At 36.3% G+C, this 60,948-nt stretch overlaps 3 protein-coding genes, 1 long non-coding RNA gene and 1 other non-coding gene across 6 annotated transcripts; 3 read left to right on the forward strand and 2 right to left on the reverse strand.

Annotated features, from left to right (window-relative positions):
- Window positions 1-3,228: 3,228 nt before the first annotated feature.
- On the reverse strand, window positions 3,229-8,694 carry LOC106383560. Of its 2 annotated transcripts, XM_048753047.1 has the most exons (2): window positions 5,037-8,694; window positions 3,229-3,981 (listed from the first exon to the last, which is right to left on the reverse strand). In XM_048753047.1, the coding sequence occupies exons 1-2, from the start codon at window positions 5,217-5,219 to the stop codon at window positions 3,898-3,900; spliced, it is 267 nt and encodes an 88-aa protein (XP_048609004.1). In that variant the 5' UTR covers window positions 5,220-8,694; the 3' UTR covers window positions 3,229-3,897. The 2 variants fall into 2 exon arrangements, with proteins under 2 accessions (XP_048609004.1, XP_048609003.1); XM_048753046.1 differs by lacking the exon at window positions 5,037-8,694 and having other exon boundaries at window positions 3,229-5,018.
- Window positions 8,695-18,118: 9,424 nt separating this feature from the next.
- Window positions 18,119-19,323, reverse strand: LOC125584499. The gene is made up of 2 exons (XR_007321420.1): window positions 18,383-19,323; window positions 18,119-18,317 (listed from the first exon to the last, which is right to left on the reverse strand). It is a non-coding gene; the product is annotated as an uncharacterized LOC125584499 (long non-coding RNA).
- A 10,635-nt stretch (window positions 19,324-29,958) lies between these two features.
- Window positions 29,959-30,065, forward strand: LOC125584754. The gene has a single exon (XR_007321663.1). It is a non-coding gene; the product is annotated as a small nucleolar RNA R71 (small nucleolar RNA).
- Window positions 30,066-50,129: 20,064 nt separating this feature from the next.
- On the forward strand, window positions 50,130-52,728 carry LOC106385165 (polyadenylate-binding protein-interacting protein 9-like). Its single transcript, XM_013825119.3, has 10 exons — window positions 50,130-50,778; window positions 50,920-51,030; window positions 51,118-51,162; window positions 51,421-51,493; window positions 51,598-51,710; window positions 51,800-51,859; window positions 51,925-51,972; window positions 52,056-52,124; window positions 52,312-52,373; window positions 52,458-52,728. The coding sequence occupies exons 1-10, from the start codon at window positions 50,440-50,442 to the stop codon at window positions 52,516-52,518; spliced, it is 981 nt and encodes a 326-aa protein (XP_013680573.2). The 5' UTR covers window positions 50,130-50,439; the 3' UTR covers window positions 52,519-52,728.
- A 2,536-nt stretch (window positions 52,729-55,264) lies between these two features.
- LOC125582993 lies at window positions 55,265-58,848 on the forward strand. The gene is made up of 5 exons (XM_048749509.1): window positions 55,265-55,303; window positions 55,439-56,777; window positions 56,873-57,775; window positions 57,911-58,350; window positions 58,399-58,848. Exons 1-5 carry the CDS (start codon window positions 55,265-55,267, stop codon window positions 58,846-58,848), a joined length of 3,171 nt encoding a protein of 1,056 aa, XP_048605466.1.
- Window positions 58,849-60,948: the final 2,100 nt, after the last annotated feature.

A 60,948-nucleotide genomic window follows, 5' to 3' on the forward strand; every position in this document is an offset into this window, starting at 1 on the left:
GGCCAGCATTAAAGCGGGTTTTGGATGGGTTTCTTACGCGTGGACCCCTTATATTTTGACAAAATACGGTCTCCAAAGTTGCCAGATAAGAAACGGGGTTAAAGGGTTTTTTGTACTGTATGCAGATCCCATTGACACGTGATAATCTGCGATTAGTTCATTTTTTTATAAGTTTTAAATCAGAAAAATAATAATAAAAATAATAATAATAAAAAACTCATTTTGGGTTTTTAGGTTAATCATGTCTTTAGAACACTCGCACTGGGAGTACCTCATAGGGGAGTACCTCAAAAGGTACCTTACCATTAATTTAATACAAAAAACTAAAAAGATAGGAGAGAGGCACATGTTTTTCAGAATCGATTAGTTGCCGAGGTACTCAACAAATAATGATAAGAAACTTTGTAACACATGGCAATATCTTAGTGGTGTACATGTTTAAAAAAAGTAAAATTTAATTGTATAATTAATTATTAATATTCTATTAATTTTTGAAAAATCCACTCATCTGTAACCGTTGCTGATGCTCTTAGAGCATGATTAATCCGAGTTTTTAATTTGTGATTTTTAACTTATGATTTGATATAAATTTTTTTTTAACATTTTTCGGCTAAGAACCGGCTCTTATATCTCTTATTTAGGAGACAGTTGTTAGCTTTTTTAGTTAAAAACTAAAAAACGATTTTTATGCCAAACTAAAAACTCCACCCTAATAACCTGCGGTAATCATGGCGCTAGGTCCTAACTGCACAGACTTGCATTGTTTATTTTCTTCAATACCCCTACATCCTGAAAAATATCTTAGACCTTTGTTTACTTTATTCACATCAAAAGATATGTGTCTTGTCTCCATATCTGAGTCATAAATACCTTTTTTTATGTTAGATATTTTGACTTTAATTATTATACTATTTCTAAGAATGTGATCGGTAATTTTAGAGTAAATGGAAGGAAAATAAAAAAGCGAAAAAGAATGAAAAAAATAAAATGAGAGAAAGAGAAAAGTGGAGTAAATAGGGAAAAAAAGAAAAGTAAAATAATTTTTACTCATGTATATACACTAGTGTAACATTTTTCTCCATTTCAATAGTAACTAGATATTAATCCGCACATCCGTACGGATATATTTATATTTTTAAATTAATATTTGAAATATAAAATATGTTATAAAAGATATATATCTAATATTAATTTTATGTATATAATTTTTTTTTCTGAAAATTTATATTTGTTGAAATTTGTTTGATGATATTGTACAAATCATATATTAATGAAGTATTTTTGTTTATTAATTTAAAATGCAACATCAAAATTAATAGTTTAATTTTAAACATTAGTTTTATATGAATTAATAAAAAAAATTATTAGCTTCTTTGTTTAGAAATTTTTATTTTCGAAATGTTTTATGTGAATAAATTAAATTATTTTTGTTATATTTTAAAATATTTTTTATTTAATATATTATATTTCAGTTTAATGTTTTTATTTTTACTAAAAATATCAACATAAAAATTTACAATCAATAAAATATTATTTATTTTGTTTTATATAAAAATTTAATTTTATAATTTAAAAAGAATTGGGCTATACTATTTAATTTCAAAATTAGTTACCGGAATATATAAAATATGGTATATATTAAATATGATAAACAATCAAATGATAATTAAATAATGACAATATATTTATCTTTTCTTAGAAATGTTATTGTTTAGATGTATATTGTTTTTTAGGAGAATATCATATATGAGTAATTTTAGGATGTTTAGTTAAATTTCTAAAGAATGGTCTAACGTAGACTTGTGTATGGTAGATAAAAAATATGACTCTATTTTAATAGAATAGATGGGAAGAAATAAAGAAAATAATCTTTTTCATCTGATTGGTAATTCACGAGAGTAACTAAACTAACCAAGTTTTCTACTTAAATATTTACTATAAAAGTAATTTATTCAATCTAAGCCTAAATGTTTTTGCGCAACCATCAGATTCTAAGTGGGCCTTTTTGGAATAGGGATTAAAAAAATATTAAAGATTTCATATATGAAGGGACTTGGCTGAATCTATTTGGATTTTAAAGATTTTAACAGAGGTTTTGATTAGGGATTTGGTACATTTTGATCATTTTGGTCTCTCTCTATAACCTGGCTAAAGGGAGTGGACTATCCCTAATACTTAGCATTCACGTTACAACTTTTCTTATCAGGAAATAGCAAAAAAAATAAAAGAAAAAAAAAAGAAAATTGGTACGAGGTTCTTTCCCAAGATCACATACTTTAATCCTGTGTAAGAAAAAAAGTTGTGATATTTGTCTCTATTTTGTTTCAGGCATCAGGCTATCAGCATCGTTGGAGAGGGAGGAAGGAAGGGCGATAATTGCTTTTTTTTTTTGAAAAAGGAGGATAATTATTTTATTTATTTATTTTGAAATACCATCTCATTTATAGTGAATTTTGTATATAAAACCAATTATCTAATAATTTCCAATAATTATTGATAGATATCATTGGTGAAATTCTTGTTTTCCAATAAGGAGAGATTTTGAAAGAGTTTGAATAAATGAGTAATTCAATAAGGGTGGATTTGATAAAACTTTTTACAAATACTAGATACAATAAATGAAGATTTAAACAAAAACTTAAGTTTTCTTAAATCATCAATACAATAAGAGCAAAACTTATGTTCACCCCCTACGGTCAACCTTTAAATTCACCACATCTCCAATTACCAATCAAATTACCAGCTAGATAAATAATAAAAAATATATTTTTTATTAAAAAAATAAAAATAATAGAAAAAAACAATGACACCAATTTTAACGATGTTAACGCCGTTAGCTAAATCCTAAACTCTAAACCTTAAATTTAAATCCTAAAACCTAAATCTAAACCCTAAACACTAATCCCAAACCTAGATTCTAAATCCTAAATCCAAACCCTATACTCTAAAACCAAACTTTATATCCTAAACCCAAACCCTATACCCTAAACCTAAACCATGGATCCTAAACTCAAATCGTAAACCCTAAGCCCAAACTCTATACTCTAAAGGCTTGGGTTAATGTTAATGTTGATGTTATTCCTTTAGGATTTAAGGTTTGGGTTTAGAGTCTAGGGTTTGGGTTTAGGGTCTAGGGTTTAATTTTAGGGTTTACGGTTTGAGTTTATGGTCTATTATTTGGGTTTAGGGTATAGAGTTTGAGTTTAGGATTTAGGGTATAGGATTTGGGTTTAGGGGTTAGGGTTTAGATTTAGGATTTTGTTAGGGGTGTTAACGTCGTTAAAATTAGCGTAATTATTTTTTTATTATTTTAGAATTTCTTTTTTAAAAAATATTTTTTAGTTATTTATTTATGTGGCAATTTGATTGGTCATAGGAGATGTGATGAATTTAACCTAAATTTTATTCATACAATAAGCCTCCTTAAGACTATATACAATAGATTCAACACACAACACCCTCCACATCATCTTCTCTTTCTTCCACATCAGTTTATATCTCTTTCACTTAATAATTTAACACCCACTCATTTTCTATACTCTACAATGGTTTGTTTAATAAAATTCAACACCATACCCTATCATTTTTATTTTCCATATTTTTGTTTTGTTTTACATCTTTTATTTTGTGATTACATATTAATAATAATTATTAGTTTAAATTAAATTGCAATATTTAAAAGCTATATAAATGATTAATTAATTTATGTTTAATTTTATAATTTCAATAAAATATCAATTATTAAATATAAAAAATATAAAGAGCTATTAATTAAAAAAATAGAATTACAAAAACTTAAATTTCAATACAATACATTAATAAGAATACAACACAAATAATAAAACACACATAGCATAATTAGTACAATAAACTTAACTCACTAACTTAGAAATATTCTTAACCACGGAACATTCTGAATTTTTGCCATATGTGTTTAACTAGATCTGCTTGCAATTCGTGATGCACGTTTGAATCACGCAACTCAGATCTAGCACGAACGTGATTTGCAAATGCAGGTAACACTTCGGTCGAGAATGGTTGTGGTGCATTAGATACACTTGCCTCAGATTGATCATAATCAGTCCAGTGTTGAGCATATGTATCGCGTTCATCCTCAACAATCATATTATGCAATATGATACTTGACCTCATTATGATAGCCAAATCAGAAATTTTCCACAAGCGAGCTGGTTCGCGAATGATTTTAAATCGAGCCTGCAGCACTCCGAATGCACGTTCAATGTCCTTCCGACATCCCTCCTGAACTTGTGCAAATAACTTGTCCGGTTCACTTTGAGGAAGCCTAATCGATTTGACGAAAGTAGGATAAGAAGGATAAATACCGTCAGCTAGATAGTACGCCATATTGTAAGGTCGTTGGTTCACGAAGAAGTTAACTCTTGGAGTATTTCCTTGTTCAACAGCATCGAACACTGGTGAACGATCTAGAACGTTTATATCGTTCAATGTGCCTGGACATCCAAAAAAGCATGCCAGATCCATAGATCATGGGTTGCAACCGCTTTAAGAATAATAGTGGTAGTTCCCTTATCTCCCCGAGTATATTGTCCTTCCCACGCTTTAGGACAATTTTTCCATTCCTAGTGCATGCAATCAATACTCCCAATCATCCCCGGGAACCCTCGCATTTCACTAACATGCAAAATTCTTTGCATGTCATCTTCAGTTGGGGCTCTGAGATACACTTTCTCGTACATTTGTATGATTCCCTTGCAGAACCTACGCAAGCACTCCAAAGCTGTTGTGCCTCCAATTTTGATGTATTCATCAACCGCGTCGGCCGCCATACCATATGCTAACATTTGCATGGCTGTGGTACATTTCGCTAATGGAGATATACCTTCTTTATTAGCTGCGTCATATCGTTGAGTGAAGTAATCGTCACTTCTTGATAGGTCCCCTACGATTAGGAGAAAAACATGTTTTCGCATCCGAAATCGTCGACGAAACATTGCATCGTCATATGTAGGTTGATTGGAAAAGTAGTCGTCAATCAATCTTTGATTTGCCGCTGCATGATCTCTCTTGTGGTATCTTCTCTTGCTACGAAATGGATAGTCTTCCTCTATTTTCTTTCGACGCTCCCTAAACTGGCTGAGAATATACCTTTCTTCAATTTCAGATTGTCTTTTGCAAGCTTCAATATCAAGAAGAAGTTCTGATGGATCCATATCAAAAGGAATTTCTGATGGATCCATTGTGGTATTGATACATCAATGAAAGAATGAGTCCATATTTATAAGACAATGAAACCGATGGATCATATTGAGTGGTTGGAGGATAAGATTCTTACATTAAAGAAAAAGTCACAAGCACTTGACAATATTATTAAATCACACTGAGTGGCTAGAAGATAAAATTGATGGAAAAGTCATGGGCACTTAAAAGCATTATTGAATCATGTTGAGTGATTGCAAGATAAGGCTATGCTATTTAAAGCCGAAATTGACGGATAACATTGATGGAAAAGTCACGGGCTCTGAACAACATTATTGAATCATGTTGAGTGGTTGCAAGATAAGGTTATGCCATTTAAAGTCACGGGCGCTTAAAAATCATGTTGAGTGGTTGGAGGATAAGATTTTATATTATTAAAGCATAACAAGACAATATATTATTAGAGCATCAACTGACAACAACATTATTAAAGGAGAGAATGACAAAAAAACTATTATGAAGGCGTGGAGTGCCATGACACAGACAAGCATAGAGTGGTATGATGCAGATAAGCATGGATGTGGTATGATGCAGACAACCACTTTTGACCACAATTAATTTCCAAATAATTCATCGCTCAACTGTTGGAACATGTCTTTGCTCTTGTCATTGAGATGTTCTTTTTCACTTAGCTATCAACCACATTTTCATCTTCTTAGCCCGAGTTTTTTCTTTCATCAATTGGTTTGTCTCATCTTGCCTTTGGTTTGCCTCCACTTGTCTTTGGATTGCCTCTTTTCGCCTTTGGTTTGCCTCCTCTTGCAACATGGCTAGTTGTTCCAAGCGTTCAAACTCTTGAGCCTTGATTTGTTTGAATTCAGTAAAATCTTCGTTGACCACTTCCAAGGCTACGCCCTTGCCTTTCTTTTTAGCTTTTTTCTTTGCTGCATCCCTTCCCATTGGACGAGCAGTGGATCCTACAGAGTTGGATTCACTAGCATCACTATCGTGGGCTCTCTTAGATCCACTGCTTTTAGAGCCACTATTCCCTCCAACTTGACTACCATAACGTGGTTGATCACGGACATCGATCCATTCTTTCATTAAATTGAAATTCCCGGTACCACCACTTGAATAGATTTCTTGTGCTTTCGCCAATACATCTTGCTCCGACCACCCACTTTGTTGCATACGCTTAGCGTTATCGTAAGCGCCAATCCATTTTGACAATTTTTGGTTCATGCAGTTGTAATGATTGATGCATGAAACTCCACCACGCGGAGGATGAAATGAGCAATGCTCATTACAATACTCAACAATTTTGCCGCAAAACGATTCACTTTTCTGGTTTATGCCAACAACGGTGTCTGTTCCTTATATGATCCACCCACGCAGTAGCACCAAATTTTGCTCAGTTGTCCATTTGACGCTTTTTGGGTAGCAGGGGTTAAACTGTCTGCACCAAGAGTTGCTTCATTAACCCCACTTATACCACCAAGAATTATTTGTGTAGAAAACTCGGGAAATTCAGTTGCTCCAACATTCGAAGCAATTTCCTTATCCGTCGGAGTAGAAGAATAAGTGGGTGGTTGAGATGAATATGACATCGGCGAACCGTAATATGGATGATAGTTTGGAACAACCGACAACATGAAAAAAACTGGTGGAAAACCATAATTTGGTATGTTTTGGGGTTGGTTAGGGTTAGGAAACAGATTTTGGAATGGATAGTTGTTGGGATTCGGATAGTTAAAAGGGTTGTTTGAAGGGTTTTGGATATTATTAGAAGGGTTTTGGTTGGGATCCATTTTTTCAAAGAAGATAGAAAAATATTGAAACTAGAGTTATGAGAGGCTAAAGATGATTTTTTTTGTGTCCAAATCTAATGAAACAAGTCTCTGTTTATAGAGTATGAAAATGATAAATTTTGATATAATTTAATAAATATTTTATTATACAATAATTGAATCAAATAATGTAGGAAAGAAAAAAAAAACTAAAACACAACCAATCAAATAAAAATCGCCAGAACCACTTTCTCTTTGACCAATGGAACTACGCCACATCGGACTGTCTCTCTGTTTATTTTTTTCAGCTAGTTGTGTGCCAGGTCATTTTAAACGTATGATTAAACACACCACTGCATCTGGTCAACCGTTGAATTAATATTTTCAACAGGCCATTGCACCTGGTCTAAGAGTCGGGTAGTCATTGACCATTTCGAGTGCTGTTTCCCGGTTTTTTTAAACTAGGATAAGATTCACGCTTCGTGTGAGGTAAAATATGCATAAATATCATATATTCAAAGTTGGGTTGTTTAATCCAGATTTTGGTCTGGTCTCGGCTCAGTTTTTTGATATTTTGGTTTATAAAAATTAGATACCATATTAATATCATATCTGTTTTGGTTTGGTTTAATTTATATACTGTTGGTTTTTTGTTTATTCAATTTTAGTCTAGCCTGGTTTGTTTTTTCGATATTTTGGTTTATAAAATTAGATGCCATTTTAAAATCATATTTATTTTGGTTTTGTTCGGTTTATATATTGTCGGTTTTTGGTTTATACCAAAAAAACTTAAACTATATTTATCTTTTATTACATTTTGTCAATTTAATTTTGTATGATTAAAAATCAATTTTATTAAATACTACTATAATTTTAAATAGAATGTTTTTCTATTATATTTAACTATTAAAAATAATTGTTAAATAATTTATAGTTATTATAGATTCATAAGAAGAAAATAAAAATGATTAGTAATATACTAAATTTAAGACAAATGTAATTATTCAAATTAACGTCTTAAATATCAAGATCATATAAATAAAATAAATACATGTATATAATTATATTATGTAATTTACATAAAACTATACTACTATATTTTAATTAATCAGTTTATTCGGTTTATATGGTTTGATCAATTTATATACTGAAACCATATCTATATACCACGGTTTCTAGAAATAACATCTATTCAGTTTATACAGTGTTACCAAATCAAACTATAGTAGTATAGTTTTATGTAAATTATTATACATCAAAATGTTGTCGCCGATAGACATATGATTACATCGAATGATGATGATATCGTTCGAGTACAACCAATAATTTATATAAGATTATTAGTTTGGTTAAGGTGAAGGTATAATAGCTTTAACCGTCGCGCAACCTAATAATTATTTCTTTCCTTAGTTACAGTGATTTTTTGGGCAATAACTTGGAGCCAAAGTTTGTTTAGTATTCAATATAAATTCCCATATAGAGGTCATACAGAATTGTGTGTCAAGCAAATATATTCGATGTATATAATAGTTACTAGGTAACCGTGTGCGGGCATAAGAACATGATCGGTGCGCACCCTGTGTTCTCTCTCGGTCCGTACCTCACGAGAGGGAACACAGTAACGTCAGTATGAAGAGGCAGATATTGTGTGTATGTATAATTGCAACGTCACAAAATATTTTGTGTGTTTACGAAGATACTTTCATTCAAAAAATGGAATAAATAGTATATAGTTTTAGAAGTAACAAATTTTATATTATCATTAATTAGAATTGTATTGTATATGTTTCGTAATTCTTTATTTTAGGTGAATAATATTATTTTTCTATAAATAATAAACAAACATTTATGTAGACATATTAAAAGAAAATATAATAAAAATCAAAATATTATCCATAAATAATATAAACTATGAAGTACATTTCTCGATAAAAAAGCAAATTCAATTAGAAACTTGCAAAAAATTAAATAAATTTTGTAAGCAATTTGACAGGTTAACATTATTTGATAGATTTATAAATTTCTAAATTTTATTGAACATGAAATAATATTAAATTGACATACCGTCATCGGTCTCCTAACTCATCACAATCTATCTAGCAAATACAAAAATAAATAATTCCAATAGTTTATTCATTTTAAAATTTGTATTTGAAAAAAAAAGTAGATTAAAATTACGTACCGTGACTACGAAATATTCTGAAAAACTTGTTTGTAGACAACATTCAATATTTTTGTCTGCGGCTTCCCTTCTTTACCAGTTATTAGGATTTTTAATCCAGATCTCGACTTAACTCTTGAAAGTGCAACTTTGCCTTGCATTTTGTAAGCATTTTATAAATTATTTTAAAATTATGATAAATTTGTTCTTTAAACAACGATAAATAATTTAAAAATAATATTAATAAACATTTTTGGATTTTGTAATATTTAAAATAGTTATTATATAATTATATTCGAACACAATTCATCAAGTAGAGTATAAAACTATTATAATTATCTTATATAAAATTTTGTTCATTGTATTTTATAGTTTATAAATATTAAAAGTAATAAATAAAACATTATTAATCTTTCTATAATACTTCCAAGGTAAAGTGGGTGGCAGAGTCGATTCATCAAGTAGCATATAATACTTCCAAGGCAAAGTGGGTGGCACAGTCGATGAAAGATGAGGAGCCTTTGCGTCTAAACACATTTTTCTTAGCACACAAGCAACATCGTCGTAATACCTTAATAGTATGAGAGGAGAGATTTGTGAATAATACTTTAAAGAATGAAAAGAGAATGTTTGTATTTTAAAACCTTGGGTGTCTCATATATATATACAATCGATTTATTTCTCATATTAATGACGCACAATATTTTGCACAATAAATAATGAAATTGTTTAAAGAAAGATATTAAATGTGTATTGTCAAAAAATGATTTGCATATGATATGATTTTAACTTGCGCAAGTAATCCATATTAGAAAGGTAAGTTATTAAAAACAAACAACCTAATTAGAAACATTAAAATATTTTGTAAGCAATGTAATATATATGATATCAACATGCGCAAGTTTACCGTTTGAATAATAAGGAAAGTTTTTAATATTTGTCTTAATTCTAAATCTTGCCCAAGGGTAAACTAAATCGATAATATTTAATGATTTCAACTTGCGCAAGTAATCCATATTGTAAATAAGTGATTTGCATATTTAATGATTTCAACTTGCGCAACTAATCCATATTAGAAATGTAAGTTATTAAAAGCAAATTTTGTCAAAAAATGATTTGCATATTTAATGATTTCAACTTGCACAAGTAATCCATATTAAAAAGGTAAGTTATTAAAAACAAACAACCTAATTAGTAGGGATGGACACTTTACCCGATATCCGAAGTGGCACCCGAACCCGATCCGAAAATGCATGTCAAGTTTTTTATTTAAAAAATTAACAAAAAATTACATCCAATTTTTTTTTAAAAAATAACTAAATTAATGCCTTTTTAGTTTTAAATTTTTATGTCTAAATCTATTAACCATTCAATCTATTAAAAATAAAAAAATAGTTAACTGAAAGTTATATTTTTAAATATAAGAAACTTGAGAAATGAAAAATTTAATTTTTTTTTTCAAAATCTAAATATCCGAACCCGATCTGAAATAACCGAATCCAAACTAAAAATACCCGAACCAGACCCGAAGTACAGAAATACCCGAACGGGTTCTACACCTCTATACCGAAATACTCGAAAATCCAAAATACCCGACCCGAACCCGAATGGATACCCGAACGCCCACCCCTACTAATTAGAAACATTATAATATTTTCTAAGCAAATGTAATTAATATGATATCAACATGCGCAAGTTTACTGTTTGAATAATAAGAAATTTTTTTAATATTTGTCTTAGTTCTAAATCTTGCTCAATGCTAAACTAAATCGATAATTATTATCCCCTAGCTATATATGGGCTTAAAGAAATCGACAATAGTTTTGGGCTTGTCTACATAAGCGATTGATTAAAATAAATAAAAAATAAAATTCAAAAAAATCGACCAATAGAATTATAACAATTTTTCTAAGAAGCTCTATTTTAATGACATGTCAGCAGAAATCACTAAAGTGACTTCTCTTTTAATGTATAGGAGGATTGTATATGTGTCGTAATTCTTTATTTAGGTGAATAATATTATTTTTCCATAAATAATAAACAAACATTTATGTAGACATATTAAAAGAAAATATAAAAAAATCAAAATATTATCCATAAATAATATAAATTATGAAGTACATTTCTCGATAAAGAAAGCAAATTCAATTAGAAACGTGCAAAAAATTAAATAAATTTTGTAAGCAATTTGACGGGTTAACATTATTTGATAGATTTATAAATTTATAAATTTTATTGAACATGAAATAATATTAAATTGGCATACCGTCATCGGTCTCCTAACTCATCACAACCCATCTGGAAAATACAAAAATAAATAATTGTGACAATTTATATATTTTAAAATTTGTATTTGAAAAAAAAAGATTAAAATTACGTACCGTGACTACGAAATATTCTGAAAAATTTGTTTGTAGACAACATTCAATGTTTTTGTCTTCGGCTTCCCTTCTTTACCAGTTATTAGGATTTTTAATCCAGATCTCGACTTAACTCTTGAAAGTGCAACTTTGCCTTGCATTTTGTAAGCATTTTATAAATTATTTTCAAATTATGATAAATTTATTCTTTAAACAACGATAAATAATTTAAAAATAATATTAATAAACATTTTTGGATTTTGTAATATTTAAAATAGTTATTATATAATTATATTCGAACACAGTTCATCAAGTAGATGATAAAACTATTATAATTATCTTATATAAAATTTCGTTCATTTTATTTTATAGGTTATAAATATTAAAAGTAATAAATAAAACATTATTAGTCTTTCAACAATTTCGAGAATAGTTTCCATAAATTGTTATTTGTAATATTCGTTAGATTATATGGCAAGTGATGTTAAACGTCAATAAGTTAAACAATTCTTCCATATTTGGAAAACATATATATATATATATATATATATATATATATATATATATATATATATATATATATATAACAATGACAAATTAGATGGTAAAGTATGTAAACACCTGTTTTCTATCAGCGTGGGTTAGAACACCGCCGTATTTAAGAATCATAAGGGCCTCTACAAGTCTTTATTCTTCGCCTTCACCATCCCACTTCAGCGGCTTCAATTGAATCTTCATGTATATCCCTGAGAAATTTTCTCCCTGCGCCATTCCAAAAGGTTCTCTGCTGTGAGAAAATGACCCCATGAATTAAATAAAAAATGCATAATGCTAGCTTACTTATAAGATAGTATATTCAATAAAAAAAAATGATATAAGATAATATTACTAAATGATACTATGTAATACTTTCCCGTACAATATTCAACAAAGAGAGAGAAAATACTAAAGAACCTCTTCAAGAACTGCTTTAACTTGGCGAAGCTTCTCAGCATGTTCAATCAAGGTTTTCTGGATCACTATCACTATCACGACCTGGTCTACATATAAAAAAAGGAAGACCATATTGTCGTTACCAGTATTCAACACATGGAAAAGATAGACCAGAGATGCTTTTTGGAGACAAGACACAAAGAGTTGAGTTCAGGGTTCTAAAGATGAGGAGCCTTTGCGTCTAAACACATTTTTCTTAGCACACAAGCAGCATTGTCGTAATACCTTAATAGTATGAGAGGAAAGATTTGTGAATAATACTTTAAAGAATGAAAAGAGAATGTTTGTATTTTAAGACCCTGGGTGTCTCCTATATATATACAGTCGATTTATTCTCATATTAATGATTTTAATATTTTGCACGATAAATAATAAAATCGTTTAAAGAAAGATATTAAATGTGTATTGTCAAAAAATGATTTGCATATGATATGATTTTAACTTGCGCAAGTAATCCATATTAGAAAGGTAAGTTATTAAAAACAAACAATCTAATTAGAAACATTAAAATATTTTGTAAGCAATATAATAAATATGATATCAACATGCGCAAGTTTACCGTTTGAATAATAAGGAAAGTTTTTAATAGTTGTCTTAATTCTAAATCTTGCCCAAGGGTAAACTAAATCGATAAAATTTAATGATTTCAACTTGCGCAAGTAATCCATATTGTGAATAAGTGATTTGCATATTTAATGATTTCAACTTGCGCAAGTAATCTATATTAGAAAGGTAAGTTATTAAAAACAAATTTTGTCAATAAGTTATTTGCATATTTAATGATTTCAACTTGCGCAAGTAATCCATATTAGAAAGGTAAGTTATTAAAAACAAACAACCTAATTAGTAGGGGTGGGCACTTTACCCGATATTCGAAGTGGCACCCGAACCCGATCCGAAAAAATCGAACTGAAATCTGAACCGAAGTAGCAAAATACCCGAACGGGTATTGAATAAGGAGAGATTGGATACCCGAACCCGAACGGATAATACCCGAACCCGAATGGATATCCGAAGATAACCGAACATATGTATAATTAACCTTATATTTCTAGTTTACATCTCTCATTTTATATAAAATATTTATATTGATACTACACATACTTTAAGTTCATATGATATACATACAATTATGAAAATTAACCTTATATTTCTAGTTTACATCTCTAATTTTAAATAAAATATTTATATTGATACTACACATACTTTAAGTTCATATGATATACATACAATTATGAAAAAAATGATTTGCTACTCACTTAAAATGTATGTCAAGTTTTTTATTTAAAAAATTAACAAAAAGTTACATCCGAAATTTAAAAAAAAATAACTAAATTAATGTCTTTTTAGTTTTAAAATGTTATGTCCAAATCTATTAACTATTCAATCTATTAAAAATAAAAAAAATTAGTTAACTGAAAGTTATATTTTTAAATATAAGAAACTTGAGAAATGAAAATTTTAATTTTTTTTTTCAAAATCTAAATATCCGAACCAGATTCGAAATAACCGAATCCAAACTAAAAATATCCGAACCCGACCCGAAGTACAGAAATACCCGAACGGGTTCTACACCTCTATACCAAAATACCTAAAAATCCGAAATACCAGACCCGAACCCGAACAGGTACCCAAAGCTAAACTAAATCGATAATTATTATCCCTTAGCTATATATGGGCTTAACGAAATCGACAATAGTTTTGGGCTTGTCTACATAAGCGATTGATTAAAATAAATGAAAAAGAAAAATCCAAAAAAACCAGCTAATAGAATTATAACATTTTTCCTGAGAAGCTCTATATGAGTGCCACCTCAGCAGAAATCACTAAAGTGACTTCTCTTTTAATGTATAGGGGGATTTGATTAAGCTTTATATATTTATTTTTTTCTATAAGTAGGTAACACGGTTAATGAAGATTTGTTTTTCGTTATAAAATTAATATTTTAAAATTATTTGATTGATTTATGGTTCGGTTAAATTGAAATTTCAATGCCACATAACCAAAATCAACAGTGTATAAACCGTATATTAATTATAGAGCTCACTGATATTGTTTTGAAATATATTTCATTGTTTTATACTCGGATATATAACAATCAATGATCCACTCCTTCCATATTATACAATTTTCATTGTTTACTACTTGGGTTAATAAAGAAATTAGAAAAGTTACTATTGAATAAAAGGCACTCACTTCTAAGTCGTTCTATAATTTTCTTAAATAAAAAAATTGACCTCTAAAGAATTTATACCACATTGTCTCTGAAATCTAAAACCTATAACACATCATATCGTCTCTAATATCGTGAAAATAAGCTTGACCGTTAAAGAACCTATAACATCCGTTGGTATGTGTTGAGTTTTGAATAAAACATTACTCTGAAATTATTTGAGACAACTTGGTATACATAATGGTGAAAAACTTTTATTGAAGAACCTTACTCATTGTAAAAATAACTCATTATAAAAAAAATGAGTGGGAAGAATCATATGTGGAATGCGTTCGTTATGAGAACGACAACAACTGATTACAATAAAATTGTTTGCACTGTATTAAATCAAAAATGTAAAAGGTTGCTGTGAATCATAAAAGATAATATTATATAAGCATACTTTTGGGGAAAACCGTATGTTTCTTGGGTGACCATAATTATATGTCGCAAACAATTTTATCTGTATTTAAGTTAATGAAAGAATATTAAATTTATTATATACATTTATATTTGGGTTAATATAAGTTTTCCTAGCAATTGGATTTTGGAATAACTAATTATTCAATTGATTCTAATGATGCCACGTAAGACAAATTGATAGCCTAATTAGTTACAACTTTTTAAATGATTCTCAATTAATGTATAGGGTATGTTTTAATCTGTTATAATAGCAGTTATGCTATTTAAATGCAACATAATTCATATGTTAGATGTTTTTTATTCGTTAGCAATTAATTCTCAAACATTTTTTCAAAAAAAAAGTCAATTACAAGAATGTATTTAAACGATCTAATATGATTCTAAAATATTTGTTTTTAAAAAATTCTCAAATACAAGATCGTATTTAAACGATCTAATATAATATAAATCGATGTTATCTCATTATAAATAAATTAACTAGATATACTTGCATATGTTAAAACAATATTTATCAACAAAAAACTACAAACAAATGATTTAACTCTTTAAGCATACTGAACCGCTATGTTAGTTGATATGTTGTGGCTGGGGTGTTATTCAGTTAGTGATTTAAAAGCAACTATTAATGTTTTTTAATCTATCAAATTCTAAAGTTTAAAGATAATTTAAGTTGATGGATTCTAAAATCTATGGAGTATGCATTAGATTTTGAATTCAATCATTTATTCATGAGACTCCGTAATAAATGATTTGAAATCAATCTAAATTACAAAGAATTTTAAAATCCTTAAAAGTTGAGTAACACTAAATTTTAAAAACTGGATTTAAATCATTCATTGTAGGGGTGGGCGTTCGGGTACCTATTCGGGTTCAGTTTGGGTCTAGTCAGGTTTCGGAGTTTTTGGGGTCAAAGATTTCAGCCCCATTCGGATATTTTTAAGTCTCTGTTCAGGTTCGGATAACCCATTAAAATTATTTTTAAAATTTTAAAATTCATTATATACTTTAAATTTCTCAAAATCTATAAACAAAATATTATATTACATAAAAATTTGAATAACATATGTCAAAATACCTAAACTTAACATAATTTGATTTGATTTGAATATTTGGATATTTGGATAGATAATCAATAGATATTTCAAATATTTTTGGTATTTTGAGTATATTTTAGCTATTGTAGACATTTACTTTTGACTACTTGTATATATTTTTAAGTATTTTGGACAATTTAAAAAATATCTTATATATTTTGGATGTTTTAATGGACATTAAATCTAAAATATATTTATATAAGAGAGTATATAATCAATTTCGGATACATTCGGGTACTCAGAATACTTTGGTTCGGGTCGGGTTCGGTTCTGGTTCTTTAGACACCAAAATTTTGAACCCGTTTGGATATTTAATTAATTTCGGTTCGGGTTCGGTACTACTTTTTTGGGTCTGGTTCGGTTCTTCGGATTCAGATTTTTTGTCCAGCCCTAATTCAGTGAATAACACTAGATTTTAAAATTGAATTTATAATCTTTTTTTTGTCATCAACTTATATAGACTCATACAGACTCTGTGAACAAAACCGGAAGATCTTGATCTATGTGAACAATGAACAGTTAAATTTATAATCATCATTCAAATAACAATGGATTATGTTTAGATTTAAACTCTATTAAAATACATGATTAAATAACACTACCTACCACCTAAGTATATCAAGCAAATTAAAAGATCTTTTTGACTATTTAAAACTTTGTTTCAGAAGATTCAACACTTCAATTTGCCCTAGATACTTGATCTACTATTACAATGTAGTTTCTTCAGTTAAACATTTTACTACACTGTAGATAATTTGTTATCTCTTATTATATCAAATAGAAAAGAACATAATCTCTACATGGTTTCAACTTTTTTAATACAGAGACTCAGAGAGTATAATTTTTTTTTTCCATCAAGTTTTTAATATTAATAAAATGGGAGAAAACCCAACTACAAGGCCGAAGCCCAACAAAACAAACATTAAGAAACCCAAAACCTTACGGCCAAATAAGATAAGTTAAATGGGCATGCGGCCCAAAACAAAAGAAACCGGATGACTTCGGTAGGCCCACGCGTCAAGGAGGCCGGACACGTGTAAGGATCAACACCGTCAGAACGACACGCATCTCTTCCGCCTCAACTTGACCGTCACCGCCTCGAGACATGCCGGAGCTACACCACCGTAAACCTCGAGCTCAGAATACCGGAGAGCCTCCATCGAAATCAACTCTTCTCTTCAACGCTTTGTCTTCACTTCAGAGAGCTTCATCGATCCAATCGAGCACTACAAGAAAATAGTCATATTGCAATAGTGATATATTGTTGCAATATGGTAATATATTGTTGCAAATATAAAACTGCAACAAAAATGTGACAAATTTTAACTTCTTGTTGTTTGTAGGTTGCCAATTCATGTTTGTCGCATTTACATAGCAAAATTAGCAACGAATTGAGTTGTTGCTATATATGTCATATATTTGTAACAATTTTTTTATAGCAACTTTGTTGTATATTTACAGCATACTTTTGTAACATAAATAGTGGCAAGCCATTGCCACGTAAAATAATAGCAAACAACATTGCAAAGTTGCAATTATTTTTTCCCTTGCAATTTAATAGTATTAATGCAACAAGATGTAGATAAAATCTGTTATAATTACAACATATGGATGGAATTTAAAATTGTTACAAAATTTGCTATATAAAATCTACATCGAATGTTGTTGAATTGTTTTCTATAATTATTTTAAATAGTATATCCGGGTGCAAATATTTTATGACAACATTTATTTTGTGGTTAACAAATTATATTTTAATAACATTACTATATTACCAACTGCATTGCATAAGTGATTATTGTAATATTTTCTTATAATAATATTAGATGTATTATTTATTTTTACAGTAAATATATTTTACAATAACACAAAAACCAAATGAATAACTTTATTAAATAAACTAAAATATTAAAAGTTAAAATAATGCATCATTAGAGAAATACCAGCAATAATTTGAAAGCTACATAAACTAATAAAAAGTAAAATATTTGCTCTTCGGTTGTTACGATATCATCTTCAAGCATATGATCAGCTGCATCTTCTTCAAATCCTTCCGGTAATTAGCCTTGCGCTTTCATCTTCAAGTATATGATCAGCTACAAGTTGAACCTATAAACAACAATAAAAGTATCATGTGACGTTCATATAGATAATATGTATATGTTTCTTTTTACCGCAATGAACCACCATTCACTTTGGAAGGATCGAGACATTCAATGCTTGGGCTACTTCGTGTTATGATCCTCGTTTTCCGTGTGATTCATCGGGAAAAAATATAAGATCAAAATTAACACTTGAAAGAAAACTAATAAAGGATAAATAAAGCACACGAAAACAAATTACTGGAGATGAGTTACTTTCAAAGAAGAGTCCCTTCCAAAAACTATGTACAGGAATCAATGAATTATTGAAGCACCGTATAAGCTGTATATATAATGAAAAAATAAAATCTAAACTATCTCGCTGCTGGATATATCCATATTTTTTAGTTTTATATTCTCTCAACAAACTAAAGTCAAGTTGTAAATAAAATAAAAGGCTGGAATAAAATAAAAACTATATTCTAGTAGTTGCAAGTTCCGTCCGCAATTCTTAGAATAAGAAAAATATTTGTTCAATAGTTTATAAAAGGCATCTAAATGATTGCACTAGGAACGTTGACAATATGAATTACGGGCATGCATATGAAATTTGATTCATTTGATAGAATTAGTATACACGAAAGAAGACATTATTACTACTATTTTTTTAACCGTTTTTAGTTTTGGGCGTGTCATACTTCCGCATGAGCCATTTAATAAATTTTCAAATGAGAAACAAAAGTAAAGATATCGTGAGTGTGGGTTAAGGTTGTTGTGTTATTGATATCATAGGTGAGCTTTGAATGTTGTGAATGCCTAAGGATGTGATATTAGGAGTTTTCAAGGTTCCTAAGACAAATGTTGTAGTATAAATGATTGTCGAACCAATTCCAAGGGATTTCAAGCATTGAGAATGCAAGTACTTATTTAATCTAAGTGCCACCGATGATTTTAAAGGTTTTCTAAACTAATGATTATTACTAATGCAGTTTCAGAATAATAAAAAGGGTAAATGAGTTGACTTTCTTAACTAAGGAAATAAGAACTCATGGGCATAGGAATTAGACCTTGGGTGATCAAGTTTCGAACTAAGGATAGCAAACGAACAATCAAACTATCAACCTTAAAGCTTAGACACGATTCTAAACAAACTCTATATCTAGATGAATGTTCATTTACTAACACATTTCAAACAACAAATGTGTTCGGTTGAATAATATGGAAGCAATCATTACTAACAGGTCTAAGGCTATCTTAGCATTTCTAACAACAAATGTCTTTGGCAAAATATGCTAAAAGCTTAGAAGAGTTGTTTCATGAATATCATCGAACACCTTTTGGGTGGAAAATGCCTAAAGATCAACTTTTGAGAAGCTAACTTAGAAGATGCATTATGATTACTCTACTAGCAAGGTTTTGGAATGATCTACTCTAAAAAATCCTAGCTCTAACCTAATCACCCTTAATCTTCCTAACCCATGAATTCAAATGGTGATTACTCACTACTCTTCATGATTCCTCTTAAGCCCATTTTGGATTTCAGATTAATCATACAGAGCGATACAACAACGAATTGGAAACACAGAATTGCAATAACTAGATGAACAAAGATGATTCAAGAGATGAACTTTCCAAAGGTTTTTCGTAGAACAAAAGATAATCTCTCTGGTGGCTGCCAAGAGTACCTTAAACATAGGTTTTCAGAAGTAAAAACGTGCATAATAAAATGACCAAAAGGCCCTTGAGTAGAAATGAATTCGAGTAATCAGACGTCGCGCAGCGACTTCCAGTAGTCGCTCCGAGAGGGCGCTCCAGGCTTCGGGAGCGACCTGGAGGGGTCGCTGCGAGACGTCGCTCTTCGCGAGTGACCTCGCTGCGTCGCTCCGGTCAAGTCGCTCCGGGTGATGGAGACACGAGAGACCTCGCTGCGTCGCTCCGGTCAATCGCTCCGGGTGATGGAGACGCGAGCGACCTCGCTGCGTCGCTCCGGTCAAGTCGCTCTGAAAGGGTGTCACAGCGACTTCACGGTGTCGCTCCGGTGAGGTCGCTCCCATGCACTGCTCGTCCAATGATCACCTTTTTCAGCTCTTTTGAGCTCCAAATGCACCCAATGTCTCCAAGAACTCCATGTGGTACTCCAATACCTGATAAGGACTTATGTATGCAAAATGCAACCTAAACATGGCTAAATCCTAGTCTATATGATCAAAATGCACATGGGTGAATGGATAAGACAATGAAAATATGCAAGATATCAACTCCCCCAAACTTGTTCTTTTACTTGTCCACAAGTGAACTTTCTAGAACTCATAGGGAGAGAGGTTTGAAGGTGGGAGCTCATAGCCAAAAGAAACACAACTAGCACTCGATTCAACATCTAATCTAACATGAGCACACTCTCTTATTACACTCTAGCTTCTCTAGGCCTATCTCAACTCTTTTTGCCCTTATACTCATCATCAAGCATCCACACATTCAAATCAACCAACTCTCACATTCATTAAGCATAAAACATCAAGTGAATTCTTGCAAATGGTCAATTGGTCCAAATCATTTGGTCGAGTAAGGGAAGGCTTTTATTCAAGTGGGTCAAGAGGTTCGAAATCCATGATCTTTTAAAGTGGTTTACTCTCGAAACGAGTAGCCTTGACATTGCACATAATATATCTAAGAAAGGGACCAACTCATGCATACAATGCTCAATCTCCATTGTTCTACCCTTTTCCCAAATATACAAGTTACACAATCACTTCATAATGTCGAACCCAACTCCCATCTCTGACCAAAAGACCCCAAGAACACTTTGCACATAAAACTCTTTTTCTTTGAAATCTATAAAGGATTTTCTTAACTTCTACACAAATCTTAGCTCTAAACAACTTTGCTAGCCCCCTTTTTTTTTTTTTTTTGTTTGGGGGCCAAGACTTTTCACAAATCGAGCTAGAAGTTTCTCTACTTATCCCATAAAGACTAGTCAATTAAACACAAGAGTTCACTCTTTTCTTTCAACTTTCTCATACTCCCAAATCAAACTTCACAACACTCACCCCCATCCTATGGCTAGACAATAATGTGCCTAATTAAGCAAGAATGAAGATCAAGCATTGTCGTTCCCGATACTCTCAACATTATGTGCATGTAAGACTTTCCGAAAAAGGCCTCACTCATCAATCAATGAAGGCTTAAACAGAGGAAGGGATTTTGGGGAGAGGTCTACCACTAGAGGTTGTCAAAAAGATTGGCATAAAGGATGTGACAACTCAAGTGTGTATATCCATGATTCAGTACACAAGGGACCATGAGCAAGATGCATTAAGTTCGTTCAGTTCAAATAAGGTTGTAGTTGGCTTCAAAGACTGAGTTTCAGCAATCAACAAGTTTCAGGAAGAGTTTTCAAGGCTCGAAGCATACAAGTCCTTTTGAGAGGTGCATAAGCTACTCAGGTGCAAAGTAGTGTTCTTTACAAGGCATTTAAAATCATTGCTCCCAATGCAAGTGAATGCAACCTATATGCTCTAGACTCTCCTAGAAATGCAAATGATGCAAACTAAATGATTTTTTTTATGCAAATAGATATGCAATGCATGACTCAATGAAACAACATCAAAGCAAACATGATCAAATACTTGGTACCTCCCCCAAACTTAAATGACACAGTCTCTGTGTTGTCAAGGAGAGGGAGATACCCAAAAAGAGAAGACTAATATGGAAAAACGAAATGGTATATACAGGGGAAAGTAGAGAAGTACCTTCAAGGATGGTAAGTGGGGGCAGATGCCCCAGCATCATCGTCGTCCGGTGGAAACGTGGTGTAGTAACCTCCATGTCCTGAGCTGTAGTCTCCATACCATTGTTGGCTCTGAACTTCTTCAATCTCAGCTTCACTTTCTGAAGAGGCTAGGGATGGAGACTTGTTTCCAGAGGCGGAAGGCTGAGTGGGTGGGTTCCTCCATTGTCGCTGGAGCTGTCTATCAGTGAGTGGGAAACCAAGATCAGTGGGGTGAGGTGGGGGCTGGGGGACTGATGTGTTCGCGAAGGCGAAGTCCGCTGAGCTACATCCAGCTATTCCTCCTCTGGTCAAGATATCGGCCACCTTCTTCATGAACTTGGCTGAAGTCTTTGCTTGCTTCTTCACCGTCTTGCTCAGCGCCTTGCACTTGTCCTTCAGCTTTTCGATTGTTCTGTCTTGTGCCTTGTTCCATCGCTGAAGTCGGCTAATGTGGTCATGAGCATCACGAAGCGCACCAGGGGGAAGGACTCCATCATGTGGCTTGAAGTAGTAGCGTGGAGGTCCATAGATGGGTACAGATTCTTCCCTAGGAGGTTCTGTGAAGTCGTGTCTCGTCGGAACACTCCTTTTCCTTGGTGCAGCAATGGGACCGAGAGACCCGTGTTCTCCAAGAAAGTCTTCTTGGGATAAGTTGAAGCTGATAGCTCCAGGTCTCTCTAAGCTCGTCAGTCTCTGGTTTGGAAGAACCACTTCGACCGGCTTGCCCTGCAAGTAGTAGTGGTAGACGTAGTCCTTCCCATACATCCCACTGAAATAGGTGGCAATCCTCAAGTAAGTGCCATCGATGAACTTAGGCCCTGCTGCGTCCTTTCCCAAAGGAACATTCAGAAATTGGAGCAGTGGCGTGATCATCCCGCCTATCCCAACCTTTGGTTGCGAATCAGTTGTGTACCATGCCCAGTCTCTGTAGTGCTCGAGACGATTCACGAAGAAACTGACCATCCCGAAGGAAGCATAGATGTCGTTGCTTGGAAGGGGCAACGTTCCAGGTGGGGCATAGGGGCGGATAGCCGGGCAGAGCAGTCGCATGTCTTCCTCGGTGACACTACCAGCTTGCTTCCGTGGGTAGAATGCATGGACGAGCATCCTATGGAGGTAGCGTACAGACGGGTGCCGGATATGTGAGTTCTTGTCAGCCCCGGTAGAGTGTTTGTTTCCAGTGATTAACTTCCAAAGCTGAGTGGGGAGGTTTTCACACTTGGGAAGGGAGTAGTCTGCCAAGTCTTGGAAACCCATGACTCTCCCAATGTCTTTGAAGTTCATGTTGTACTCTCTCCCATTGACCTTGAACTTTATTTTGCCCCATCCTTGCCTCACGTGCGGATCGTCATGGTAAGTGACCTCAAGGGAAGACAAGAACTGACAGGAGACATCCCGGTAGGTGGGGTAGGCCATGGTGAGGAGTTTGGGCATCTTCAGGTGCCCCAGCATTGCCTCAATATCAGAATAGAGACCCACCTCCTTCAGCAAATCAAGGTCAGCGAATCTGGTCGGAGTCCAAGTTACCCCATTCAACAAATGGTGATACAGCTCTTCCTCAGATGGAGTTTTCGCCCTGTCTCTATCCTCAGCAACCTCTTTCCCTTTGGACATCTTGGCCCTCTTTGTAGGAGCCTGCTCATCTGCACTTTCATCGCCACTCTCCTCATCTGTGGCAACTGCTATACTCTTTCCTGCCCTCTTCTCTTGCTCCTTTGCCTTCTTTGCAGCCACGGTTTTCTGTCGAGAAGTCTTTTGTGTCCCAGAACCAGCTCGTTCCGAGGCTAAAGCCTTTCCTCTCAACGAAGACTCTTGACTTTCAGGTTCCTGCCTCTCAGCATCCGACTTTCCCTTTGTTTTCTTAACCATTGTACCTGAGAAATACAAAACTTGGAAAGGGATAAGTCGATTGACTTTGCAAATGTAAACTTCAAGAAGGAACGTAAAGAACCACAATTCTCAATCTTTTCATCATGTGAAAATTACAAGACAAGTAAAATTCAATAATCAAAGTAATTCTAGAATGAGAGGGTTCTCTAACCAAACCTTTCAACACCTTAACATACTAACTCACCCACTAACACACTCAAATAGGATCAATTTCGAAAAGCCCCAAATTCATGAACCCTAATTTTGCCAAAGTTCAAATTAAGCTCAGTTCCACCTTCAATTCAACAACCCAACTTGATATATAAGCTTTCCCTAGTCTATTTCACCACAATCAAGCAAGAAATTGACCAAATTTCGATTTTCAAATTCTAGGGTTCATGGACCTACGAATTTGAATTTGAAAACACAATACCTTGCTTTGGATGGAAGGAAATGGGGAATGGGTGGTGAGGAATAGACTGTTGGGACGAAAGCTGAGATTTAGAAACAAGAACTAGGAGATTTGGGTGAGAATTGAGAAAGTTAGGAGATTTTTGGTGTGGGTTTGTTTGAGAGAGTATGAGTGTTTGTGAGAGGAAGGGAGAGTGAAAGAGATGAAGGTCGTGGGTATGGGTAGTTCTAGGGTCGTCCGGTTAGGTTTAGGGCTGGTTAACTCGAATTAAACCAGACAAAATCGAAGAGGGACTTGCCTGGACCGGCTCGGGAGCGACCTGGAGTGGTCGCTCTGATGGGTCGCTCCGTATCGTAGTAAACGCGAGCGACCTCACGTGGTCGCTGCGTCACGTCGCTCCCAGCAACAGAAAACACGAGCGACCTCACGTGGTCGCTGCGAGACGTCGCTCCCAGAGCGACGCTCGAGCTCCGGACACCGAATATGCGAGCGACTTGGACCAGTCGCTCTGATTACGTCGCTCCCAGCTGGAGCGACCTCATGGCGTCGCTGCGGAACCTCACTCCCACGCTCGAGTCCTTGCCTTGACCGGATCGATGAACCACCTGAACAATACTTCAACACTTCTTTTTTTTTTAATGCAAATATGATGAAAATGAAAATACCAATGCAATATGTACAAGGATATGCATGAGACTTCCTCCCAAGTGAGCTTGTTTTAAGTCTCTAGCTTGACTTTTCCTCCTTTTGGACTAGGCTGGGGTAGGATCAGGCAGTGGAGTTGAAACTCCATCTTCCTCAGGTGCATCAGCCATGTAGAGCTTAACCCTTTGCCCATTGACTGTGAAGTCTCTTCCATCTATACTCCACAAAACTATTGCTCCATATGGCTTAACCTCTTTGACCTTGAAAGGGCCGGACCACCTTGACTTAAGCTTTCCTGGAAACAACTTCAGTCTTGAGTTGTGGAGAAGAACTTGATCTCCTTCTTTAAACTATCTCTTTAGGATATTCTTGTCATGGAAAGATTTAGTCTTCTCCTTGTAGATCCTTGAGTTTTCGAAGGCATCCATTCTTATCTCATCAAGCTCATGTAGCTGAAAAAGCCTTTTCTCCTTGGCACTCTTGATGTCAAAGTTCAGCAACTTTACTGCCCAAAGTGCCTTGTACTCAAGCTCCACTGGTAGATGGCAAGCTTTCCCGTACAATAGGTTGAAAGGTGTGGTCCCCAGAGGTGTCTTGTAAGCTGTCCTGTAAGCCCAAAGCGCATCATCAAGCTTAACTGACCAATCCTTCCTTGTAATCCCCACAATCTTCTCCAGAATGGACTTGATCTCTCTGTTAGAAATCTCAACTTGACCACTTGTTTGAGGATGGTAAGGAGTTGCAACCTTGTGCTTAACACCGTTCTTCCTGAGAAGTCCCTCAAGCAGTTTGTTGATGAAATGAGACCCTCCATCACTGATTACAACTCTTGGAACTCCGAACCTTGGAAAGATGGTGCTCTTGAACATCTTGATTACCACTCTTGCATCATTGGTGGGACTTGCAATAGCTTCCACCCATTTTGAGACATAATCAACAGCTACCAGGATGTACTTGTTGCCATGTGATGATGGAAATGGCCCCATGAAGTCAATACCCCACACATCAAACACTTCAACTTCAAGGATTGGATTCTGAGGCATCTCATTCCTCTTGGTGATGTTTCCCCTCCTTTGGCATGAATCACACCTTGAAACAAAGTCTTGTGTGTCCTTGAACATGTGTGGCCACCAGAATCCAGCTTGTAACACCTTAGCAACAGTCTTGAAGGTAGCAAAGTGGCCTCCATAAGATGATCCATGACACTGTGTAAGGATCCCATCAATCTCCTCATTAGCAACCACTCTCCTATAAAGTTGATCTTTGCAGAGAATGTAGAGGTAGGGCTCATCCCAGTAGTATCTCTTCACATCCTTGTAGAACTTCTTCTTGGCATAACCCACAAGATTCAAAGGCTCTTTTCCTGTGGCTAGGTAATTCACCAAATCAGCATACCAAGGTTCTTTCTCTTCTGTTGCCTTGACTTCTTCAAGCTTCCTTCCAGTCTCACAAACTGCTATCACTGCTCCAATAGCCATGATCTGTTCCTCAGGGAGTCCTTCGTCAATGGGAATGCCACACTCCACTCTCAGCCTGGACAAGTGATCAGCTACACCATTCTCAACTCCTGGCTTGTCCTTGATCTCTAAATCAAACTCTTGCAGCAAAAGAATCCATCTCAAGAGCCTGGGCTTTGCATCCTTCTTCGCCAAAAGGTGTCTCAACGCAGCATGATCTGTGTAGACAATGACTTTAGATCCCACCAAGTAGCTTCTGAACTTCTCAAAGGCAAAGACAATGGCTAGCATCTCCTTCTCTGTTGTGGCATATCTCATCTGAGCATCATTCAGGGTTTGGCTCGCGTAGTAGATCACATGGGTCTTGCCATCTTTCTTCTGCCCCAAAACAGCTCCCACAGCATAATCACTAGCATCACACATGATCTCAAAGGGGAGATCCCAATTAGGTGGCTGGACAATTGGAGCACTGATGAGTTCACCTTTCAGCTTCTTGAAGGCTTCTAGACACTCCACATCAAAGCTGAAGGTGGCTTCTTTGCACAGCAGCCTGGTCAATGGTCTAGTGATCATGGAGAAGTCCTTTATGAATCTCCTGTAAAACCCAGCATGACCAAGAAAACTTCGGATGTCTTTCACTGTCTTTGGTGGGGGCAAACCAACCATAACATCGATTTTGGCCTTATCCACCTCAATCCCCTTCTCTGAAATCTTGTGCCCCAGCACAATCCCTTCTTTGACCATGAAGTGACACTTCTCCCAGTTCAGCACAAGGTTGGTGTCTTCACATCTCTGTAGGACCCTGCACAAATTTGACAAACAAGCAGAAAACGAAGATCCATAGACAGAGAAATCATCCATGAACACCTCCACAACATCCTCAATCAGATCAGAAAAGATCGACATCATGCACCTTTGAAAGGTGGCTGGAGCATTACATAGACCAAATGGCATTCTTCGATATGCGAAGGTACCATAAGGACATGTGAATGTTGTTTTCTCCTGATCATTGGGATGTATGGGGATCTGGAAGAATCCTGAATATCCATCAAGAAAACAATAGAATGGATGATTTGCAAGTCTCTCAAGCATCTGATCAATAAATGGAAGTGGAAAATGATCTTTTCTAGATGCAGAGTTCAGTTTGCGGTAATCAATACACATCCTATGCCCAGTGACTGTTCTTGTTGGTATCAATTCATCCTTGTCATTTTTAATCACAGTTATACCACCCTTTTTTTGGCACAACATGCACAGGAGATACCCATTTAGAATCTGAGATAGGGTAGATAACACCAGCATCTAAGAGTTTAAGAATCTCTTTCTTTACAACATCCTTCAGGTTAGGATTTAACCTTCTTTGATGCTCGATAGAAGTCATTGATTCATCCTCAAGATGTATCCTATGCATACACAAAGAGGGTGATATTCCCTTGATGTCATCAAGTGAGTAACCTATTGCTTTTCTAAATCTTTTAAGTGTTTTCAAAAGTTCAGATAGCTCAGTTTCAGTAAGTTCACTACTCACAATGACTGGATAAGTTCCACTAGGACCAAGAAATGCATACCTTACACCATTGGGGAGAGGTTTAAGCTCCACTTTAGGCGCCTTAAGTTCGCTCCAGTCGTTTTGCTGGGTGTTTCCTTGTTGAATGACCGAGGCTTCCTGATGGACAATTTGAGGCAGCTCCTCATACTGATCCTTACTACCAAATCCTCTGTGTGAATCCAACATCATCCCATAGGCAGCACTCTCCAGGTTCTGAATCACTTCAGCTGGCCTCTCTATCGTCAAAGCATGCTGTAGAGGGTCTTCTATTGACAATTCTTCAAGGAGCTCATCAGCAAGGGCATCCATCTCTTCAATGTAGAAAACTTGCCCTTGAACTGTTGGTTTCTTCATTACCTCCTTGATGTCAAAGTGAAGAACATGCCCTTTACCCAAGTGGAGATCAATCTTGCCCTCTTTCACATTAACAATTGCTCCTGCTGTAGCTAAGAAAGGCCTTCCAAGGATTAAAGGATCTGCAGCTTCCTCACCCATCTCAAGCACCACAAAGTCTGTAGGGATCTCATATTTTCCAACCATAACGGGGAGGTCCTCCAAGATACCCACCGGGTACTTCACTGAACGATCAGCCAATACCAGAGACAGTCTACACTTCTTGTACTGAGTGAAACCAAGCTTCTTAGCAACAGATAAAGGCATCAAGCTGACACTAGCTCCCAAATCGCAGAGACATCTATCAAATACCATAGGTCCAAGAGCACAAGGTAATGTGAAGCATCCTGGATCTTCTAGCTTCTTTGGAACAACAAGCCTCTGGATGATGGCACTGCACTCATGAGTGAGAATCACCATGCCCTCCATCTCCTTCTTCTTTGCAGCTACAACATCTTTCAGGAACTTACTATATTGAGGAATTAGCATGAAAGCATCAATGATGGGCATTGTGACTTGAACTTCACTCATTTGCTTCTCAAATAAAGCTTTGTACTTCTCTAGCAGCTGCCTCTTGAATTTTCACTTGCTGGAGCAACAACTTCACCATCTTTCACTGTTTTCTTCTCTTCCCCAACCTTTCCTTTACCTTTCGCTTCCACAATCTTCTCCAAGATTTCATCATTGATTTTCTCATCAACAATCACCACTTCATCATCTATGTTGATGGCAACCCCCTCACCTTGTTTCTCAGCATCCTTGGTGAGAGCTTTCTGAGGTAACTCCTTACCACTCCTGAGGGTGATAGCTTTCATGGTCTCCTTGGGGTTTTGCTCAGATTTTCCAGGTAAAGAACCTTGTTGGCGATTTTGTTGAGTGTTCATGGCAGCAAACTGGTTCTCCAAGGTTCTGAACTTGTTGTTGAGCTCATTGTAGCTTCCATCAATCTTTGCGTGAAGGTTTTTCAACTCATAGCCAACATGCTTCTCACTTCTTGTCTGAGACTCCAAGATTTGTTTTAGTAGGGCATCAGTGCTGCTGACTGGAGGAGTAGAGGTAGAAGTAGTAGGTTGTTGTTGGGCAGGTTGTTGTCCTTTGTTGTTGAAACTGGGAGGAGGGTTTTGTTGAGGCTGATAGCTGCCTTGCTGGTTGTTCCGAGGCTGATAACCACTCTGTTGGTTGTTGGGGTAAGATCTCTGTTGGTAGTTGTTGTACTGAAAGTTTGGCTCTTTCTTGTACCAGCTACCATTGTTGTTGATGAAGCACATCTCTTCTTGCCCTTCCAAACCATCAACTTCCTGGACAACAGGTGTGGCGTCTTTGTTTGGGTTACCAACAAAGTGCAGCTGCTCTTGGGTGGCCTTATCAGCAATGAGAATGTCAATCTTATCCTGGAGAGCCTTTAACTCCCTCCTCGTCTGCTTGTCATCTGTTCGACTGCCTCTGTCGTGGTCTCCACTGTAGACAGCATCACTCTTTACCATATTGTCAACCAGCTCTTCTGCATCTTCCTCAGTTCTCCCCAAGAAGAACCCATTGCTAGCTGTATCCAGTCTGGCCCTGTACTTAGGAAGAGCACCACAGTGTGGGCATTGAGCTTGGTAGCCCTTGAATCTCTCGAAGGCTTCACTGAAGCCTTCCAAGCCTTTCTGTTGAAAACTGGAGATCTCATTTCTCAGCTTAGCAGTTCTTGAAGTAGAGAAGAACTTCTCCAAGAAAGCTTTCTTGCAGTCATCCCAAGTGGTGATTGAGTCACTTGGCAGAGACTTCTCCCACTGTCGTGCCTTATCCCCAGAGAGAAAGGGAATAACTTCAGCTTCAAGGCATCCTCAGACACACCATTGGTTTTTGACAACCCACAGTAGCTGTCGAACCTGTCCAAGTGATCAAATGGGTCCTCTAGAGCCAAGCCATGATACTTGTTGTTCTCGATCACGTTGAGGAGTCCTGATTTGATCTCAAAGTTGTTGGCTGCTACAGCTGGTGCTCGGATTCCCAATCTATGACCATGAATGTTGGGGCGGTCATAAGTGCCAATGGGTCGAGCTGCTCGCTGTTGGTTTTGAGGAACGTTGTTGGCATCATTTTGATGTATGTCTCCCATATCAGTATCCAATCTCTGCAAGTGAGACTGTTGCTCTTCTTCTCTTCTCTTTCTAGCACACTCTCTCTCTAAAGCTCTGATGTCTGCGGCTCTTGGAACTAGGTTTGATGGACCCCTGCTCCTCAAGTTCATACACCTGTAAATTAAAGGGAGGTGAAGAAGGAGAATCAGTAACTAAAGAAAATTAAAATGACTTAGTCTCAAGCAAATGACTAAATCTCAATGTTCAAATCTACTTAGAATTTGGCAACAGCGCCAATTTGGTATTAGAAGTTTTCAAGGCTCCTAAGACAAATGTTGTAGTATAAATGATTGTCGAACCAATTCCAAGGGATTTCAAGCACTGAGAATGCAAGTACTTACTTAATCTAAGTGCCACCGATGATTTTAAAGGTTTTCTAAACTAATGATTATTACTAATGCAGTTTCAGAATAATAAAAAGGGTAAATGAGTTGACTTTCTTAACTAAGGAAATGAGAACTCATGGGCATAGGAATTAGACCTTGGGTGATCAAGTTTCGAACTAAGGATGACAAACGAACAATCAAACTATGAACCTTAAGCTTAGGCACGATTCTAAACAAACTCTATGTCTAGATGAATGTTCATTTACTAACACATTTCAAACAACAAATGTCTTCGGTTGAATAATATGGAAGCAATCATTACTAACAGGTTTAAGGCTATCTTAGCATTTCTAACAACAAATGTCTTTGGCAAAATATGCTAAAAGCTTAGAAGAGTTGTTTCAGGCATTTCATCGAACACCTTTTGGGTGGGAAATGCCTAAAGATCAACTTTTGAGAAGCTAACTCAGAAGATGCATTATGATTACTCTACTAGCAAGGTTTTGGAATGATCTACTCTAAAACATCCTAGCTCTAACCTAATCACCCTTAATCTTCCTAACCCATGAATTCAAATGGTGATTACTCACTACTCTTCATGATTCCTCTTAAACCCATTTTGGATTTCAGATTAATCATACAGAGGGATACAACAACGAATTGGAAACACAGAATTGCAATAACTAGATGAACAAAGATGATTCAAGAGATGAACTTTCCAAAGGTTTTTCTTAGAACAAAAGATAATCTCTCTGGTGGCTGCCAAGAGTACTTAAAACATAGGTTTTCAGAAGTAAAAACGTGCATAATAAAATGACCAAAAGGCCCTTGAGTAGAAATGAATTCGAGTAATCAGACGTCGCGCAGCGACTTCCAGTAGTCGCTCCGAGAGGTCGCTCCAGGCTTCGGGAGCGACCTGGAGGGGTCGCTGCGAGACGTCGTTCTTCGCGAGCGACCTCGCTGCGTCGCTCCGGTCAAGTCACCCCGGGTGATGGAGACGCGAGCGACCTCGCTGCGTTGCTCCGGTCAAGTCGCTCCGGGTGATGGAGACGCGAGCGACCTCGCTGCGTCGCTCCGGTCAAGTCGCTCTGAAAGGGTGTCATAGCGACTTCACTGTGTCGCTCCGCTGAGGTCGCTCCCATGCACTGCTCGTCCAATGATCACCTTTTTCACCTCTTTTGAGCTCCAAATGCACCCAAATGTCTCCAAGAACTCCATGTGGTACTCCAATACCTGATAAGGACTCATGTATGCAAAATGCAACCTAAACATGGCTAAACCCTAGTCTATATGATCAAAATGCACATGGATGAATGGATAAGACAATGAAAATATGCAAGATATCAGAATGCTTTGGGTTTCAAAAGGGAACGAATCCTGATGAAAGAAGTGGCGCTTCATGTGTTGAAGAGAATATGTATTAGCTCATGTACAGTGAAGAGGACTCGAGTGTTACATTATACGGGTACGTCTATCCCTAGCCTCTCACGTACCGGAGACGTTTGGGAAATAGGGACGACACTGGGACGGCTCAGAAATGTCCCCATGACTTCTCGAACAATAGCCCCTTGACCTCGAATTTCCATATAAAGTGAAGGGACGGTGATGTGTATATGGGGACAGACGATATATGGGGACGTTTCTGAACACATGAATTTAACATTTGGACTTATCTATGGATATATTAGTTGTGAAAGATTAGATGCACAAGGTAGATAGCTAATTTAGCTATATACTTGAGAATCCAGAATTTTTTATAATTTTTTTTATGGAAGTCAATTAAAACAGAGAAAATATATGCTTGAAAAGAGGTAGAAAACTAAAAGAAAACCAGAAAACGCAGTCTCTCGAGTAACAACAAGAAACTATATTTTGGCAGTACTAGAAAGAAAATATAGTGTATCTGAAATGATCAACATAACACTCTGTGATATGAAACCAACTGTGATATGCTCTGTTTCACGACAAAAAGTGGAGAAATAGATTCTGGGATATGTCGATGTACTTAATATATACTATGTATTTCTTGTACTTAATATAGAGAAACTATTGAACTTTATATAACAAAACATATAATTAATGTCACATTTTTTTGCCACATATTACTATTATTATTATTATTATTGTTTTGCAAATTAACGATGATTCCAAACTGTTGAATGTTTGTTGCAAAATTCGCAATATATTTGTTTTTGTTGCAAAATGTTGCAATTTAGTAATGAAAACATGCAACATCTATTATAGTTGTGATTTTGCAATAAATTTGTAATGAAACTGCAACAAATATTTATTATCGCAAAAATATTGCAATAATTATAGCAAATTATTAACGAAAATGGATGTTGCAATTTTTCTGTTGCAGTATAACTATTTTCTTGTAGTGGAGATCTCATCCGACTGAACAAAGCCGTGAACCACTTGGAACCACGAACCGAGAACCACACACGAGCCACAAGCGGGATCCAAAACCGATCCAACGAACTGAAACACCTAAAGCCGGCGACGCAAGATTGAGAGAGCCTTCACCCCCCAGAGACAAAACCGACGACGGCGGAACTGAAGAAGCCTCCACCTCCCGGAGACAAGGACCGGCGGCGACGGAGCTGTAGGAACCTCCACCTACCAGAAACGAAACATCAACTGGCAAGACGAATAGCTTAACCGCGCCAAACCTCCACACGACCGCGCCTTTACTCCAGAAACAGATCCGCCACGGATGGGACCTGAACCAGAGCTCAGGCAAGGCGGAGGTCAGAGGAGACGAAAGAGAAGCGAAGGACCAACATCTTTTACGGTAGCTCGAGGGGTTCCGGTGACGGCACGCACGCTCACGCGCCGACAGCTCGCCGGAACCAATCTTAGATCTACTTTTTCTCTCTACGGCACGCACGATCTACTTTCTCTCTCTAAACGATGTCTATGATTGACTCAGAGAGTAGAATACCAAAGAATTTATGATTAAAGAAAGTGCGTAAAATAAGAGATATAGACATTCACTACCTCACTTTCATTGATTCATGCACACCTTTCATTTTTATAGCTCTCTTCCAATCAAAATCCTTTTCCTGTCCCACTCTCCTCGTTTTAACTGTATACTAGATTTTGATCCGTACTTGAAAGGACGGATATATTTTTTGTTTTACATTTTTTTCAAAAATTAATTTTCATATTTGTGTTTTAATCATATTTGTGTTTTTTGTAATCAATTGTGTAAAATATTTTTTGATTAGTAAGAAATTTTAATAATTGTATTAAAATAGTTGGACTAAACCTACATCAATATGTCATGTTTCTGTTTTAATAAAATAGTACAAATATTCAATCTATGCTTGTCGTTGCATATCTACTTATTTAAGATTTCAGATTAAATTAAAATAAAGTAATGGTCTCTTTAAAATTCATTAGTCCATTTACTTAATATAATCGATGTTTTTTTGACATTTAGTATATTCAATTCTATGTTGTTTTATTAATTTATAGAGTTATTAATTTATATTTTTTTTAGATTTTTCTATTTTAAAATATATTTTTATCTAAAATAATTTTTTTTTTATTTTAGTGTATATATATTAATATGTTTTTTTGAAATTGACATTTTATATTGATTTTATTATATTATATGGTGTATATAAAATATGCTTCATAGAATTTAAATATGCTTTTATATAATTTTACTAAATCACCTCAAAATATATTAAGTGTTAAAATATAAAGATAATTCAGTTGAGAATATAAACAAACAATATAATGGTTGGTTCGTACTTGTATAAAATGTGTATACATATAAATTATTATTTTATAATTTTAGTGGGACTATATATTTACATATAATTTTCTAAAAAAAATATTATTTTATTATTTTATCGATTTATGTCATATTTTGAACTGATACAACTTTATACCAGAAAAATTACTAATTTATAATATTTATTAATTTGTCGAGTATTAATTTATGCAGTTTCTATTCTACATGTGTTTGTTACATGTAGGTTAATCCATCCTATATGCGGTAGAAAATACAATACAAGTAGAGCTACAAATTTCATATTCTGATACCCTCAAAAATAAGATGGCTAGTTAATTAGAATTGTTGGGTAAAAATGGATAATATCAAGTTTATCCTGATTCTTGATTTACACAAAGTAACATCACTTCAGCACGGAAAAAATGAAACTGGACAGAAAAATAAAATACATTTTATGTATGTGATTTTATATGCAATGCCATACCATCAATAAAAGTATCTATTATCTCGAGTGGCATTATAAACAAACAATTGTTGTCAAGCAGTAGATGCAAAGGGAGGGGAAAACAGTAGAAGACGGCAGGTTGTCCAACGGTTCAAAACTGCCGCCAAATGTACGACACGGTTAGCTAAAAAACACGTCATCCTTTAGAGGATTCCGACATAATAACACACGTTGGAGAAAACGTGTTCGTCTCACCAAGAAAGTGACCACCACGAGGCGTGGCGTGATTTTGTTTTAGACGCGTTTCAAAACGGTCAATCAAACGCTTTAACCGACCGCACTAGATGAGTTGAAACTTCTGATTGCTTTAATTATTTGCTAACGGAATCCGATAATTTGAGTGTTTTACATATCTTTCTATTATCTATACCTCCACCCTCTTATTTTTCATTCTATAATATAGTTTAGAGTAAAAATGCTCCAATGGTATTCGATTTTTTACTCTATAATAGTGTAAAACATGGGTTTACTCTATATATGCAGTAATGTGTTCTTTTTGTTCATCACTCTATTTTCCACTCTAAAACAGAGTACCATTGAAGTATATCATAACTCTATTATAGAATTACTTTATTTTAGAACAAAAAATAGAATAAACCATTAGAGATGGTCTAAAAGACATATACCCCAGATTTCATGAAGAAAATACTCATCAAAATACAATTTTATTAAAATCTCTAATTTTTGGTTAAAAAGTCTTCAAGATGTCATTAACAAAAAGTAATATCTATCTCGAGAATATATATTCACTACAAGAAAACAGGACCTTAACGACAACAGTATTCGTAGCTAGTTGGTCGTAATATCATTACGACCAATTAACTTCGAAAATTGATTGGTCGTTAGAAGTTGGTCGTAATTAATTATTAGAAACACATTGGTCGTAATATTCTAACTAGACATATTAATCGTACACTGGTCGTAACCTTACGACCAATTTACCTCTAATGTCGATGTTTATTAGTCGTAAGGTAACGACCACTTTACATTGACTTTAGATGTTCATTGGTCGTAAATTTGACCAACTTTATTTATTTATTTTCGAATTTTGTATTTATTTACGAATTTTATATATTAATTAAAATCAATTTAAATTTAGTTTGATTTAATTTTTTTAATTTGATAAAATTAAAAGAAAATATCTAACATTCAAAATACAAATTAATTAAAACCGAAAAAATAAGCATTAAGGTTTATTTCGTCGAAGAAGTCGGATGATGTGCCTGAGGTAGAAGCTGATAGATCCGGCTGTCCGAAAAAGGTACTCCCGTAAGAGTTTCTAGGCGCAAGGTTCCTAAGTCTCTTTTTACCGCTAGCCATAGCAATATCGTCAATCTGAAAAAAAAAACCAAAAACAATAGATGGTTATAAACAATTCAAAATTTTCATATAAAAATAATCTAAACCTATTTTAATTCCATGATAATCTAACTCCATCCTAATCTACTTCCGTCTTAAACTAATTCCAAACCTAATCTAATCACCTAACTAACCACCTAAAACTTAAAAAAAAAAAAACTTACTTAGAGAGAAAAGGGAAGTCGTTATTTAAGAAAAGGGAATGAGCACCCAGATGGCTTCGCGAGGTCCGAGTATATATATAGAGTTTTGGTGTTAGTCGTAAATGAGTTGTAATATTACGACCAATGAGAGACTAGCGGTCGTAAAGAAGACGTAAATTTAAGAACAATCGGGGACCAAATAATATTACGACCAATTAGAGACTAAATAAATTTTTTTATCTATGACCAATTAAGGACTAATAGTCGTAAAAAAGAATTAAAATTACGACCAATGTGGGACGAAGTCCTTTACGACCAATTAGAGACCAATGTGGGAACACTACAAGAAAACATAATATTAATGACGGGCAAATTTGTAGTAACTTCCTCGTAAAAGAGACTTTACGAAGAATTAGCGACAAAACACGTTTCGTCGTTATTCGTTCGTCGTAAAGTATATTTCCTCGCTAATTCGTCGTAAATTAGCGAGGAAATATTTCGTCGTAAAAACAAAGAACAATATTCGTCGTAAAAACCACGTAAACTTTCCAAGTAAGGAGGACACTACATTTCCTCGTAAATACCTCGCAACCATTTCCTCGTAAATACCTCGCAACCATTTCCTCGTAAATACCTCGCAACCGTTTTCTCGTAAATACCTCGCAACTCTTTCCTCGTAAATTCAACGTAAATATTTCCACGTAAAATACTCGTTACACTTTCCTCGTAGTGTTGACGTAAATATTTCGCTGGTTACTTCCTCGTAACTTTTCGACGTAAAGTAGTCGTAATTTAGTTACGAATTTACTTCGATTTTGATATTTCCAGAATTAAAAAATATAATAAAAATTATTTAAATATTTAATAAAAATCTAATTTAAAAATAAAAATAAATACGAAAATATTTTATACATAAATAAGTTTTGAATATAATACAACCAACGAAAAGTAAAAAAAAAAAAAAAACTAAGGGTCGTTCATCACCCGGTGGAATTCCTCACTCCTCCTCTCTACATCCGCGTCGGCATGTGTGTCGGATGATGACTCGTCTGGAATGGGATTTTGTCGTCGCATGTTCCTCAGCAAGGACTCCCATTCCAGATTTGTGGCCGCTATAACGTCCAAGAAGCCCTCGACTCCACCCACACGAGCTGTGAACGCAGTTCGCGTCGAGTCCAACTCGTTAGGCAGCTGAGTGACTTCATCTTCCCGTGTCTGACCATAAGACGATGTCGCTCTCGGAACATCGTTGACGGAACCAATCCCCAACGTACGTCCCTTTTTCTTAGATACAACCTTAAAAACAAAAAATAAATATTGTTAGTAAAATGTTAAAGTTAAATTAAATGAATAATAAAAAAATTTAAAATTTCAAAAAATTTACCTCCTCGTAAATCTTATCCATTTCAAGTGTGGATAAGGTGACGGGTAATCCGTCGGTGGACTGCTGGGCAGCTAGGTCTGGCGGTCTTCAACGTGACCAACCAAGTCGTTGAAGATCTGCTCGGACCTAGCATCTAGAAATTGACCCGCCTTGTTCTTGTGGGTCCTCTTGTAAAGTTACAAAAGAGACGGGAGTTCTCCCGTCTCTTTGGGTCCTCTTGTGGGTTCTCCCGTCTCTTTGACCTAAAAAACATTTAAGAAAGTTAGATTATATATATATATAATTAATTAAATTAAATATTTAATTACTATTTTCAGACGGACACCGGCGTGGGGTTTTTGACCCGTAGAGTGAAGCATCGGCCCGTGGCCGTGCTCATCTACCGTCTGACGGGAGGTGGAGCAAGATTCGGTGACTCAAATGGCGTCAGGATCCCGCCAATAACGGATGAGGCCATCCCACACATCCGTGGTGAGCTCAGGGGGTTTTCCACGCTCATACCCCTTCACGATCCAGTCACCCTTCCAGTTGGAGACCGTGTCCAACAAGCGTTTTTACGCCTTCGCGTTAAACGCTTTCTTCACCCTCTCATTGACCCCCATGGACCAATGGTATTTTTGTTGTAACACGAAAAAAATAAATTAAGAATTAGTTTTAAAAAATTTAAAATTCTAAATCATAAAAAAATTAAAGTATATATAATTAATTAATAGTAACTTACAGCGAAAATTTTGAACCACGTCTTTCTGACGTGGATCGGCGTCTTTTTTCAGTTTGGATGTGGTTCGGAGAAGTAACCTTTGATCGTCTCGGTTACGTTCCGAGCAACACATCCGTCAACCCCAAACCTGAAAAAAAAATTTTAATTATAAATTATTTATTATTGTTATAAAAGAATTTTAAAAGAATTTAAAAATAAAATGTAACGTACCACAAAGTTCCGTCCGGTCGGTCGGGGTCTAGGACTGGTAAGCCTTCTCTGCCTGGCTGAGCGAGAAGGTCTTCGACAGTGTACTGCGAGTAAGGAGCACTCGGCGGCACCATAAAATTGGGATGAATCCCGGCCGGCATCGGAGGAGCCATCGGAGGAGGCAAATGATCATGAGGAGGCGGTGGTGCAACTAATCGAGGAGTCGATGGTGCACCAGAAGGAGCGGACCGAGAGACTCTCTGAGAAGACTGAGTCTCGGGGACAGTCTCTGGACCCAAAGAACCGGGAGCTGAAGAAGACGGGTCTAAACGACTACTAGGCTCACCGAACATCTCTCTGTAATGGGGAGTAAGTCTGTTCTTTCGAACCGTCTGGAAAAAAATTTAATTTTAAAATTAACATCAACAGTAATTAACAAATTCTATAATTAACCACTTAATCAATACTAACTAACATAAAATCCGTAAACCTATCTAAATTTCCTACACTAACCACCTAATCTACCCTAAACTCATAAAATTAGAGAGGAAATAGAGAGAGCGTACCATTGCTACGAAAGAGAGAGGAAGTTGAGACGAAATGGAAGTGAGAAGCTTGTGTGTATATATAGAAAATTAGGAATCGTCGTAAATTCGTTGTAAAGTTACAAGGAACTCGCGAGACCCGTGTTTTTTTTACGAGGGTTGTCGTAAATTCGTCGTAAAGTTACGAGGAAATCGCGAGGCCCGTGTTTTTTTACGAGGAATTAGCGAGACACACGTTTGGTTTTCTCATAACGTACTCGTTCATTTACGAGGAATTAGCGAGGCCCGCTTTTTTATTTACGAGAAATGAGACGAAGCTAATTGGTCGTAAAACCTTTCGAAATTTCCTATAAATACTCACCAGTTTGCTTCTCAAATCAAAGATAAACTCACCAATATACTTCTCAAATCAGAGATAATTACTCACCCGTTTGCCTCTCAAATTAGAAAGATTTGAAAAAAAAAAATTAGAAGAAAGATACTGGAACACATGTGGGCGGAGACAAGGCTAGACTTACGTAGGTCTCTCCTTGTTTCTTCCCACATGTGATTCAAATATCTTTCATCTCTTCTTTTTTCAAATATTACAACGGTAGTCCCTAATTGGTCGTTCATTTACGAGGAATTAGCGAAGCCCTGCTTTTTAATTTACCAGGAATGAGCGAGGCCCGCGTTTTCTTATTACGAGTTGTTTACGACTAATACGGCTTACATGGAATTAACGAACCCCGCGTTCTATATTTTTAAAAATCGTCGTATGTTCCTCGTTAATTTACGAGGAAATCACGAGGATTATGTTTAAATCCCTAAAATCCAAAACCCCAAACCCCATCTTCCTTATCTTCTACTTCATATATATTCAAAACCCCATCCCCATCCTCCCTTTAACCTCAAATCCATTTCAAACCCCAAATTCTAAAACCACAATTCCTTAACTTATAATCTCAATCTCTTCTTTCAAATTCAAACCCCCCATTACCTTACACAAAATTAAATTATATAAATAGATTTTCATGATTAAATGCATCAAATAACATGCATTAAGTCTGAAAATCAATGATATTAAAAACAAATACATCAATCGGATACATGAACATTCTCGTCATCACTAGAAACATCATCATTTTCATTAAACTCGTCTTCAACAACTTCGTCCGTGGTATCGTCAGTAAGATCTTCGTACTCATGATTATTCGGATCAATGAGAAGGATGTCACCAATTTGTTGTTCAGGTTCCTCGACTTCATTTATCTGTTCTTCTTGCAATGGTGGTTCTTCTCCACTGATGATTCGTCCATGAGGTGTAACTTTGATCACGGCTAACCAATTTATTCTCGATTCTCTCATCCGAGGGTATGGAAGGAAGCTAACTTGGTCTGCTTGTGAAGCTAAGATGAAAGGCTCGAATTTGTTGTACCTGCAAAAATAAAGACAACGTAGAAATTAATCATACAGATCATGTATGCCAAAAAAAGAATTTGTTGTACCTTCGTCCACCATTGACATCAACTACACCGAATTTGTTAAACCGAACACCTATGTTGACGATGGGGTCGAAGCATTCATATTTGAAGTGGACGCATTTCAGCTTCAATAACCCTGAGAATTTCACTTCAATAATCCTATGCAAGATCCAGTAGAAATCTGTCTCGCCTTTCACACATATTCCATAGTTACCGGTCGTCTGTTGTCTACCATACTCATATGTATGGAAAGTATAGCCTCGTGTGAAATACATCTGTGATGTGGTGACCTTTGCAAGTGGAGCTTGAATGACTTCGTGAAACCACATAGGGTAATCTGCGTCGTCGTTATAATCAACCTGCGAAAATAAAGAGAACATTAAAATACAGATCATGTATGAAAGAGTTTGATCGATCAATCTGCAAATGGTGATGATAAGAGTTTGAGTTAATGCATGATTCTTCAACCACTTAATAAAGTGTTGATCTTTCCTTCTGTCTACGTCACTTGTTGATATTCATGGGAATGTTTCTTCGACTTGAGAAACAAATAAGCTGTAAAATCAAATTTTATATTAATTAATCTTTGGAAATTATATTTCTTATACTTATATGTGTTAGAAGTTTTCATAAAATACGTTACCTTTCAAAATAACGCATCAATGGATCCTCGCAATTGAGTAGAATATAGGTGTGTGCACTATGAGCGTTTTTTTCACTCGACCACCAAACCTCTTTCGATTTCTAACCGATTCGTCCAATCTGGCTAAAGATGTCTGGAACACCAGCAACTGCATATGTTGGCGCGAATCAACACCATCATCATATCTTCTTGGAGCTCTTTTCCGGGTACGTACTTTTGATGGAAAGTACGATGTGAGGTGAGAAGTTTCTTCCGTCAAACTTCCAGCAATTATAGAACCTTCAATTTTTACGAGGTTTTTTGCTTTTCCCTTCAAATATTTCATGGCACGCTCATACTGATACATCCATCTGTAATGTACAGGTCCACGAAGCAATGCCTCATGTGGGAGGTGGACAGCTAGATGCTCCATGACATCAAAAAATGCCGGAGGAAATATCTTGTCCAAGTTGCACAATAAGATGGGGATGTTCTCGTGAAGTTGTTCCACAATTTATTCTTTAAGAGTGCGTGTGCTCAGATCCCTGAAAAATGCTCCAATGCCTTGTATATTCTAAAAACAATTAAACACATTAGTAATCATATATTATTGCAAACTAAACCATTAATTATAAAATTAATGCGTTATAATATACTACCTGCAAGTGCTTCATGTACGTTTGTTGGAAGTAGCTCCGCAAATGCAAAGGGAAGTAGTCGTTGCATAAAGACATGACAATCATGACTCTTCGTCCCGGAGAACTTTTGACCATTTTCAACACATCTAGAGAGATTTGAAACATACCCATCGGGGAACTTCACTTCTGATGCTACACAGTTGAACAACACCGACTTTTTTTCTGAAGACAATCTGAATATCGGAACGGGAACTTGTCCATTGCTTTTTATATGTAACTCACTTCTTAAGCAAATATCCGGCAAGTCCAACCTCGATTGATGTTGTCTTTTGTCTTCCCTGGGACATTCAATATTGGATTCATGATGTTCTCGAAGAAATTCTTCTCTATATGCATCACATCGAGGTTGTGGCGCAGAAGAAGATCCTTCCAATATGGCAACTCCCAAAATATGCTCTTCTTGTGCCAGTTGTGCCGAACACCGTAAAAATCAGGCATATTACCAGGGACATGCCAATTACCACCACAACGAACTGTTTCGTTAGCTCCGTAGTAGTCGATTTGTTCAATTAGATATGGAGGAAGAGTGTCTCACAACCCTTTTGTGCCTAAACAATTTCTTATTTCTTCGGTACGGATAGCCAATGGGAAGAAATTGACGGGACAATCGAACCAACTTGTCTTCCTACCATTCTTCAGTTGAAACGCATCTGTCGTTCCATTACAATATGGACAAGCTAATCCCCCATGTGTAGTCCATCTAGTCAACATCCCACATGCAGGAAAGTCACTTATCGTCCACAAAAGCATCGCTCGCATCGTAAAATTCGTCTTCGTTGAGTAGTTATACGTCCTCAGCCATGTTGACCACAAATCCTTCAACTCTTTTATCAGTGGTTGTAGGAAAACATTCCGAGACCTTTTTGGATGGTTCGGACCAGGTATTAATATGGTCAAGAATAGCAACTCCCGTTGCATGCACATCTCCGGTGGTAGGTTGTATGGCGTAAGAAAGACTAGCCACAATGAATATTGTCTCCCTGACATTCCGAATGGACTAAATCCATCTGTGCATAATCCAAGATACACATTCCGGCTATTGCTAGCAAATTCCTAATGTATTTTGTTAAAATGTTTCCAGGCTCTTGCATCTGATGGATGAGTCATCTCACCATCCGTCTGAGTATGCTCGGCATGTCATCTCTATCTGCTCAGATTGATACAATCTTTTCAATCTGTTTGTAATTAGTAGGTACCACATCCTTTGGTACGGTACCCTATTACGTCCTCGTCCTTGCGGCTTGAATCGTCGCTTCTTGCAGAATCGACATTCTTCTAACTTCTAATCATCTCCCCAATAGATCATGCAATTGTCGATGCAAACGTCTATCATCTCCGAAGGCAACCCAAGACTATAAACCAGTTTCTGAATCTCATAATAAGAATCAGCAGACACATTGTCTTCCGGAAAATACTCTTTAAACAAGTCTGTCCATTCATTCTTGCAACTTTCAGATAGATTGTGATCAGTTTTAATATTCATCATTCTAGCAGCCAACAACAATTTAGAGAGATCTTCTCTACAACCACTGTAAAATGGCTGATTCGCAGCATCTAACATTTCATAAAAAAAATTTGCATCTATGTTAAGTTCTTCTTCTTCATCTTCATCATGAGCTACAAATGCATCAACCACCATATCATGAACCCTATCATAATCTACCATCTGCTCCTCCTGATGGTAACTATGTTCATTATGCAAATGATGATCAACCGGTTCTTCCTGAAAATTGCTATTACTACTACTAGCATCATTCTCATAATTATAACATTCTCCATGTTGAAACCAGATATAGTAATTTGGCGTGAAACCTCTATTTATTAAATGCTTCCAAGCATTTTCACGATTTGCCAATTTCGAATTGTTGCATTTCCGACAAAGACAGAACATTATACCGCTTTCTTGGGCGAGCGGTGTGGAATCTTCTTGATGCATAAATGTCTCCAGCCCTTCGAGGTATTCTTTCGTCACTCTCACGTTAGCATCTCTGTGCATATACATCCATCTCCGCAACTCGAAAATATTCCCGGAGCCCGACATTTTTTTTCTTTCACGTTTTTATTTTTTTTCTTGTTGGTGTGTTTAAAGTGATGTTCAAATGTCCATATTTATAGGAAATTTTCGAAAGTTGAAATTTTACTATGAATTTACGACGAAATTTAGTTAAGTAGCCGAAACAAAAAACGTGTTACAACTATAAAGTTGGTGGACTCACAATTTTCTCGTTAAGTAAACGTAAAATATTTCTTCGTAAAGTAGTCGCTACTTTTACGTCGAACTTACGAAGAAACCATCTTTCCTCGTAAAAACAACGTTATGGTACATCATTTTTACGACGAAATTGTTTCCTTGTTATTTTACTACGAATTAACGTTGCTTTTAAATTTCCTCGTAAGATTCTCGTAAAGTCGACGTAAATTTACGAGGATTAATTTTTCTCGTTAAATTTTGTCGCTATAGTTGTGTTTTCTTGTAGTGGAAGAATTAAGATTAGTCGTAACTGAGTCGTACTTTACGACTAATTAGCTTCGTTTTGTGTTTATACCCTAATACCGAAACCCCAAATCCCAAACATCATAAATTTTATACACTTCTAAACCCCAAAGTACAAATATTTTTTTTTAAACTAAGTTCATATATAATTGAGCAAACATGATAATAAGTTATATATTATTTGTAATGCAATACAAAGAGTTTAATAATATAATAAAATACAAACACTGTAACATAATCAAACTCGATCACTCGTCATCATAAATATCATCCAAATCATCATTTTCTTCAAATTCATCTTCGGTGGCTTTGTCTGTTGCATCGTCTGGAAGTTCTTCATATCCCTGGTTGTGTGGATCAACAAGTAAGATATCATTTATAGCTTGCTCAGGTACTTCTACGTCATTTACGGCATCTTCTTGTAAAGGCGGTTGTTCATCAGTCAAGACTCGGCCCCGAGGTGTAACTTTTATAGCGGCTAACCAAGATATTCCAGATTGTCCGATCTTCGGGTATGGAATAAAACAAACTTGGCATGCTTGAGATGCCAATATGTAGGGTTTAAATTTGTTATACCTCTGTGTAGCATTTATATCAACAACTCCAAACTTGCTATACCGAACACCTCTATTTACGGTGGGGTCAAACCAGTCACATTTGAAGAGAACACATTTCAGCTTCACCAGGCCGGGGAACCCCACTTCGATGATCTTTTGTAAGATTCCATAGAAATCAGTTTCACCTTTCACACATACTCCATAGTTCATTGTTGCTCGCCGACTTCCATATTCGTAAGTGTGAAAAGTGTAGCCTCGTGTGAAATACATAGTTGCTGTGGTGACCTTAGCGACCGGACCTTGTATCAATTCGTGAAACCACTGAGGATAGAATGGATCATCATAATCAACCTGGATCATCAACATATATATATATATATATATATATAACTTCATTAATTATATAATAAATAACATATTTACGTTTGATAATAACTTAACCACGAATTTGTAGCTACGTTTCTCGTAAATTGGTCGTTAATCAGATGGTAGCTTGTCGATGTAATTTAGTCGTACATTTACGACCACATTACGACTACCTGAAAGTGTGGTCGTAAATGCGAAGTTAGTTTACGACCAATTTACGACTAAACCTTTTAGTAGCAAAATTACGTCTAAGTTACGACGGACTTTAACATAGTCGTAAGTTAGACGTAACGTCGAAGTTAATTTAAGACTACATATTTGTAGTCGTAAATGGTAGTCGTTACTCTCACGTTTTCTTGTAGTGATTATACAGTTTTAAATCAGAATAATAACTTTCCACATACACATATGAAGTTTTATATGAAAAATACTTAGTCATTCATACACAAAATAGTTTACTTTAAATCCATACTGGTGTATTTTTTTCTACTTTTATTTTGCTAATTCTCATTGTTTATTATTTTTTGCCAAGAAAATTTAATAGAACAATCTAAAGTAAAAAAGTCAGAATAGTAACAGACTAACGGCATTAACCTAAAATTATGTTATATATCTCCAATCGCGAATTTTATTTTTGTTATTTAACATTATTGCGAGTGTATTAACTGCTTTACGAGTTTGTAGTTTGATTGGTCGAAAAGACACATACTGAAAGCAATACATGATATTTTTCATGTAACTCGTTAAAAGCAAACACATGTAATTAATGAAAAGGATAGGCCACGTTAGTACATTCCGTTTAGCTTCCTGTCAACATGTATAGTGTTTCACCTACCAATTGTAGTCAATTCTTTAACTATATACAATGTTTTTCATAGTATAGAAATGTGTTTTTTAAGAGAAAAAACTGTACTTTTTATGGGGTTTAATAGAAAAGAAACAGTAGTATCAGACCCATAGTATAGAAATGTTAAAGGAAGTTTCTTGGTAACATGATTTGCAAGCGATCGATGAAAAAGAACTCAATTCCAATTTTGTTAGCTCAAAGCCTTGATGCAAGTTTGGTTGGCATCTTCTCCAAGTCTTCAGATAATTCAAGAATCTTTTTTGTTTGTTTGTTTTAAGGAACGGTGGAATTTGATTGTATATATATATATACGTATTCCACTAATGCTCTATCATACGTGAATGAAATGAACCAATATGTCGGTGATAAAATAACTGTATTTCAAAAGCCCAATTATTGTTTGTGGTTTTTGCTTTTGTAGAAACCATTTTTCATCCAATCAAGTTTTTGGTTTTAGTTTTTGTTTTTATAAAAACCATTTGAGTTGCTAATCAAGATTTTCAATAAATAGATTCCCTAAAATTTAGGGAAACTAGTTTTTGAAAAGTTTAACCAATTTATGAAGAAAAACCAAAAACCAACTTTTATGAGCTTTTATGAAGAAAAACAAATTTTGATTTTTTTTGTTGTAGAAACTACTACATTGTAATTAATTAATAATTAATAAATAATATTTTCATAAAAATTAAAATTATCATAAATATTTTGTACATTAGATATCATTTAAACAATAATGTGAAATATTTTAATTTGTGTTTCATATCTGTAAATAAATTTATATATTTTATAAATAATATTATTTAATTTTAAAACTTTGTTATTAGTTTCTATAAATAAAACAATTGAATAATTTTAATAATTATTAGTCACATTAAAAATAACAAAAAATTATATAAACATAATATGTTTTATTAACAAAATATATTGTATAATCCTGAATTATAAAAATTGCCATTCAATTTTAAGAAAATATAAATAATTTATATAAGAAAATTTATAATTAGTTTCAAAATTTTATGTATTTTTATTTTTGTATCATTTATAATATTTATATAAGAAAAACTATTTCTATTCAAGTTTTAAAAATTAAAAAATAATTTATATAAGAAAAATTTCTAAGTTGTTTCAAAATTTAATATTTTTATTTTTTTGTAATTTTATATATATATTATGATTTATATTTTACTATAATATATTTTTTATAAAAATATAATAATTAAAATATGTTATTGTATTTTATTTTAAAATAATAATCACAGTATTTTGATAAATTTCAATTGTAAAATCTAAATATTTATTTCTATTTTATTATATTATTTTAAAGTAATGTATTAGTTAATTTTTGAAAATTTTAAAAAAATACAGCAAATCCAAAAACTAAAATCTAAATCTAAAAACCAAAAACCAAAAACCAAAAGCTGAAAACCAAAAACCAAAATCTAAAAACCAAAAGCTAAAATCTAAAAACCAAAAACTAAAACTAAAAACTATTGAAACAATCATCACCTTAATTTCATTTCCAGCAGCGTTTTTTATCTATCTTTTCGTTTCCTTTTCGTTGTTAAATAAACAGTGATTTTGTTGGATTTTGCTAGAAATAAATTCTTCGAACCCCTCGTCAAATACATAATAATATAATTTTTATAAATAGAGTATTTAAATTAAATATATATATATATATATATATATATATATATATATATATATATATATATATATATATATAATTTTTTGATAAAATAAATATTAATAGTTAGAATGAACATGTTATTATTGATATTTTAAGTATAGTTATACGGGTTATTTTAACGAACATGAAAAATATTTATTAAATATAAAACTAACTGAACAAAACATAAAACATACTTCAAATTAGACTTAGACACTTAAGTATCCGTTGGGATATAGATGGTTATTTTAAATTTCTGTTCTAATTTATATCACACCATATATCTCATTCCAGTAAATTTGTAATTATAAATTGGGTTCGAATATAAGTTTTGGTTCTAATTTGTATCACATCCTAAAAAGTCGTATATCGTTTGGATTTGGTTTATATTGGTTTGGTCCGGATACATCCGAATTTAAACTCAAAATTTAAAAACAAAACATAAGAAATAAATACTTATTTATATATAACTGGATATTTATGGAGTTATTTAAAATTTAAATACTTACTTTTAGATATCATTTCAAAATAAATATAGAAATGAATATTTAAAGTACATATTTATGTTTCGAATATTTATATTTGTGATTAATTTGGATATTCAGATCGGTTTTTCAGATTTTTTTCGGATTACCCATTCGGGTTTGACTAATAATATTTTGGGTTCAGATATATTTTGTACCATCATACAAGATTCATTCTGGTATTTTTTACATTTCAGACCAGATACATAACGTTTTCTTTTGGTTTAGGTTCAGTTCGAACTCCGAGTTATGAATTATATGCCCACACTTATTTTAAATAAAGAGAAAATGTGATTATAATATGTTTTAACCGAAAAATTATTCCGCGTATTTAGAGCGCGGATCAAAATCTAGTATCAACTAGTCCGATGGATGATCGAGCTCATTCTACTTAGTATTTACCGGTCTGTCACATTTTTATGTTAAATAACCCGAGTCAAAGCCCAAGTTACAAGGTAGTCCATGTATATTGGTTATTTGATGGCGGAATCGAACCCACACACCATTCGCATGTTCCTCGATAGGATTTGCCAATTTTAAAGAAAGATTTTACCACTTTTTTTGTCATGTAAACACTTAGGTGATTATGTGATATATCCTGAAGTCATGAAAGCATCACAGCACAGACACCATTATGCATGGACAAACGTTCTGGATTAGGCAAGTGTCAAGTTTCTAAGACTTCTGGTGACATCTTTGAAACTTCTTTCATTCCAATCACATAACAAAGAAGGCTCTTGTAAACCACGCAATGGTGTTATACTGATGTATCATTCAAATGAGAATGTAACAAACCAAAAATAATTACTTGAAGAATCATTAAAGCTGAAAATCACAAATACATTTATAAAGTCACCACGAAGACGGTGTATTCTGTTGTTGAATAATCAAAAAAAAATAAAAAAAATAAAAAAAATAATAATCAGATATTTGGTTCGATTTTTCTTCAACAATCAAAAAGCGCCGAGATTTCAGAATAAAATAGATAGATCATTATTTAAAATACCGGAAAAGAGCTAGAAAAACGAAACTTCAACATAAACAAGAAAAGAAAAATAGATAAAAATCTTAACAAACTCAAAGATTTATGCAGCATTAGCAGCAGGCAACGGACTTATTAAGTATTTAACGAGTCTACGACACACAAAATCTTTTAAAAATATAAAACAACACGATGTAACTATAAAAAGAAAAGAAGAAGAATAGAATCAGAAAATGGAATAAAAATAAAAGTGTGGCGAATTTGTCACTTTCTATGATTCTTTTATACGATGAACATAACAATTTTACTTTAATTATTACATCGAAATTTAGACAATTATAAACTTAAAGGCCTTCTTGCAAATAAGAAGAAGGTAAAGGCCAAAAGATAATTAAATATGCCATACTCACAAGAAAAAAATAATTAAGAGTTTTGATCACTCTTATGAAAATAGAAAAGGCCAAAAGAGAGAGAGCGGCTAAAACGGAAGCAATTCATTCCTTTCTTTGACTTCATCTCATAACCACACAACATAGAATTTTTTTTTTTGTAATCGCAAACTCTTTTTTACCCTCAATGAGCTGATTATTACATTTCGACTCACTCACTTTTTATATAATATATCAAGCACACTCACGTGTTTGCCCTCCCTCAATTTCTTAAAATGGATTTCAAGAGTGTGACATTTTAGGATTATTAGAATTTTGTTCATCACCTCTATTCGAAGTTTAATAGAAAGATTATTCCTCCTTGTCTTTGGGGACTAATAAGTTTTCAGGTAGTCTGATCCAATGGCTGCAACCACTGAGATGCCCACTGACGTTGTCAATGATGTTAGTATCAACAAGGATGGTGAAAAGGGCACTGATAGCGGAATTGAGATTAACTCTTCGATCACGACCTCGAAACCCAAAACTGAATCCGATTTGGATATGCAAAAGCTTGTGGCTATGTTCAAGAAACTAAATCCATTGGCTAAGGAGTTTTTCCCTTCTTATTACAATCCCAAGAAGAACAATCAGACAGGAAAAGACAATCAACTTCTGTCTGCTGATGATGTGGCCGCCACAAAAAAACAATCTGCTGAAGAAGTTGATCTTAATGGAAAGAAAGGTGACAATAACCAGAAGGTATAATCCTGAAATGATCTTTCTATTTTTTTTTTAATGATCAGATAATTTGGATTGATGCAGTGATTTCCAATGCAATTTATTGTTGTTGTAAAGCTGTAAATTTTGATTGTGTTTTGCTTTTTTTTTTTGTGATTACAGAGAAGAAACAGTTATAGCCAAGGGAGGAGGAGGTTAACTGGACGTATTTCTAAGGCAGAGAGAGAGGATAGTATGAGGAGAACAGTATACGTTTCTGACATTGACCAAACTGTATGTTTGTTACAGTCTATTAAGGTTCTAAAAATAATTAATTTAATATGCAGTAGTGTAACGTTAATAATCTGCTTTGTGATTTAGGTGACTGAGGAGGGTCTTGCTGGCTTGTTTAGTAACTGTGGACAAGTAAGATGATCCATTGAGCTTTAAATCCTTGCTATATCTTTTTCTCTTCATGGGCTTTTGACAAGTTTACGAGTCTATAAAAAGCTAGATTTAGCTTTCAAAGCCTATAATATACTGAAAGCGAGATTCTGTGTGTTATTATGTGCTAATTTTTTTTTTTTCTGTAAATAGCTTTTTATGTTCTATGTAAATGTTTCTTACATTCTTTGGTGGTATTATATAGTTTTTGAAATAACAGTGAGTTCCTCTTTTGTGAAGGTTGTTGACTGTCGAATTTGTGGGGATCCACATTCAGTTCTTCGATTTGCGTTTGTCGAGTTTGCTGATGACCGTAAGTTGGCTGCTGGATTTTTTGAAATGTTTTAACAAAAAAAAATTCATGTCACTCTTATGACGCATACTAGGAAGTTTACATGGTAAATTTGGGCCATGCAGAAGGCGCACGGGAGGCTTTAAGCCTTGGTGGAACGATGCTCGGGTACTACCCGGTGAGGGTCTTGCCCTCCAAAACTGCTATCCTTCCAGTGAACCCCACATTTCTTCCCAGGGTAAAGCTCAAATGTTCCTTAGAAGTAGTTCCATTATTAAAATTTGGTGTAAGTTTAGAGTAAACTTTACTATGATGGTGTTGATTCAGTCGGAAGATGAAAGGGAGATGTGTTCAAGGACAATCTATTGCACAAATATAGACAAGAAGGTAAATGCTGAATAGTTTATATTGTATGTTCTCCTGGTTTAAGACTTTATTTTCTACAACTACAGGTTACTCAAGCTGATGTGAGAAACTTGTTTGAGACGGCATGTGGTGAGGTCAGAACAGAACCTAGACCTGCTTGATCTTTCCCTCTATTTTTAAGGATAGTGATGCTTAAGTTGTTCTCTAATATACGCAGGTAACTCGCCTGAGGCTTCTTGGTGATCAACTGCATTCAACTCGCATAGCTTTTGTTGAATTTGCTCTGGTGAGCTCCTTAGCTTTTTACTAAATGAGAGAAAGTTTCTTTATGGATGTGGCTTAATACTTTGCTGGTCTCTTCCCTATTTTCACTTTCTTTTTGGCTCTTTTCTATTGATGACTAGAAGTTTCTTGAACTTCTTTTTACTGCAAACTTTGAAACTTTAATTTATTTTTATTTTTTGAATGAACAGGCAGATAGTGCACTAAGGGCGCTCAATTGCAGCGGAATGGTCGTTGGATCCCAACCGATAAGGTAAAAACTTCATTGTTGCAGTGTCTTTTTCTGAATATATCACCTGAGGATCAATACTTGATTTTGTTTTATTTTCTTTCTCAGGGTAAGCCCATCAAAGACACCAGTAAGGCCACGAATCACTCGACCACCATCCACAAACTAGGAAGAGATCTGAATAGCTGGCTTTCCAGAAGAGAGATGATTTCAAACATTTTTCCCATTTTCGTTATCTTTTGAGGTTTTAGAACAGCTTATCTCCAGTTACATTTTGTAGCTGGAAAGTGGAAACACTATCATTCTGCTTTCTGAATTTGGAGTTCTTATTAGGCTCTGTCTTTTCTAATTAATTGAGATACTTCCATCTGTTTCATCATCTTTCTCTAAGGTGTCTTCTGAGGTTTTGCTTTTGAAAGTTATTTGCATTTTCGGCTCTCCTTTCTTAACAAGCTAAGTTAGATCAACAGTTCGGAAAAAAAAAAAGAATTATTTTGAGATAGAATAGAAGAAAAAGCTGTTACATGCATGTTGGAGATCTCTGAGTAAAAAGCGTGTGATTTACAGTGTCGTGTTCATCAAGAAATGTCTCTAATCTTTCCTCAAAAGAAGATCTCGCCGTCTATTTCCACTTGTGGAATGCTAATGAAGAACTCTGGTTCTGCTTCGGAAAAATTATCGGTTAATAATGTGCAAGAGCTTATTCATAGGCAAGACAAGGAAAGAAGAAGGTCTTCGTCCTTAGCTTATCACAGCCATTGATCTCCATCGTCTCTAGAGCTTTTGTATATTGAAACAATATTACAACTACAGGTTTAGTCCTTTAAATCTACATGTGTATATTGCTGAGGCTGCAGGAGCAAACTTAAACATCAAGAAACATTGAAAGGAGATAAACTTTGTCCGGAGAACTGGATCTAGTAGTTCAGAGAGCAATACAAATCCTTACAGGACACAAAACGAAGCTGACGTCTTTAACAAGTTACAGCCACATCGTCTCATCGAGAAACTCAATATTGAGAGATACAACTGATTGACTAAATAATGTTTCTGTAACATCCCGAGTTGTGATATGTGAAAAGGTTTAAGAGAATTGATTTGGCTACCTATGTCATCAAAATTGACTTACCTTTTCCGGAGCACATCCTGAAAGAACTCCAGAGTTAAGCGTGCTTGACCTGGAGTAGTGGAAGGATGGGTGACCTATCGGGAAGTAATTCGCGATAGCGTGCGAGTGAGTGATGCCAAAGCATGAGAAAAGGTCGGGTGGTGATTGCAGGGTCAGTAAACAATGATTTCGAGCCTTTAGAAAAATTAACGGACCGATCGCTGGAACGAGATGGGTGTAGCGACCCTGTTCCGAAGATCGATGTTAGGATGATCTGAGGACTGACCGGATGGTCTGTTGGAACGTACTGAATGGGTTTGATGATTCTAGAAAGAGCTGGCCAAAGCTGTAAGGACCTACCGTGGGTGCATGGGAGTTCTTGGATCGAAAGTCTGATTAGTAGTGGATGGAGCAGAACCATGTACCCGAATAAAGCTAGGATCGGATCTGTTTTTGAGCCAGACAAAGCTCCATCAGTCGGTCTTACGCTCGGGTTATTGGACATGTCGTTCGATTTATGGAACTCAGGAGTGTTCGGCCAGTTCGATGAAAATCCAGGCAAAGCGGCATTTTCGGACAGCAATGGTCGGATCCGGACAAGTGTTGTCGGATTCGGACATGACGGTTGAGCTGGTCGGCTAGACAGCGGTTAGAGTTGTCGGTTAGAGTAGTATCAGTCTGAGTTGGACAAGGCGGTTAGAGTTGTCGACTGGATCAGTCAGCTCTAGCTCGAGTTTCGTCTAAGTAAAACTGGCGGGAACAGTTAAAGTCCGAAAATGGGAAAAACTCGCGCTGGAACGCTTTGGAGTACGGGGTGGCGGTTACGGATTAACAGCCGCGTGTAAAATAAGAGGGAACAGTTAACTTGGCAGTTTCTCGGGCCTAAACCGCCCAACTGCCCATTTTAATCGTCTCATTTGTCTTATTTCGCCATTCTTGTACGGAAACTGGAAGAAAGAACCAGAGAGAAAACACAGAGAGACAAAAGTCCGATTAAGAGAGAACTTTCGATATTTGGCTGGATCGATCAAGTCCGAGTCAAGAACGATCATTTGTGGGGTGAATCCGACTGTCTGAACGTTCAAAGATCCGACGGAAACCGCTCAAGAGGTGTCAGAAGAGACCGAATCAAACAGAACATACCGAGTCTAAGACAAAGGTGAGTGCGTGACTGTGGCCTATCATACTGAATTGTGGTCTGATTGATAGGAACGTTCTATGTACTGACTGCTTGTCTAATTCGAATTATCTGCTAAGTTCTGGCTTGGTCCGAACAGTCGGTTCCTTCCATCGACGCATCTGGATTAGATCATGCGCCTAGAGCCGTATTGGCCTGCTAGGGCTTGACTGAATCCGATGGCGCGCTGGCTTGGAACGATTGGGTCGGCTAAGTAACTGACTGATGATAAGCATGTCTGTTTTTTGACTGATTGACTCGATTGCTTTACTTGGCTGAGTGAGACGGGATGACCGCATCACTAAGCATATTGTTGCTTATGCGTCCTTGCTTTGGATGCAGATCAGGACCAGACCTGTAAGGGTAAAGACATAGCATGACCGCGGGACTAAGGCAGGAAGGAAGGATGGAGGATTTGGGTAAATGTAGGACGTGTTTAACTTGTAATAGCTTATAGCAGACTCACTTGTTAACTCGAACCTCAGTTAATCTATTCAAATCATATTATGCTTGCTTGATTGTCTGAAAACGAACTAAAATCTGGAAATAATTCTAACTAAAGAAAAATAGGAAAACGGCCCAAGTCTGATCGACGAAGTCGAACCAGACTCGTACTGATGGTGTGAAAAAATGGGTCGGGTCCCTTCAAGTGGTATCAGAGCATGTCGGGTTCTAGGACAATTTAAGTATAGTGGGTTATTGGGGTAAACCATCCTTCCAAGCCTGACGTCTCGCAGCAAATTCTGTGTTCCGAGTCCTGATCCCAAGTTAGTTTTGACTAACTTGTCTGTGATCTTGTTGCAGATGGCAAAAAGTAATCGTAACACAAGAAGGACTGTGAATGAGACCGCTGAGGGGTCTGCGAGCAACGTGGCCAGGAATGAAGCTGGTACGGAAGAGGCTCGGAATGCTGCTAAGAATACAGCAAATTTGAACAATGCTGCAGCGGCAGGTGCTGCAGCGGCAGGTGCTGCAGCGGCAGGTGCTGCAACGGCAGGTGCTGCTGCTGGAGCTGCTGCTGCTCCGGTTGGATTGGAAGCCGATTTGGATATGTTGGCGCAAGTCTTGGCAAGATTGCCTGCTGCGGCGGCACCTCCAGTGGCTCCACCTGTTGCGGAGGAAGTGGAGAACGTGGTGCCTGTTGGAGAAGAGGCACACGTTGTTAGGAATCCGTCTTACCTCAAGGTTATGGATCACATGCAGAAACTGGGAATAAAGTTCTTTTCGGGTGGTTCCAAACCAAAGGAAGCAGATCAATGGATTGACAGGATAGGGCGGAACTTTAAGTCGATCCGTTGTCCTCTTGCTTACAAGAAGGACATTGCTGTCCACTACTTGGACGGTGATGCGCACATATGGTGGCGAGGTGTAGCGGCTCGGATTGGTGCTGAGCATTGCACGTGGGCCAACTTTAAGACCAAATTCCGTGGGAAGTATTTTCCGCCGGAAGCATTTGACCAGCTCGAGGGAGCTTTCCTCAGACTGGAACAGGAATCTATGACTGTAAGGGAGTATGAAGTGGAATTCAACAGCCTCAAGAAGTATGCTGGGCGTGAGGCTGAGTCGGAAATTTTCTTGGTCCGCAAATTTATGTGCGGACTCAGGGTTGATCTCCGAACTCGTTGTAAGATCCGCAACTATGATATTGTGGTCGAACTGGTGGAAAAATGCGCAGAACAGGAAGCTGGAATGAATGAGGAAGCCAAGGTGTTTGGCACAGTGGCACATGTCCATCCTGGTAAGCATGCGGGAAAGAATCAAAAGCCGGTGAAGGCTGGCTCTTCCAGCAAGCCGAATGCAACAGGTCGCAGTGCGTGTTCGGCTTGCGGGAAGATGCACTCTGGTGTCTGCCGTGCTGCTTCGGGAGCTTGTCACCGTTGCGGAAGTATGGATCATAAGGTGCGTGATTGTCCTGAGGAAGACTTAAGGCCGAAGAGCCAGAACAAGGGTGTTGGGGAACGTGTGTGCTACAACTGCGGTGAAACGGGGCACTACAAGAATCAGTGTCCGAAGGACGCGCAATCTGCTGGGAAGCGTCCGAGCGATGGGCCTAAGCCGGCTGCAGAGAGACAAGCCATCATACTGCGGGTGTACACAATCGGTGATGAGTCAATGGACCCAAGCACGTCTCGTCCGATCACTGGTGAGTCATCCTATCTCTCACCTTTGCCTTAAGAATTTCTGTGTGAAATTGCTTGCTTGTAGAGTAGGTCCTTAGTGTTCCGGCTGAATATGTAGGGACCTTAGTCATGAGCGGAGTGGCAACCCATGTTCTGTTTGATTCTGGTGCATCTCACTGCTTTGTGCAATCCGAGATGATTGGAATTGGGGAATTTCAGAAAGAACCAGAAGAAGAAGTAAGACTGGTTCGGGCGGCAGGTGGTCAGATCATGTACACTTCAGGGAAAATCCAAAACGTCTGTGTGATGATCGGAGGAGTGAACATGCCAGCCGACTTGGTCGTTTGCCCAGTGAAATCATACGATGTGATCCTTGGAATGGATTGGCTGAGTAAATACAAGGCACATCTTGATTGTCATCGTGGCCGAGTTCAGTTTGAAATCGGCAATGGAAAGCTTGTCTATCAAGGGGTCAGACCGACCAATGGGAGTCTGATCATTTCAGCACTTCAAGCAGAAAGAATGCTGGAAAAAAGATGTGAGGCTTATCTGGCTGCGATCACAACTGTGGAAGTCGGACCAGATGCTGAGTTGGAAGGGATTCCGATTGTAAAGGAGTATGATGACGTGTTCGAATCCTTCACAGGATTACCACCGGACCGTTTTGATCCTTTCACGATTGAGCTTGAGCCGGGCACAAAGCCAATCTCGAAAGCTTCGTACCGGATGGCTCCGGCTGAAATGGCAGAACTTAAGAAACAGTTGGATGAACTGATGGAGAAAGGGTTTGTGCGCCCAAGCAGTTCACCTTGGGGCGAACCGGTTCTGTTCGTGAAGAAGAAAGATGGTAGCTTCCGGCTATGCATCAACTACAGGGGGATTAACAGAGTCACAGGGAAGAACAAGTACCCTCTCCCAAGGATAGACGAGTTATTGGACCAACTCCGAGGTGCTACTTATTTCTCCAAGATTGATTTAGCTTCGGGATACCAGCAGATTCCGATTGCTGAAGAGGATATCCGTAAGACAGCCTTCAAATCGAGATATGGCCACTACGAGTTTGTGGTCATGCCCTTCGGATTGACCAACGCCCCTGCAGCCTTTATGAGGATGATGAATGACTTTTTCAGAGATTAACTGGATGAATTCTTTATAGTCTTCATAGACGACATCTTGATCTACTCAAAGAATCAGGAAGAGCACAAGGACCATCTGAGAAAGGTTTTGGATAAGCTTCGGGAACATAAGTTGTTCGCCAAGCTCAGAAAATGCAGCTTTTGGCAAAGAGAAAGTTGTTTTTTGGGTCACGTGGTCTCGGACAAGGGAGTGTCTGTGGACCAAGAGAAGATCAAGGCCATTGCGGACTGGCCCAGACCAAGGAACGCAACGGAGATCAGGAGCTTTCTCGGACTGGATGGATACTACCGACGGTTTGTTAAGGGATTTGCCAGCATGGCTCAACCATTGACAAAGTTGAGCGGGAAAGATGTTCAGTTCGTGTGGACAGAAGGCTGTGATGTGAGTTTCAACAAACTCAAGGTGATGTTGACGACTACTCCAGTATTGGCTCTTCCTATGGACAACGAGCCATATGTGGTATACACAGATTCATCCAAAGTTAGACTTGGGTGAGTACTTATGCAGCAAGGCAAAGTGATCGCGTATGAGTCTAGACAGCTAAGGAAACACGGAGGGAACTATCCAACACACGACTTAGAAATGGCTCTCGTGTTTGCGCTGAAGATGTGGCGGTCTTATCTCTATGGTGCTAAAGTCCAAGTCTTCACGGACCAAAAGAGCTTGAAGTATATCTTTACTCAACCAGAGCTGAACCTTCGACAGAGGCGTTGGATGGAACTGGTTACGGATTACGACTTGGATATTGCCTACCATCCGGGAAAGGCAAATCTGGTCGCGGATGCCTTGAGCTGGAAGAGAGTAGCTTTGGCTTCAGAGAAATACATGGCGGAACTGGTTCATATGGTTGGAACCTTACGATTAGCTGCCTTGACTGACGAATTGGAACCGTTGGGTCTTGGTGCAGCGGATTTGTTGTCCGAGTTCGCCTTGCACAGGAAAAGGATGAAGATCTGATCAAAGCTTCAAAGAACGAGAAGACATAGTATCAGACTTCAAACAATGGGACGATTCTGGTTAATGGCCGAGTGTGTGTTCCTAACGACAAGGGATTGCGGGATGAGATCCTAAAGGAGGCGCATCAGTCAAAGTTTTCGATACATCCATGAGCCAATGAGATGTACTGAGACTTGAAGAGATACTATCATTGGGTTGGAATGAAGCGTGATGTTGCAAAATGGGTAGGTGGGTGCCCAATATGCCAAATGGTGAAGGCAGAAAATCAAGTCTCGAGTGGACTACTTCAGAGTTTACCCAGCCCAGAATGGCCTTGGGATAAGATCACAATGGACTTCGTGACTGGCTTGCCAATGAGGAACTGCAAGGACGCTATCTGGGTGATAGTGGACAGATTGACCAAGTCCGCACACTTCTTGGCTATCAACAAAACAGACAATGCAGCGGTACTAGCCAAGTTATATGTGGAACAGATTGTCAGACTTCATGGAGTTCCAGTAAGCATAGTGTCAGACCGAGCCTCCAAGTTTTATTCGGCCTTCTGGAGAGCTATCCAGATGTCGATGGGGACCAAGGTCCATATGAGTACAACATATCATCCGTAAACGGATGGAAAATCAGAGAGGACAATCCGAACACTAGAAGACTTACTGCGATCTTGTGTTCTGGATTGGGGAGACAAATGCGATCAGTACTTGCATCTGGCAGAGTTTTCATACAACAACAGCTATCATGCAAGCATTGGAATGTCACCTTACGAGGCATTGTACGGACGTCCGTGTAGGACACCGCTATGCTGGACCCAATTGGGGGAGCGCAGCATATTTGGCCAAGATTTTGTGGAAGAGACAACTAAAAGAATCCGAGTCTTGAAACTGAAGATGAAAGAGTCTCAGGACAGACAGAAGAGTTATGCAGACGGACGCAGAAACGACCTTGAGTTCGAAGTAGGAGACATGGTATATCTCAAAACCGTCACCTACAAAGGCAAGGACCGATCCTCAAAGAATGCCAAGCTGAGTCCAAGATACATGGGGCCGTACAAGATCCTGGAAAGGATTGGAAAGGTCGCCTACAAACTGGAACTGCCCTTATCGATGGCTCAGTTCAATAACGTGTTCCATGTATCCTTGCTGCGAAAATGCATAAGGAATCAAGACAATGTGGTTCCTGAACCACCATCTGACTTGAGAGAGAACCTTACTGTGGAGGGACGACCAGTCCGGATCATTGGTAGAAAAACCAAACCTGAAGGCAGAAAGAATATCAAAATGATCCAAGTTGTTTGGGACTGCGATGGAGAAGAAGAAACGACTTGGGAGCCAGAGGCGAGAATGAAAGCTGAGTTTCCAAAGTGGTTTGACAAACTTAAGGAAGATTCATGAAGAAAGACTCGAGGACGAGTCTGAGCCAAGTGGGGGAGAACTTGTAGCGACCCTGTTCTGAAGATCGATGTTAGGATGATCTGAGGACTGACTGGCTGGTATATTGGAACGTACTGAATGGGTTTGATGATGCTAGAAAGAGCTGGACAAAGCTGTAAGGACCTACCGTGGGTGGATGGGAGTTCTTAGATCGAAAGTCTGATTAGTAGTGGATGGAGTAGAACCATGTACCCGAATAAAGCTAGGATCGGATCTGTTTTTGAGCCAGACAAAGCTCCATCAGTCGGTCTTATGCTCGGGTTATTGGACAGGCCCTTCGATTTACGGAACTCAGGAGTGTTCGGCCAGTTCGATGAAAATCCAGGCAAAGCGGCATTTTCGGAGAGCAACGGTCGGATCCGTACAAGTGTTGTCGGATTCGGACATGACGGTTGAGCTGGTCGGTTAGACAGCGATTGTCGAAAATCAAACAAGGCGGTTAAGACTGTTGGCTAAGCTGAGATGAGCTGAGTCAGTAGTAGCAGCCTGAGTTGGACAAGGCGGTTAGAGTTGTCGACTGGATCAGTCAGCTCTAGCTCGAGTTTCATCTAAGTAAAACTGACGGGAACAGTTAAAGTCCAAAAAAAGGGAAAAACTCGCGCTGGAACGCTTTGGAGCGCGGGGTGGCGGTTACTGATTAAGAGCCGCGTGTAAAATCAGAGGGAACGGTTAACTT

This window comes from Brassica napus, chromosome C3, assembly GCF_020379485.1.
Source record: "Brassica napus cultivar Da-Ae chromosome C3, Da-Ae, whole genome shotgun sequence".
NCBI lineage: Eukaryota > Viridiplantae > Streptophyta > Magnoliopsida > Brassicales > Brassicaceae > Brassica > Brassica napus.

Bases quoted from the DNA above. Each gene is read 5' to 3' on its own strand.
- LOC106383560 (XM_048753046.1), bottom strand. From the start codon at position 4,503: ATGGATCTGGCATGCTTTTTTGGATGTCCAGGCACATTGAACGATATA.
- LOC106385165 (XM_013825119.3), top strand. From the start codon at position 50,440: ATGGCTGCAACCACTGAGATGCCCACTGACGTTGTCAATGATGTTAGT. The intron at 51,163-51,420 runs GTAAGATGATCC...TCTTTTGTGAAG, and splicing joins TGTTTAGTAACTGTGGACAA to GTTGTTGACTGTCGAATTTG. The intron at 52,374-52,457 runs GTAAAAACTTCA...TTTCTTTCTCAG, and splicing joins GTTGGATCCCAACCGATAAG to GGTAAGCCCATCAAAGACAC.
- LOC125582993 (XM_048749509.1), top strand. From the start codon at position 55,265: ATGGGTCGGGTCCCTTCAAGTGGTATCAGAGCATGTCGG. The intron at 55,304-55,438 runs GTTCTAGGACAA...ATCTTGTTGCAG, and splicing joins GTGGTATCAGAGCATGTCGG to ATGGCAAAAAGTAATCGTAA. The intron at 57,776-57,910 runs GTAAGACAGCCT...AATTCTTTATAG, and splicing joins GATTGCTGAAGAGGATATCC to TCTTCATAGACGACATCTTG.